The 72,089-nt window shown below is 42.1% G+C and overlaps 2 protein-coding genes across 5 annotated transcripts; both read left to right on the forward strand.

Annotated features, from left to right (window-relative positions):
* Positions 1-20,828: 20,828 nt before the first annotated feature.
* LOC101156485 (volume-regulated anion channel subunit LRRC8C) lies at positions 20,829-38,143 on the forward strand. 3 transcript variants are annotated; one of them, XM_020701937.2, is made up of 5 exons: positions 20,829-20,996; positions 22,723-22,756; positions 23,085-23,156; positions 25,874-26,019; positions 34,906-38,143. In XM_020701937.2, exons 4-5 carry the CDS (start codon positions 25,882-25,884, stop codon positions 37,147-37,149), a joined length of 2,382 nt encoding a protein of 793 aa, XP_020557596.1. In that variant the 5' UTR covers positions 20,829-20,996; positions 22,723-22,756; positions 23,085-23,156; positions 25,874-25,881; the 3' UTR covers positions 37,150-38,143. The 3 variants fall into 3 exon arrangements, with proteins under 3 accessions (XP_020557596.1, XP_004067682.1, XP_004067681.1); XM_004067633.4 differs by lacking the exon at positions 23,085-23,156 and having other exon boundaries at positions 20,831-20,996; XM_004067634.4 differs by lacking the exons at positions 22,723-22,756; positions 23,085-23,156.
* Positions 38,144-39,581: 1,438 nt separating this feature from the next.
* Positions 39,582-49,327, forward strand: LOC101174174 (volume-regulated anion channel subunit LRRC8D). 2 transcript variants are annotated; one of them, XM_004067788.4, is made up of 2 exons: positions 39,582-41,050; positions 42,933-49,327. In XM_004067788.4, the coding sequence occupies exon 2, from the start codon at positions 42,935-42,937 to the stop codon at positions 45,476-45,478; it is 2,544 nt and encodes an 847-aa protein (XP_004067836.1). In that variant the 5' UTR covers positions 39,582-41,050; positions 42,933-42,934; the 3' UTR covers positions 45,479-49,327. The 2 variants fall into 2 exon arrangements, with proteins under 2 accessions (XP_004067836.1, XP_020557606.1); XM_020701947.1 differs by lacking the exon at positions 39,582-41,050 and adding an exon at positions 41,060-41,422.
* The last annotated feature ends 22,762 nt before the right edge of the window (positions 49,328-72,089 follow it).

A 72,089-nucleotide genomic window follows, 5' to 3' on the forward strand; every position in this document is an offset into this window, starting at 1 on the left:
TTATCATATTTTTCTTATACAACAATAAAAAAGGTCCCCGGATTTTATTCTTGTTTTTATTTTTTTCCCTCTAGGGTTAATGCGAGACAGCAAGCCTTCAAACTCAGTCAGAGAGAGACGGAAAGACCGCAGAAGTAGGCCATCTTTCAGACACAGCAGGGGGAGTAACGATCACTGTAGACATTTTCAAGGAACGAAGACGTGGACACAAGATGCAGGACGACAGAAGTTGTGGAACACAAGGATTTTAATCCTGAGGAAGGCTCTGAGACTCGTACACTAGTAACCGTCATAAGAGAACGATCCGGTGATAAGATAGGAGGAACACAAGGTATATATACACACACACACACAACAGTGATTGACAACAGGTGAGTAAACAGGTGCTGGCGATGAAGAAGTCAAATCAACAGAAGCACAACAGAACACCGAACCGGAACCTAACAAAATAAAAGCCCCAACCCGGAAGTGAAGGTGAACCTAACCGCCCTGGCCCCCGGTACCCGACAGTACCCCTCCCTCAAGGGGCGCCTCTGGGCGCACCACCGGGCTTGTCAGGATGGCGGCGGTGGAACTCCCGGAGCATGTCCTTGTCCAGCATCCTCGATGTCGGCTCCCAGGACCTCTCCTCCGGCCCGTACCCCTTCCAATCCACCAGGTACTGCAGACCCCGACCCCGCCGCCTGACGTCCATGATGCGTCTGATGGTCCATGCAGGCTGACCGTCGATGATACGAGGCGGTGGCGGTTGGGAGGGAGAAGGCTGGAGAGGACTCGTAACGTGTGGCTTGAGCTGAGAGACGTGAAAGACTGGATGAACACGCATAGTACGAGGAAGGCGCAGTCGGACCGCCACAGGGTTGATGACCCTCTCCACCTCGAAAGGCCCGATGTACTTGGGAGACAGCTTCCTCGACTCCGTCCGCAGCTTGATGTTAGCTGTAGATAGGAGAACCAACTGACCTGGTGTGTAGGTAGGTGCAGGTAACCTATGCCGATCGGCCAGTCTCTTGTTAGCTGCGGACGAGCGAAGAAGAGCAGCGTGTGCCTCCCTCCAGATGCGCCTGCAGCGGCGGTAGAGGTGTTGAACCGACGGGACCGTCGCCTCCTTCTCCTGCTCCGGAAACAACGGAGGTTGGTAGCCCAGGGAACTCTCAAAGGGGGACATACCTGAAGCAGATGACGTCATAGAGTTGTGGGCATACTCAACCCATGGCAGCAGGGTGCTCCAAGATGTCTGGTTACGGGAACAGACGCATCAGAGAGTCACCTCAAGGTCCTGATTGGTCCTCTCGGCCTGCCCATTGGACTATGGATGGAACCCCGAAGAGAGACTGACCGTGGGACCAAAGGCTGCACAGAAAGTCTTCCATAATTGTGAAATGAACTGAGGACCGCGGTCAGAGACGATATCCACCGGAATGCCGTGCAGCCGGAACACATGTTCAATGACGAGTCTGGCGGTCTCAACGGCCGAAGGCAGCTTTCTCAGGGGCACGAAGTGGGCTGCCTTGGAAAACCGGTCCACGATCGTCATGATTGCAGTCTTCCCAGAGGAGGATGGCAGACCGGTCACAAAGTCCAGGGCGATGTGGGACCACGGACGGCTCGGAACAGGTAAGGGGAGTAACAGACCTGCTGGTGGTCGATTGCTGACCTTGCTCTGGGCGCAGATCGTGCAGGCCAAAACAAACTCTCGGGCGTCCTTCGCCAAGCTGGGCCACCAGAAACAGCGACGCAGGAAGGAGACAGTTCTGTGTACACCGGGGTGACAAGTGAGGCGAGTAGCGTGAGCCCATTGAAGGGCCTGACTCCTTACGGCCCTGGGTACATAGAGTCTGTTAGGTGGCCCACCACCAGGGTCCGGTTCCCGGGTCTGGGCAGCTTTGATATCCCTCTCCAGCTGCCAGGAGAGGGCACCCAGAACACAGGAGGCAGGTATCACAGTCTTAGGTTGCTGACTCTCCACCACCGGTTCCTGTTGCCGAGAAAGAGCGTCTGGTTTGACGTTCTTGGAGCCAGGGCGGTAAGACACCACAAAATCAAAATGAGCAAAAAACAGTGACCACCGTGCCTGTCTAGAGTTAAGCTGCTTTGCGGTCCGGATATAGGACAAGTTCTTATGATACGTCCAGACCACAAAAGGCTGACCCGCCCCCTCCAACCAGTACCTCCACTCCTCCAACGCCAACTTGATAGCCAGAAGCTCCTTGTCACCCACATCATAGTTCGTCTCCGCCGGATTAAGCCGGCGGGAGAAGAAGGCGCAAGGATGAAGCTTGCTGTCCGCACCCTTACGCTGGGACAACACAGCTCCAACCCCAGTGTCCGAAGCGTCAACCTCCACAACGAACTGGGCAGAGGGATCAGGCCGGACAAGAACCGGCGCCGTGGTGAAAAGGCGTTTGAGGTCCCGAAAAGCACCCTCAGCGGCCTCCGTCCAATAAAAAGGCGAGGAAGTGGAGGTCAGACCCGTAAGGGGGGCTGCGACTGAGGTGTAATTCCGGATGAAACAGCGTAGATAGTTGGCCACCCCCAAAAAACGTTGGAGCTGTTTGCGAGTGGCAGGGGTGGGTCAATCCACCACCGCACTGACCTTAGCCGGATCAGGTCGCACCTCCCCTCCTGTGATTACAAAACCCAAAAACGATACACTAGAGGAGTGGAAATCACATTTCTCGGCCTTCACAAACAGTTTATTCTCCAGGAGCCGTTGGAGAACCAGACGAACATGCCGCCTATGTTTGCTGGGGGTCCTGGAGAAGATGAGAATATCATCCAGGTACACAAACACGAAATGATGGATGTAATCTTGTAGCACATCGTTAATCATGCCATGAAAGACAGCCGGAGCGTTGGACAAACCAAACGGCATCACCAGATACTCATAGTGTCCAAGATGTGTGTTGAAGGCGGTCTTCCACTCGTCACCCTCCCTCATACGCACCAAGTGGTACGCATTCCTTAAGTCCAATTTAGTGAAGATACAGGCCTCCTGCAAAGACTCAAATGCAGTGTTCATGAGGGGAAGAGGATAACGGTTCTTAATAGTGATGGCGTTTAACCCACGAAAATCAATGCATGGCCGTAAAGAAGCGTCCTTCTTCCCTACCCCGCTCCCACAGGGGACGAAGAAGGTCTGATAAGGCCCGCCCGAAGAGAGTCAGTCACATACTGCTCCATGGCCTCCCTCTCAGGCTTAGACAGACTGTAAAGATGAGTCCTGGGGAGTGTAGCACAGGCCTGCAACTCTATGGAGCAGTCGTAAGGCCTGTGAGGAGGTAATGAGAGAGCCCGGGATTCCGAAAACACCTCCCCCAGATCGTGGTATTCAGAGGGCACCTTGGAGAGGTCGGGTGAGGACGGCTGTCCTACTGGGTTAGCGGAATCAGCCCCTGGATGCCGAGCTGAGCATAAGCAGACTTCGTGACAGTGATTACTCCAACTGTTTATACGGTTGTTAGGCCAGTCAATGACTGGATTATGGGCCAGGAGCCAAGGAAACCCCAGAACCACTGGATTATGTGGTGAGTCAAACAGAAAAAAACGAGTATGCTCGTGATGGTTCCCAGACAGTATGAGGTGAACGGGTTCAGTGATCTGGTCAATCGTGGCGACAGCCTCTCCATTAAGGGAGATAACCTGCCAAGAGCGGGGAAGTAACTCTGTCTTTAGTCCGACCCGTTTGGCTAGCTCGGCATCCATGAGGTTCTGTTCAGCCCCTGAGTCCAATAAGGCCTGAACAGGAAACCCCCCACCCCTAGACATGACATGACCCTCCAGAAAACAGGAGGTGGATTTCGAACAGGTGGGCGCTTGCCCTCCGTTCGTCAGAGTGCCCACTCTTAATGACGAACGGAGACATTTGGGCAGTGCTTACAGAAATGTCCCCGCTGACCACAGTAAAGACACTCACCCGCCGCTATCCGTCGTCTGAGCTCAGAGGGGGATAAACGACCACGGCCCAGCTGCATGGGTTCCTCCAACGGAACTACAGGAGAGTCTGTGGAAGCAACCGAAGAAGGATGAGAAGAGGGCGGGTCGTAGTCGTCAGTGCGTCCGCGGGAAAAGGAAGCGTTCGACCGGCGCCCCCGTCGGCGATCCTGCAGTCGATTGTCAATCCTGATGACTAGAGCGATGAGAGGCTCCAGAGAGGATGGCAACTCCAAAGGAGCTAGGTGGTCCTTCAGCACCTCGACCAGCCCCTCCAGGAAAGCGTCTACGAGCGCGGCGGGATTCCATCCGCTCTCAGCAGCGAGAGTCCGGAACTCGATAGCGTAGTCTGTCACCCGACGATTTCCCTGCGTCAACCGCATCAGCGCCCGGGCTGCCTCTCGACCGGGTTTCGTGTGCTGAAAAACTTGGGTGAAGGCGTAGAGAAAAACAGAAAGAGAAGCGCAGGTTGCTCCCCCACGTTGCCACTCCGCGGTGGCCCACGCTCCGGCTCTGCCGGTGAGGTGAGGAATAATAAACGCCACCTTGGCACGATCCGTGGCAAAACTGGCAGCCTGCAGCTCGAAATGGAGTTCACACTGTGTGACAAACGCCCGGCAGTCCCCAGAGTCGCCAGAAAACCTCTCTGGTCGGGCCAGCTGAACCGCTGGGGCGGGAGACGTTTGGACCGGAACTATCGGTGCGGATGCGACAGAGGAGGGATGGAGCGGATGAGGTGTCAGCGGCTGCTGAACCTGTCTTGCCAGGGTGTCGATGCGATCGCAGATCGCAGTCAGCTGTTTCTCCTGGCGATCGGCCATCTCCAGCATACCTCGGTGGAGGCAGTTCAGCTGTTCCTCCTGGTGGCGGATGACCCACTCCTGGCTGCTGGCGTTTGCTCGAGAAGCTTCTGCGTCTGCTGCGTCCATGGTGACCGGATCGTAACGTCAAGGAACGAAGACGTGGACACAAGATGCAGGACGACAGAAGTTGTGGAACACAAGGATTTTAATCCTGAGGAAGGCTCTGAGACTCGTACACTAGTAACCGTCATTAGAGAACGATCCGGTGATAAGTGAGGAGGAACACAAGGTATATATACACACACACACACACACACAACAGTGATTGACAACAGGTGAGTAAACAGGTGCTGGCGATGAAGAAGTCAAATCAACAGAAGCACAACAGAACACCGAACCGGAACCTAACAAAATAAAAGCCCCAACCCGGAAGTGAAGGTGAACCTAACCGCCCTGGCCCCCGGTACCCGACAGACATGGAGTCGTGATTACCAATGTTTTTGTAGAGCTCTTAAAAATAAATAAACCTGATATCTCAACATCATCTGTGTCTTCCATGCATTAAAAATTAGATAAACACAGCGGTGTCTCCATGTAGCTATCAGGCTAAAATCATTAGCTGGTAGCTCCTCCCACACTCGGCCAGGGCATCAAGCTAAGGAACACATGTTTGGACAGCCGGCGAACAGGGAATTTGGTGTGTGGATCGCATTCAATGTGAACGCAGCTTTTAACTCTTTCAACCTGAGACAATAGTCTGAAAGTAGTTCTTCTATCTCCACCTAGAAAAGAAGAACTTTTTACCAAGCTGATATGGACTCAAGCTCTACATGCATGTAAGGTGTTTGTGTGGGATGAGCCCAGGCTTGTGTGTAAAACAACATTGACTTTGATTGGCTGTCATGAAACATGAAACTGTCTTAGCCAATCAGAACCCACTCACCCTGATTGGTAACCCACCCATTTTCCCCTTCTGACAAGAAGAGAATTTTTTGGTGAAACAGGACCCGGCGGTTTGCACAGGTTCATAAACTACTTCACTTTAACATATCATGTTTAACAGTCAGTAAGAGAAACTGTGCTGCATCAGCAAAAACAATTAGTCAATAGATTTCTTGGTTACTAAGAAAGGTAACTACATTACCCAACCGCGTTATTTGAACTTATCAGGGAAATTGAATTTACAGATTTTTGAAAGAATACATTCGTTTTTACACACCTTTGGGTAATCTTGTGATGTTTAAAGATGAAAATTGTGTTTTTGGTGTTTTTAAAATGTTCTTGTGCCATTTATCTGATGATGGAGAACAGAAATGGAGAAAATTATTTAGTAATTGCGTATTTCTTCAAGGAGCAGACAAAAAAATGGGGAGGTGTCCCCCCCCCCCCCCCCCCGACTCATAGGTGAATTTCTAATGAACTCGTGCCGCTCTGCAGAAACTAGACAATGACACAGGATTATTGATTTTGGCTAAAAACGGCATAATCATCATTAAAAGACAGATGGGAAAGCTTTGAAAGTAGATCAAAAGATAATCGGAGAGAGACTTTAAAGATTTTTTTTGTTCTAAAACTGAAAAGTTTGATTAAGTTAACTTAAATAAAGTTAACTTATTTAGCTGTTCAAAATAATAATGCAAACAACAAATAGTAAAACAAGAAAGACAACTCAAGCTTCCAACCCAAGCGTTAAGAAAGATCCTGTTATTGTTTTTTTTTCCCTTTTTAATCATTTGATTTCAATTAGCGGCACATAAATGAAAATGATTTTCTGAAAACGTAAACAGAGAAAATATAACTTTTTGATTTTTTAATAACCACATCGTATTTTGTTATTTTTGAGCATCTAGAACGTTATTTTTATATTGAGAGTAAAACCCGCTGCATTATGTTCAACGTAACAGAACTGTTACCTCTAATGGATACGGTCATTTATGAAGGTTTCTTTCTTCACTGACATTTTTTTACGTGTGCTGTTATTGAGGTTGTTTATTTCCTGGGCGGTGCAGATCTGGGCTGTTGCAGGAGGAGCCTGTGGTCATTGCATGCCAGCCCTTTCAGTGTAATGCAATACCTTTCTGAGACTTGAAAGTTGACAGTGCTTGACGTGAGCTGTGTTAATTACAGTAATGGCATGCATTCTCATTAAGTCGTTGTTTACGTATCCTGGGGCCTGCTGCAGCCTGAGTGGTGCTCTGGTGTGCTGGAGCGCCGCCGCCTCGCCGCTCTGCTCGGCTCTGGCCTCGTTAGCGCAGACAGCTGTTCCTCGCAGCCACGGCCGCGGCCAGCATGACGAGTGGCACCGGACACGTCGCCCAACACACCCTCTGCAGGAGCAACTGTCAGAAATAGAAGCGTCCCACAAGGCAGGGAAATGTCAATGAGTAATCAGCAACAAAGTGATCCTTGGGTCATGTTTTCCGGGCCCAGCCCCCAACCCCTAATGAACCAGCCGCTCTCCTTCACAAGAGTGTTCATGAGGCCGCCCCATGGCCCCGTCCGAGCTGCCTAAATTGGATGAGGTCAAATGTCAGTTGGTGCACAATTCCACCAGTCAGATGCAGTGGGAAGAAAATACAAACACATCTCCAGATTTTTTAAAGACAATGACACGTTTGACGTGGAAAGAGCAGTTTAACCTTCACCCCTTCCTGTTCACTAAGTAATAATTGTTGAAACAAATCAGAAAATCTAACCTTTATAAACAATATTTTCTTTTAAGACCTGCAGCTGTTGGTCTGTCTGAACTTTGTAGCAGTCCCAGAATTGAACACGACTTATCTTATCATTTCTTTTGCAAATGTAACACATTTTTGTGCAGAAAAGAAGATGAAAAACGCAGAGATCCAGCAGCAGAACTGAATCCTAATCTCCATCTTCACCTACAAACTGAAACTATCAGGCATTATCACATAGGAGACCAAAGAAATCGATTAATACTTTTAAATCGTTCTGCAATATTTAAATTTCCAGTTTATGGCATAGAAGGAAGATGGCAACGATGGCGGCAAAAAGTAGAGGTTGAAATGTTTTAATGAGAGACACTCTGGGTTCTCCTCGGAGGGTGGGAACCACTAAGGCTTTCATTTCCTATCGAACACCAATCTGAATGCTTTTTCTGTCCGTCTGCTCTGCCAGACAAAGCCTTTGAAAAGACGGCCCCTCCAAATCAAATAAAAGATTAAATAATCGTTAGGTGCTACATAATTGAGTGTCAGTTTTGAACAAACCTTAATTCAATTTCTGTTCACTTCCACTGGATGTGCCTGCCTTTTTTTTGTGGTCATGCTCTGGAACCCACAGATGAGGTTCTAGTCTGACTTCAATGTCATGAAATGGGAGTTGGGTGGGGGGGTTGGCCTTTGGGTCGTTCTGGTTTTAGTTCGGACTGGAGTCCAAACATCTGGAGGAGAGATCCAATCGGAACAAAGCTTCTCAGGATTGAGAGGAATGATGTTTAATAATTAAACTCCAAGAACCGATGAGCACCAAACAAAGTAACGTGCAAAAAGTGTGCAGCATCATTTGGATAATTGATTCAAGCCCCCCCCCATTACCCTGCCCCTCCCTTGTCCCCTCTGGAAGTGAGTGATGAAGACAGTAGAAGATGTTGCTAAATTTGGGAACAATAACAATTAAATTTCATCGCCGTCTCTGATTAATTTGCCTGCAAATCAGAGCGGGAGTGAGCGGAAGAACCAGGATGTGGGGGGGGGGGGGGGGGGGGGGGCAGGTGATTAACAATGGTGGGAGACCTCATGCCCTGCTTTGCTTATCCATGGGTGGGGTTTGGGGTTAGGCCCCCCCTCACACACATGCATCCTGGCTGGCGGAATCAGCCCCTACAGCCAAAACGCCTCTGCAATTAAAGACCCGGAGACCTCTTTCCTCCCCCCGTGACACCCCCCCACCAAAAAAGTCTCAGTGATGAAGACGTGTTGACTTGGAAAAAAGAAGTCCCTGATACTGGAAGCGGCCAAAGCACGAGCATGATATCATTTTACGTGATTTTCCTAAAAGCTTCTAATCTCTCTGATTATTCGCTCTCCGAGCAGTCTGCCCTTTTTTATTATTCAAGACGGCAGAATTGCATTAAACTCAATACAACAGGAGACCTAGTTTATATTCAAGATTTCTAATTAACAGTTTCTCCTCATGTGCATTTTGAATCTCTCTGATCGTTTGATAATGACTTTCATCATCATCTTTTGATGTTTACAAAACACAAAAAGCAAAAGCTGCAGAGCTCTGCGCTCGCCTTTCAATAATGTTTGCCTTTACTAGGCAATTAACTTGATTAAGTTCATACTCTAAGTGTGATTCAACTTTGCTCGAGCACAGTTATTGCCTATTGAGTTTAACAAAGCTGCAAAAAGATGCACCAGAAAGGAAGAAGGACGGGGGCTCTGCCAGCCCGCATTAGGCCCAGCACAGGACAGGACAACAGAAATGAGTCATGCTGACAGTGTGGACGCAGTGCAACATGCAAGACTTTCCTGTCCAGGCTCTATAGCGGTTCTCACCTCTGCGTGGCTTCCCGTTCTGTGATTCTGCTCCGGTGTCACCCCCTCACTGTTCGGTCCACCCAATTAGCAGCCCCAACAAACCCAGAAACATTCAGGCGGTTTGAACCTCCTTTGTCCAATTAACAAATGTAGGTTGGAAAATAAATGGCAGACGCTGATGCAAATTAATTATGTGTCCAGCAAGCTGTTGGCCTGTGTGCAGAGAGCAGGCGCTGGCAGTCGGAGCGGGGCGCATGCCGCCATATGGCCTGTACGAGGGAGAGGACATCATTTGGGGAGGGGGATTGCATCGGTGCACCCTTGGAATTCTCACAGATATTTGCCTCAATCGCAATAGAATTAATACAAAGCAGAATTACTGCATCATTTAGCGATTAAGTCTGGTGATTAGTACTTTATTTGATCCTTTTCTTAATCCTCTCAACCACTTTACCTCTGTGGGAATTTTGTTCGCTGCTAAAGCTCTAAAACTGAAGTGTTTGTCCAAATTTCAGTCAAATTAACTCATTTCACTTGATGGAACACAATGACTTAGCCAGAAAGATTTCCCTGATGTTGAATTGTATGTTAAAAAATACGTTTAAACACATCTGTTTCCCTCAATTCTGTCATTGTGTCTAAGATCAAGTGAGATGAGTTAATCATGAGTTTTAATTGTTTTCTTAGGCTTTTTAATGTTTTCAATAAAAATTACTCCCTAAAGAGGACTGTGACTGCAACCTGTGATGATCCATTCTGACTGGTTTCTTAAGGCCCGTACACTCCGGGACGAATTTCGCGCGCGATTTTCGCCGACGTTTAACGCCTCGTGACTAAACAAAGGGCACCAATGAGAGTGTGCACACCGACGCGAAAAAACGCCACGCGTCAAAAAAAAAAAACGCCTCGGGTTCGTTTTTTTTTTTTTGACGCGTCGCGTCGAAATCTATTCGACCAATGAGAATGGCGCTTTTGCACACGTGTCTGTAGCTTCTGAAGTAACAGTAAAACACAACTTGGGGGCGCTCAAACACAAAACTGCCTTTCTGAGCACACATACCAGCGAAGAAGATAGACGCCGAGTTGCATCTGCATAGCCGTGAAGAAATAATGACGGACATTCTTAAATATCCCCTTACCAAGTACCAGTTGGAGCTACTGGTGCTTGAAATATTCATGTTTTCTTTGTGTGATTCTGACAAGCGCGTAAATACTTGCTCTCTTCTTCTGAGTGAAAAGAGACTTTAAGAATCATAAAGTTGCGCAGCGCCACCTTGTGTACAGGAGTATTTCTGCTTTACATTAAGCGCCATCTAATGTAAGGGAATGAAATTGCATGTTCGCTCGGCTCATCGTCAGCGAAAATCGCCTGGGTGTGAACACAAAAAACGTGGCGAAAAACGCTGGCGAATATTCGTCCCGGTGTGTACGTCCCGGTGTGTACGTCCCGGTGTGTACGGTGTGTTTACTCATCAAAAACTAGTAGGAGTTGCTAAGCCTTATTTTACTCTTTAGGAAAATTTGACACTGCTTTGAATTCATTACATTGTCACTTTTCTAATCAATTTAATATAAATATATAAAAATATTTTCTCTTTGGTTGAGTAAAAACAGAAATGTAAAGAGAAATTAGCATTATCTCAAAATGGGAATTTTTATTTATTTTTTTACTTTTCACAGATGCTTGTATGACTTCCTTTCAAAATAAAAGACTCCCATGCCAAACACGATCATTTCAGAGCAGCATTATGAACTCATGGGAAAGATTTTAAACAACCCAGGACTAAAATGACGTTTTCTCTTAATATACCTCAGGTCTACCTTGGTGAGCCGTCCTCCTTTCTCGTACTTACTACTGCAAATCTGAAATCTGTGCCTTCTGGCGGAAGTGTGGAGCAAGCAAGGCTTCTTGAGGTCAGCAGGGTTTGAAAAAACCTTTATTAAGTTTATCTTATTTGTAGGTGCAGCTCAGCCATAAATTTATAATCAATGTTCATTTAGTAACCCTTACTTAAAAATAAGATATTTTATTTTAATATTTTACTTTTCTTCTGCCAAAGAGCCCCTGTGGAGGGGCTGGGGAGCCACATGTGGGTCAGGAGCCTCAGGTTGCAGACCCCTGGTCTACAGTCTGTCCAGAACAGACGCTTTGTGCTGGACCCTGAACAGGCCACGATGTGTGTGTGGGTGGATTTGGGTTGGATGGGGGTGGATGGGGGCACTCCACCAAGTCTACAATTGATTTCAGCTTATAAAATCAGGCTTTTGCGGCTCCTGATCATGTTACAGTGATGATAATCTCGACTCGGGCCTTGGACTTGGAGAGTCTGGGCAGCCAGCAGACACAGTGGAATCGAACAGGAGACAGCAGACTGCACGGGACAAGAGAGGTGCATCATGGGACATGAGGAATCAAGCATTTTTAAACAAACTTTAAATCAAATTTATTGACAATGTTTTTTTGTTTTTTTTTTTGCCAAGTATGAGGTCCCACTACCAGTCTTGATTTTTTCCTCAGCTCTGTTGAAATACTTTTTTATTCTTAAAAAGAAATCAATACTTAAAATGTCTCAATACTGTTTTGGAGCTTTCCTCATTTTCCTTCAGGAATGCCACAAAAAAGGAAAAACTATCATGAATTTAAAGAGCACAAGGACAGAAGCTTAAAATAAATCTCAGTGAGTAACAGACTACACAACCAACAGCACCACCTAGAGGCAACAAAGACCATCACAAACATCTGGTCTCAGTTTCCAGGCGCCGGTAACCTAAATTCTGCTTCATCACAGGAGCCTGACATTAGATTATAAGCACAGTAATCATAATTAACATAAATTATAACAAATCATCTGCCAACAGACATTCAATCCACTAGAATCAAGCAAATTAGTAAAAAAAATAATCCCGATAACAGCAGCTCCCTTCATAATCCTGCTCAGATTTGTGGTGGAGGCTGCATTCCCAGGACCGGTTCTCACACTCCACCGTGAGTGTGTGGCATCAGATGTTTGCGCGGCCAGACCAAAACTTCATTTGAGAGGTCAAGCAAAGTCTCTGCAACACAAACACAGGGCCATAAGGAGGGAAACGAGAGGAAGAAAGCGTTCAAACCAGCAGACTTCAATGTTGAGTTTATCATTCAGGATCTTTCATCTGCTGCCGTTCACATCGTCTTTTTGTCTCACTCAAGCACTTCATTTCTTCAAAACAAACAATTTTGGTCTGGAATAAAGAACAAAAATACAACAGCCTGTGGAGATGAACCAAACTAGAAATCTTCTATGGATGTTTGTTTTTTTTATGCTAAAAGCACAAAGGCGATGAGAGACTGCTGTTGACGGAGCTGACCACCAAACCGCTGTGCAACCCAAATCTTTATCCTCATTGTGAGCAATCAGTGCTTGTTCTTTTGTTCTTTCAAGAAGTTTTTTATTCTGTTTTGTATTTAGATTTGGTGGAGTCTATCAATGAATTCACTCATTGTCGTCTACTGATGCAAATTTACATCAAACCACTTCTGCTCTAAATTTACCCAAATTCTGCGTCAATTTGAAAGCAAAAACAGAAGTGAGTTGGTTTTTTTTAATTGAAAAGCTACAAATACATTCAGGTGTCAAGGGGTTAAGAAAAAAGAAAATTCCAATAAAAAACCAACCAAGGTCAGATCACCACAATGTGATTTTTCTTGGTTGGGTAAAACTAGACGCTGTTCAAAAGTGATATGTGGAGGCGTAACCCTGCAGGTTTTACATCCTGCATCCTCCTTCTGCAGCACTGACCTCGGCCTAAACAAACCAGTGTGTACTTCAGTGCCGGCTCACCGAAAAGGTGTTGTAGCTGAAGCTTTCACTGTGTGGTTGTTGAATGAATCCAGAAAACGTTGCAAGCATTTAAAGCAAAGAGGAAAAAAAGTGTACATTCCTGTGTTCTGGTTGGCTGATAGCAAGACTGAGCTGTCATGATTCTAGTTCTCTGACTGCTGTCAGACACTAACTAGTCCTAAGTAGCTCACACAACCCTACTGAGGGGAAAAAATCTTTTAACAAGGTAAAACCCACCACTTTTTGGGAAGGGGGACCTATTACACTTTAATGAAATCACAGTTACCCCCGCTAGAATGTCACTGCAGATAAACATCATCATTTCTAGCTGGCAAAAGTGCTACGGACTAAGTGATCAGATTACCCATGAAGCAAGCTGTTGACAGTCTGACGGCCGTGCAGAACCCGAGCGCAGACATGTCTGTGCAGCTGGGAGGATCCGCTGACCGTGGAACAGGTAGGATTCTGAGCGTCAGCCTCGTTACCATGACATCAACCTGCATCAAATGAAAGGTTCACACCATCCCGGCGTGTTGGTGTTAATCTAGAGGTGGAGGGGCGCTCCCCTCTCACTTCCCCCTGTTTGATCAGCAGAACACCTCCATCCCCTCCATGCTCCACAATTTCATGCCGACTGTAGCTCAGAACGTTAACTCGAAACTCTGAGGCTACACAATTAAAAGCATTTCATCAGATACCTCCTAAACTCCGGCAAACTACTGGTGACCATGGCAACAAGACACGTCCTGAAGTTTCACACCCAGACGTGCTTCAGGAGTGACAGGGCTGAATTTGTCATCTTAGTATAAACACCTGAAAGCAAACATTTAACACTGCTGCTACCATATACACTTAAAGCCATTTATGTTGCGGTCTCAGTGTCGCATACCACTGAGGACTGGCTGCAACTGATGAGGATAAGCTCAATTTTGTAATACCAGGACATTTATGTTGTTGTTGTTTTGCTTTATTCATTAAAAAAAACATTGGCCTTAAACATTAGGTCCACATCACTCAGCAAAACAAATATTGTGCTATGACGGAAAAAATAATCTCACGACAGATTCTTTTGTAGACTGTCCACACTTTTCACGGTTAAAGCATCTGTGTCTGATGGTCTTGTGTTTCCACGCAGCAGCAGCAGCGTTCAGAATCAGATAGCAGGCATTCGTTTTGTTCTGCTCTGCAAATTTGCTGGAAAACAGGAAGACAAATTCTGCACACAGCAGGAGACCTTTCTGGATCTAAAATGTTCATGTTCTCTGTCTCCCTCTAGTGGCTGGATTTATGTTAACATGCCACAATGAAAGGCCTTGCAGAAGGTCTTCAACTTCTTACACATTTATTTTAGGCAAACTTGGAATGCATTTTTTGATATTCATATTATTCTGACTTATTTGAAAATGTATTAAAAGTTTGGCTATGAGAACTTTTAAGTCAGCATTAACTGTTAACCTCTTGATGCAAATATGCATCAAAACACTTCTGCTCCAAAATTACCTTAAATTAGAAAAAAAGAGAGAACTATACTTTAGTGAAACGGAGTTTGAGATTTTAATGACGGCGTATGAAGATTATACGTCCATTAAAAAAGTAATACGGCTGCATCATCAGCAAAAGAAAGAGTTTCTGCTGTCTATCCAACTCAATATTTTTTTACAACATATTTGGTCAAAAACCGACACTTAAACCCAAATCTGTCCAGACAGGCAAACGGAATGATATCCCACAATTCCTTGCGGTGCCGATCTAACAGCAGCACCAAAGTTACACTTTCTTAATTGGATTCATTTGAAAGAAAGTATAATAACTGTCTGAAGATTACGTGTTATTTTTAAGCTGACTTAACAAAAAAATAATTGATTTATCTTAACTGAAGCAAATAATTAAGTTAGATCAATGTAGAAATGTTTCTCTTTCCAACATCCATATGTGGTCTTATCACCCTCTCTTGGTGGAAAAAGTATTATCTGAGCTTCTTCATCCACTAAATCATCCTCAAATGGACACGCCATGCTGCTTCACCTCTCTGACAACAAACTAACCTTCAACTAAACCTGCTCCAGACCAGGTTATGTTCAGAGCATGAGTTGCTATGGCAACTTGACCTACCCTGAAACATACCTCTGTTTTTGGAACTGAAAGCTGAGGTTATCCACTTCCTTAGCCTCAAACTTACTGTGGTAACTAGCATAACCTGCTTTCTGGGAAAAAAAACCCAGAAAAGTCAGTTCCTCTGGATGATAGGGCATTGAGGTCCTTCTGTAGAACAATGGACTTCCTGATTGGTGCATCATACAATTTCCATGATAGACTCCAAGAAGGCCAAGCACTCTGTTCAACTGTTTGGCCCGTAACCTATGAACGCAGTTAGAAACCTTTCCTTGACAGAGGAGCAACCACGGAATCCCCTTATATACTGGGAAAAACCTTAAAGGGCCAATATCACGCTTTTCTTAAACCTTTCAGAGTAAACCGTTTTTGGCACACTAAACAATTCATTGATATTAAAAAATTAATAATAATAACAATGTATTAGATTTATCTGCGCTTTTCCAGACACTCAAAGTGCTTACAATTATTCATTCACTCCTCATTCAAACTTGGTGAAGGTAACAACTGTTGTGGCCACAGCTGCCCTGGGGCAGACTGACAGAGGCGTGGCTGCCAGTTCATGTCTTCTGCCCCTCTGAGACATTCACACACCAGTGGTGCTGCACTGGAGGCAGGGAGAGTGAAGTGTCTTGCCCAGGGACACAACAACAGTTGGCTGGGGGGAGCGGGGATCGAACCACCAACCCTTCAATCATTGGACGACCTGTTCAACCTCCTGAGCCACTGCCTCCCACTTTATTGAAATATGAGAAAAATATTGGCTGACGAAAAATTTTATTTTCGTGAACGATTTTCATTCCCTGAAGTAAGACGACTCGATCTCTGAGGTGCCGCCCATTTCATGACGTCATCCTAGAGTCCGCCTCACCAGTGTGTCTGCATTGTGCATTGCATGTGTCACTGTGTAAACATACTGAATTGATCTTATATCTATTCACAGGTTTGAGTTAATTCATGATTCAACAGCTAAAGTCCTTTTATTTTTAAAATTCTTTTCAGATTTTTGGTTATACAAAAAATCTTTTTACATGAATAGTTATTTTAAAAAATCCTGAAGTTGAAACTATCAATGTAAATATTTAGATCAAGAACTAGCACAATTTTTAGAAGAAAAAACCCCGAAATGAATGTGTTTATTTATTAAAGTCATATTTTTTTCTGAGTGAAAATTGATTTTTTTAAGCCCAGTTCTGGACTTCACAGTAGTTTTAAGGCAGCTGCAATGACTCAGTGGCTGCATTTCCACTGTTTGCACACACTTCTGATAGTAAATAAACACGACAATTTCGAAAAAACTTACATTTATCGAGAAAGCTTTCGCGCTTGGAGCAGGTGGGTTTGACATATTTCACAAAACTGCAATGGAAACACTTTTTTCGAAATTAAATGAGTCACAAACCAACAAACGAACACAGCTGGCAGGACTCGGTCACTCCACACCGTTCGCCACCAGAGGTCCCACATCATCCAACAGCTCATCAAAAGTTGAGCGTGTCATGTGGGATTGTTGGATCCACAGCTGCTCTGTAATAAAATCACCAACCGACATTTTCTAAAATAGCTTCATCCATAGCCACTCCCACGTGTTAGGAGCTCGCCGCTCCACAACCTGAAGAAGACGCCGACGTCTCCTTTGATAGATGATGATGGCAGAAATGTGAATGTATCTGCTCTCAATCAAAATACTGTTCACATCCATTGCCACGTTTCTGAATGACATGTTGCCTCAGTTGGTTTGTGTTTATTTGCATAATTATGATTGAATAGAAACAATGTAATTGCAAAATTGTGTTTTTTCCACATTCCTAGAATTTCAATAAAGTTTTGCCTGCATGTGTGATGGAAACAGAGCTGTTTGTGCTTCAGGGTTGGTTTTCAGATTCTTTCAAGTCTCTAAAGAAATAAAAGGAAGAAAGCTCCAACAGAACTAGACTTAGTCAGGACAACTATCTGATGTGACCAGTGACTGGGCTCCAAGAGGAAAAGTTAAAAGTTCAAAAAAAAAACCCGTCAGTGATGCGTCTCAAAATCGCTGCGTTTTTAAGTTTCTGTCAGAAACTCAAAGAAGTTCCTCATAGTTCTGTATTTGGACCACTTTAAAGATGCACCATGTGCACACACACCTTTTTATTCTTAATTCTTAAAATAAAGTAAAGCTCATTTTTTTTAATAGTGCAGGCTTGTTTTTACAAACAAAAAGAAACAACTAATAAATCTGAATTGAAGTAACAATACAAGTATATCTGAAATAATCTCAGTCCTCAGCTAGTTGTTCTTAGTTCCTCTTTTGGTGGTTCAGTTCAGTACTTCAAAAGAAAAGTCAGTTATCTTCTTCCTTTGCTAAGAGTCTTTCTGATGCTGTTAAGCTCAGTTTCTTTCACTCTTTACTGCAGAACATCATTGAGAATTCTGGGTAATACCTGGGTCACAGTTTCACAACCTTTAAGTTGTTGATTCTGCTCAATTGGAAAATCTGTTTGTGATTTGATTTTGTCAACGATTCTTGTGCTTTAGAAATGGTAGATTTAAGTTGTCATTTGAACTACCATGCATTTGCCTTTCATTTGTAATCAATTAAAGTACCTCAGCCCTTGTGCTATCCTAGGCACTTTACCATTGGGAGTTGGGTCATCTAGACCCACTAGACAGTGCTCTGAACCTTTCTTCTTCAATGATTTGTGATCTTCACTGGTGTCCATGGATTACATGAAATCTTTCCACCTTTATCCACCTTTGTCATGGTAGGGAGAACACGTCAATGTAAGGGTGGGGTCATCTAAGATAGCACAAAGGAGTCTCCGACCTTTTTTTTAGGCCACGGACGGGTTAGATGTCAGACAATATTTTCACGGACCGGTCCGAATGGGAAAGAAGTTTGCGTTTAAAATGTTTTAGCTCCTGGGTTTCTGAAAAACCTATTTCTCAAATTAAAATGATACTACAAGAAACCTAATTTAAAAGTTTTTTATTTACCCATGATGAAGTTCGATGAAACAAAGTCATTGATTTATAGAAGTTGTTTCCGATTTGTAAAATAAATTTAATGAAAGCAAAATTAGTTTTTTTTGTTCTATAGAACACTATAATAACACTGAGAACCCAACCATGTCTCAGATCATCTTTCAGAGTAAAACAATTTATCATATTTTGTTTTTACATAAATCTTAATTCATTGTGCATCTTTTAACACAGAAGAACATTTTCTGTGCTAAAGTTTCTTAACAGATGCCTTCCTAATTCACCTTACTGTAGGAAAATTCATAAAAGTCCCTTTTACAAGTTTACACAGATCCGCAACTTTATTTGATAAAATCTTCATTCTCTGTAAAGTGTTTCTGGCTGGTTTAAATGTAACGTTGGGATGAAAATTTTCCCTTTAACGTCAAAGTGAAAGTGATTGTTAACAACCGCAAGCTAACTTCAGTCGCGTCTGACTTTTAAGTTGCGATGGATAAATACAACAAAATGTGTAGCAAATATTTCATTTCCAGTCACTGATTGTCCTGCTTCTGTCCTGTCCTGCTTAGCGAGATGAAATAAGAAATGTCTGTGATGTTTATCATGGATACACTTCAACTGTGAGAGACAGAATGTAAAAAAAAGAATCCAGAAAACCATAGTTTGATTTATAAAGACTTTATTTGAATATTTGTGCAGAAAATAAGTATTCATCTCTATCAAACAAGTAGGAATTCTGTTTCTCAAAGACCTGTTACTTCTTTATCCCTTGTGTTATCTTAGATGACCCCACCCTTACATTGACGTGTTCTCCCTACCATGACTAAGGTGGATAAAGGTGGAAAGATTTCATGTAATCCATGGACACCAGTGAAGATCACAAATCATTGAAGAAAAAAGGTTCAGAGCACTGTCTAGTGGGTCTAGATGACCCAACTCCCAACGTTAAAGTGCCTAGGATAGCACAAGGGTTAAGAAGTTCTTCAATCCTCCACTTGTTACCTGTATTTATACCAGGGTCCCTGTGAATACTCGATTCTGATTGGCTGCTAGGTGTGCATTAAAAAGTGATAATCTACTGTGATAATGCCTGCCTAAAAAAGACGTTCCAGCTACGTAGCTTATGTTCCAGATCACTGGCTTCTTTAAACAAAACTTTAGTTTCATCATCTGGACAAAAACAAGCGGAAAGAGGTGAACTTTCTCTTTGATATGATGCTTTATTTAACCCAATCATGACGGTCAGCAGATCCTTCCCGTTTCCAGGCCAAGTCTGTTCCGGCTCAGCATCAAATAAATATAGTCTGCTTTTTGGGTAAAAAGCGATCTATCCAAAACAAATAACAAGAATATAGTAATGTCACCTGTTTGAACTGGTTATCTGTGTAAAAGACACCTGTACACACCCTTAAATAGTCAGACTGCTACCTCTCCACCATGACCAAGACTAAAGAGCTAAGAAAGGACACCAGGGACAAGGTTGTAGACCTGAACAAAACTGGGATGAACCCATCTACATTAGTCAAGCAGCTCGGAGAGAAGAGATCAACTGTTGGAGCAATTATTAGTAAATGAATCTTCCTCCTCCTGGAGCTCCATGCAAGATCATAACTGGTGGAACAAATCTGGAGAACTGTGTGGAAATGGTCCAGAAGTACATGAAGGAACTGGTCAATGACCTGAACAGAGCTGGAACCCCAGTAAAAACGGTTTCTACGATAACACACTGCATTGTGGATTCCACTCACTATGTTTGAAGGGGATAAAAGGCTCAATTGAATCCAGAGGACATCACAGCCAAGCATGAGGGTGGAAACATCATGCTTTGCTGTTTCTGCAAAGACAAAAGGACGAATGGAACCATGTATGAAGAGATTTTGGACAAAAAAACTCCCATCAGTGAGAGCTTTGAGGATGAACCATGTCTGGATGTTCCAGCATGACAATGATCCTAAACACATCACCCAGACAACAAAGGAGCGTCTATGTTGAAGCATGCCAGGGTTCTGATGTGTCCTAGTCAGTCTGTGGACCTCAGTCCAATAAAGAATCAGTGGAGGCAGTTGAAAGTCTTTGTTGCACAGCAACAGCCTCAAAACATCAAGTATTTGTTTTTGTTTTTTCTGTCAAAACTAAATCATAACTGTAAATAAACATATGACATTTTATTTAGCTAATTTTTGCATTTATTCAAACATTATTACCAGTGGTTGTGGCCTTTCTCTCTCTCTTTTTTATTTTTTTAGCATTATTCAATGAGAAAACTACACTTTAGTGTGTTTTCACACACACACGCACACGCACACACATAAATATACACATATATTATACAAGTTTGATTCTGTCTTTTTTTATCAAACTGGACAGTCATGACTGTCACTTAAAAACTTTTTTTTTTTTTTTACAAAATAAGAATATTTTAGACTTAAAAACAATTTACTTGAAAAACATTTTTTTTTTTTTTTATCAGTTATAATAGTGTTTTAAATGAGCAGAGATTGAACTCACGTTTGTTTTGGTTGTTAAATTGAGATTGAATTTGATCTGAATAAAAAAACTAAGATTCTTTTGACCTAGTTTTCGGTGTGTCGAATCTCTACTGATTCAATGAGATTCCCGCTCTTCTTGTCGCGGTTCTCCCGGTGGTCACGGTGCGTGGATGGTCTGGGCACGAGCGCCTCTTGGCAAATAGCAGCCTTCGGTAGGGGGGCGGTGTTCCCGGTCAGTCCACGCCCCTGAGACTCGGAGCTGCACGCTGAGGATCCGGGAAGGCTGTTGACCGCAGACGAAGAGGAGCACGCTCTCCACAGCCTCCTTCATCGCATGAGAGCGCACGGTGCGCATCCACGCTGAAACGCACGGTGAGTCTGAATTCCACCCAACCCCGGACCTCCAGAGAGGCACCCACCGGGGATGGACCGACTTCACCCTGATCCCCGTTAGGTCATGATGGGGGGGGGGGGGGGGGGGGGGGGGGGGGGTAACGGGATCTGCGCACGTTCAGGGTTGACTTTCTGCGCAGGTCTGCCATGAATCACAGCTCCTGTGACTCACGTGGAGCTGCGCGGTCTTTGCTGTCTTTGTTTCACTGGAAGAAGTCGTAAGTTAGAAAAAAGCAGGCGTCCTGCAATGCGGCTTGTGTTTTTCCACGCCGCTTCTCAGACAGGACTGTGTGTGTGCCGGCCCGGACTGGGTGTTTTCCCAGCATGTCTGTTCTGGGACAAATGGGATTCAGAGGAGTTTCCTGTCAGGAAGGGACCAGGATGTGGCCCGGTCAGCTCCTTTCATGGGCTGACTCATCCACAAGGACAGGATTTTTCCTTCAGATTAGCTGAAATGACTGCAGACTTCTTCTGAGCTTGTGTTTGATGTTTATTCACACATGAGAACTGCCAAACTGGACATTTCTACAGCCATTGTTATGAAAAGATTCCCCAGAGGATTCCACTCTGCTTCAGCTGTCTGTCTGTGTCTGTGTGTGTGTGTGTGTGTGAGGCGGTCTTAAGTCACTTTCCGGCTGTGTGCTCTGTTAAAGGTTTGTCCTCGGATGAGTTTGACTTCAGCACAAAGGCACAGCTGTGGCATCTGTCTACACTGTTTTCCAGTGCTCATAAAACAAGGGTTTGAATTCTAATCTGAGTCTGGTTTTGAAGACCAACTCCAATGAAAATTGTGTTTTTAACAAGTTCTTATGACATTTTTCCGATAATAGAGGACATAAAGGAACGAGATTAAAACTTTATTTCTGAGAACATCTTTATTCAAACTGTGAATCAGGGGGAGATGAAGAAATGCAGTTTAAAAAAGCTCTCAGTTGTGACGCAGAAACTGTAATGGGTGGGCCACAACATCCCTGGTCTTCTCCGTTCTGATGACCTATAAACAAATAGATCCATGTTCGTCTTTGTTTTCCTCATCTGAGCCAGAAACTGGATCTAAACTGTCCGGCTGGATAGCTCAGATATTGCTCATCGTTTTTGTTGCACTTGTAATATTCGATTGGGGGTGTGAGCGGCTGTAAACTAGCAGGACAGCATGTAAACAGATCGATGACGGGAAGTGGGGGCAGGCTTACTCCACGCTAATAATCCCGCCCACAACTCAGAGGTAAATTTCTTAGGAACTCCTGCCGCTTTGAAGAAGATATGTCCTAGAAACGACACTGATTTTTTAACATTTATTTTGGCTAAAATAGCATAATCATCATCAAAAGACCACTTGCAACGTGGTTACAATCGATCAAAAGATTATCTGAGTGGGACTTTAGGGACACATTTACACTCCACTGAGTTCTTAAAAACCAGAATCAGGGCCTTTGTTTACCTGCAGGTGAACTCTGGTGGTTTATGTTGGTGAGGAAGCAGTTGGACTTTCTACAGACAAAAGAGAGGAGGAGAACTAAAAGGAGGAAATGACATGAGCTTGTGTGTTAGTAGGAAACAAAAAGCTCACAAAGGGAATGTAAAGATGCATACATCTTAAAAAAACAAGTTTAAAAACACGGAGTGTTGAGGAGCTGAAGGCTGACATAAAAGCCAGTCTGATGATGACTAGTGGAACTGGCTGCTTTTCTTCTTCTTTTTCCAGAACTCCAAACTGTGAGGGAAATTCAACAAGAAAGGTATGTCACAACTTCTTTTTTAATATAATTTTATAAAGTGTTAAACAAATAACATTAGGTCTATTAAATGAACAAACTTTGGTTCATATTACCAAAAAAAAGAGTCAAACTGAAGAAAAGTAGACATTAAAAACACATTAAAATGAATCCATGAGAATAGAGGTCAGATTAAATCCATAACTTCTAACTTTTTCTTCCATATTACTGAAATAAGTTTAATCACAGACTTACTTTCTCTTATGGACTTTTTAAAAAGTTTTTGTGGTTTGCAGCAGTGTGCTGGTGATAGCTCCCAGCACAACTGTTGGATTGTACTTTTTTTTTAAAGAAAAGACGATTGAACAACTGGTGACATGAACAGAAAAAACCTGCTTCATCGGAGTCCACCGGATAGATCTGAGTAAGATAAGTGCACTTATCTGTAATTTGGCTGAATACTCCACGACCCTTTGCAGTAGATGGGTCAGAGTAAACATCTCCCTAATGGCTGTTCCAAACCCTTCCTGTTGTTACGACGGTGAAGCGGAAGAATCAATAATGACATTCCGTATAAAAATGTGTGGAGAGGTATGAGAAGCTGCACATTTGAAAGCCCACAAGCTTTTAGGACGTTACTCAACTCCTGACAGGAGAATTTACCGGGGAGGCCAGGTTTGTCACTTTGGAGCTGCAGAGGATCAGCTGTCCGTTTTGGTGGTCATAAATCAGCGATTCTGACGCTGTGTGCTGCAAATATTGCGTTGTTTCCGCGCCCAAACAGCCCGCTGCCGGAGAGACTCTGGAAACAGAATACTTGCCACCATAGCGCTTTTACAGAAGGTAATCAGAAAGTGAGAACACAGCGCGGCATCAGGGATCCGCCTCCGTACATCAGCTTTTTGCCGGACTTTTAACGGGTGAATGGCTCCCAGACTGTGCCGCATGTACACAACCAAAGTGCTGATATTTTTTTCTTTCAGTCATCCTGTGTGCAGATGGATGTGAGGCCACTCTGTAAACAGAGGAGTCCAAACATCTGTCAAAAGCTTCCTAAAACAACCCGTTTATCCACTCTTTTTTGGGCTCCTACATTAAAATGAATGCTATGTTCACATGCGTGCAACTTAGCGCCCAAAGTTTACCACCTTTTTGTTTAATTATGACAAAAAAAGATAGACAATCAAGACAGTAGTTTAATAAACTAAAACATTTAAAAACATTTCATTTCATAATTAGAATTCAGACGGTACAATCTACAGTGTTCTGATATGTAGAATAAAAAACAACTTTCATATAAACGTGTTGTTGTGTGGAAATGCTAACAAACCAGACGAAGGAGGGAAAATGATTAGCATTGTCTGCCCAATTGCTCTGACTCTGTAGGACTCTAGGCTGTAAAATGTAGAAAAGGGCAGACGATGCTAATCATTTTCCCTCCTTCGTCTGGCTTGTTTGAATTTTCATGCAGCAGTCTGAGAGGCAAACCAAAGACCAAAACTTGTCCATCTGACCTCTGATTATAGCATGATAATTAGTGACTAAACTAGCTCACTGTATCCCATTATCTTTGACATTTCACAACCTTTTAGTTAGTGCCGCATTTTGGGTTTGGTGCTTTGGGTTATTAATGATGCTCCTTGTGATCAGCTACGCTCACATCATAAATACCATATTTTATTTCCATACTTTGGTTCTTGTTCAAAGAACTGAGATATTTGCTTTTAAGAGGACCGGGAGTTGCAAACTGGTGGGAATCAAATCTGGCAGTGTGAATGCTCCCCTACGTAAAGATGCATTACACCAACATGTGGGAATCAGAGAGAACATGCAAGACCAATTTAATCCATCTTTCAGTATTCTCATATTTCATTCACACATATCAGTGTTTACCCCGCCTTTGCCCTACAGTATAGTTGGAACCAGGTTGGTTCCAGCAACTCTAAAAGGGATTTAGTGAGTTATGACGATAGCTGGACATATTAAGAAGTGCTTCCAACCATCTCATCTATTGACTCCTTCTTCCTACAACAAAGAGTCTCTCTTATATTTCTTTGTGTTTCTGGGTTTTAACAGCCTCCACAAGCTGGAATGTTGAGTTCTTTTCGAGCCCACTAACCCGCTCCGTTCTCAGGTCTTCCAGAGCCAAGCCAGAACTATATTTGCAACACTTGAAGGCAAAAGTGTTCATGCTAGTTCATGACTACGATTGCATTAGATGCAGTTATCTTCTGACATGTTGTTTTATCATGAAACCCAAAATGGAATTATAAAAAAGAAAGGTTTAGCATTTAAACGACTACTCTACAAACATTTGGGACATGAATGATGGTGGAGTCAGAAGAAAGCTAGAACATTCTACACCTAGGTGTTCAGAATGAAAGCTGTTTCCCTCTCACAGCAAAAACTGACCCTTAAGAAAGTTAAAAAAAACCTTGTTTTAAGATAAATTTTCACATTTTCTGTCTTGCAAGAAAAAGTAATCTTGTCAAGAAAGTTTTTCTGTGGCAAAAGAATCTTGTTTTAAAGTCCCACTCCAATCATGTTGTGATCTATTATCAAAAATTCAAAATCTGTCTTGTTTTTTAGGACATAGTTTCTGCAGAGCGGCAGGAGTTCATTAGAAATTCACCTCTGACTTTTGGGGGGAACTGTTGGTGTGGAGTAAGCCCCCGCCCCCATTTCCCATCATTCATCTGTTTACAAGCTTACACACTAAAAAGTCAACAGTTGGGGTATTTGAACCCAACACTAAGGTGATTGTAATTTAATGTAATTTATTTCAAAGTTATATTGTGTAAATACTTAGCCATATAAGAAATAACAGAGAAAATGAATATGGGTCATTTTGTACCCATGTTGCGCATTAGAGGGGTAGTGATACAAAAACAGTTTTTATTCAAAAGTAAGAAATGAAAAAATAAGATAATCATGCGTGATGGTCTAAAACTCAGCCGGGTCACTTTTGACCCATGTTGCGCATCAAAGGGTTAAAATAAGAATAATTGGTAAGGTAATTCCTTCTTCACCCTACTGGCAGATTCTTTTTTTGTTGTTGTTTATTTAAAGAAAACCTTTTCAATGTTTTTGCAGTGCAGTACTCTGTTTACCTTCTCAGTCCATGTTTCTGCTCTTCCACAGCAGGCACCATGATTCCTGTGATGGAATTCCGGCAGTTCTCTGAGCAGCAGCCCGCGTTCAGAGTCTTGAAGCCGTGGTGGGACGTCTTCACCGACTACCTGTCTGTAATCATGCTCATGATCGGCGTCTTCGGATGCACCCTGCAGGTCAGGCACCATCTGAGGAGGCTGGAGGGAAGCTCAGATGAAGGCAGCTGCTTTGTGACGTTTTCATTCAGTTTAGTAAAAGCCTGCAGGCTCTCTCATATAACAGTACAGACCTTGCCTCTGCACTGGCATCTGTCCAAAAACACTAATTCTGGGCTTTTACAACCTGGCATGTGTGCAGCAAAGGAAGCCTTCACCCATCAGGGGTTTAGCTGTGGAAATATTACCCCACCCTGCCCCTCTTAGTAAACATCAAACTCCTGAGGCCCCGGCCTTGACTTCTCTGTCTGTGTGGACGCTAACATGGCAGCCAAAAACCACCACATTGGAGAGTTTTATTGATTATTATTTTAATCCTGGAGAATATACAAAAACACTTGGCTGAAACCCTGATTTACCAGGCTCGGCCATTGTTTTATGCTTTCACTGTAACAGTTTGGAGGCAGCCACACTACCCCATCCCCCCCATGTAATTATCCTACAATCCAACTTTTATGAGGCCTTCATTTAGATTTAAAGAAGCACATTCCTGCCCTCTTAGACCCCCGCAGCATACTCCGTTCTGTGTCTAAAGGCCCGTACACACCGGGACGAATATTCGCCAGGCGTTATTCGCCGGCGTTTTTCGCCACGTTTTTTGTGTTCACACCCAGGCGATTTTCGCTGACGATGAGTGGAGTGAACATGCAATTTCATTCCCTGACATTAGATGGCGCTTAATGTAAAACAGTTGTTGTAACTGTAACTGTACACAAGGTGGCGCTGCGCAACTTTACGCTTCTTAAAGTCGCTTTTCACTCAGAAGAAGAGAGCAAGTATTTACACGGTTGTCAGAATCAAACAAAGAAAACATGAATATTTCAAGCACCAGTAGCTCCAACTGGTGCTTGGTTCGGGGATATTTTAGAATGTCCGTCATTATTTCTTCGCGGCAGTGTAGACGCTACTTGGCGTCTATCTTCTTCGCTGGTATGTGTGCTCAGCAAGGCAGTTTTGTGTTTGAGCGCCCCCAAGTTGTGTTTTACTGTAACTTCAGAAGCTCCAGACACGTGAGCAAAAGCGCCATTCTCATTGGTTGAGTAGATTTCGACGCGACGCGTCGAAAAAAAAAAACGAACCCGAGGCGTTTTTTTTTTTTTGACGCTTTAATGCGTGGCGTTTTTTCGCGTCGGTGTGCACACTCTCGTTGGTGCCCTTTGTTTAGTCACGAGGCGTTAAACGTCGGCGAAAATCGCCGGCGAAATTCGTCCCGGTGTGAACAGGCCTTCAGGTTCCTTTTTCAGATAGGCGCCTCCAGGATTTTAGTAGTTTAGACCTTGTTAATTGACCGTAAGGAGTTGCTAATTCATTTTTATGTAGATTTACATTTTCAAGAACTAAAGTAACAGGAGCACATATTCATACGATGTTAATTAGTACTAGATTTAAATTGATCTTAATAGAAAGGCAATCGATTGCACTTTGTAACTGTGTTAACTGTCAAAGTCCAAATAAAGAGAAGGAGATGTTAAAGTGTGCTAGGAAAACAAACAGTAAGATATTTAAGAGCAGCTGTTGGGAGTCTATGGGGTTACCGGTGTCAACTGCCTTCTTCTTCGCCGCGCGGCAACTTTGCTGCTTGGGTATAAAAACTGGCATTTTTGATGGTCAAAACGGCATTCTTTACACCAGCGGTCCCAAACTCCCGGGCCGCGGACCAGTACCGGTCTGTGGGTCATTTGGTACCGGGCCGCACAGAAAGAATAAATAACTTGCATTACTTCCATTTTAATTATTTCAGATTCTGAAAGATGTTTTATTTTGAAAAATTGCCCGATTCTCTGTTCCATCCGTCTGTGTCAACTTTGACGCAGGCCAAGGCGCTCTTCTCTGTCCCGTGACAGGTTACCGCTAAAATAAAACCCAGGAGCTAGCAAAATGAATAAAAAACAAACGTCTTTGGAAAGTTTCTTTGCCAAGAGGAAAACGCCCAGCCAGGAGACAGAAGATGAGCCTTTGACTCCCCAAAAACAAGAAAGCTACATTTAATAGACAGTACTTGTTTTTTGCACCATCAGTGTGGGAAGGAGAGAAGATGATGACACCTGTGCGATGTACAATGTCATGCGTATCAAAATAAAAGGTCAGGGATCCTCTTGTCACGTCTCTGTTACTCGTTTATAGTAGTGTAGCCTCTGTAGTTATCCGCCTACAGTGTTGAGACCGGTCCGTGTGAACTTTGTGTGACGTCATACCGGTCCGTGGCGTTGAAAAGGTTGGTGACCACTGCTTTACGCCACTTTTCCTGGGAATTTGTGATACTTTTTGCTTGCCACAGCTGGACGCCTGGCCAAAAATGTGTTCATAAGCTTGACGCCCCAGTCGCATGTCGGAGGAGCTACCACTACATGTTTTCAGTCTGATCGCTACATTGAGCCGTGTCTGTGTGTGTCTCATTCCAATGCATGGAAGACACGGCGGATATTCAGAGCGGTGACGTGCGCTGAAGGCTGTGGCTGGTGAGGCATATTCACAAACAAATGAGAGGCCTTAACAGGTCATTTTAGAATAGCAGAACATTGATGTACCACCCATCATATTTCAAATCCTCCACAAACAAAATACTAAAACGTAGTTTATGACTAGACTTACATGTCTTGAGACCAAATCTACAGAAAAGAGTGCTTGAAAACTGTTTCAAAATAACAAATCAGTCTGCAGTACCCCCTAAAATGCCATTTTTCCTTTCCCCCCTCCTAATGTCCACATCGGATTTTAAATAAAAGTTCAATTTAAACTTAAAATCATTTTTTGGATTGTTTTATTAAAGCCTTTAACTGTGTAAACATTTGTTTTAATATACCAAACTTTCAAATATTTATCCATGGAATATGTATCCCACACATAGACAGTAAAAACAATGGATGAATCAAGGTGTGATGTCACCCATGGTAAATGCCTTAACTCCTGCTCTAGCGAAATAAGGCAAAATCCCTTACCATTGCTTCCTGATACGGGCGCCGCCATGTTGAAACCAGTCAACAGTGATTGGTCCAAGTCGCTGTGAGTCATTATATTTTTTGGCAAATACTGTCGCCATTGCCATAGAGACGAAGACTCGAGCGACACCGACCAGTCACTGTTGACTGGTTTCAACATGGCAGCGCCCGTATCAGTAAGCAATGGCTCCTATTTGGGACCACGAGAAGGGAGGAGTTGAGCTGTCCATTGCTTTTACAGTCAATGGTCCCACAACATGAACATAACCCTGTTACCAGAAAAGTGAAGGTTTACGTTTCATGAGTTTTAAAGCCCAAAAAAACACACCAAGGTGAATTCTACAGACTAAAACAGACTGAGCTGTGGAGGATGCTCTCATACGCACACACACACACCTACTCCACACACACACACACACACTAAGGTCAAACCTTTACCTATAAATTAAGTCCATTCGTCTCTCCTTCTGGACAAAAATCTCTGTGTTGTTCAGCGTTGATCATCTGTAAACTATTACTTCATGTTTTAAATAAAAATCCTCCTTTGAATTATTTTTTTTAGATCACATCTGCCATTTTTGCTGTCAGTCAAAGCAAAACATAAAATACTGGCTCTTATTGAAAACACTTTATTAGGAACAAATAAGGAACAAATCCAAGCTCATGAGCGTCCTCTCTATTGAGGTAATTGCTACTGCGCACCTCACCGACTATTTTTGGCGTTGGTAAGGGGTTGCTTTGCCAAATCTTGCAGTTGTAATAGCAACCCCTAGCTACCCCCTGGCGCCTCCCCTGTCTTTCAAGCTCTTCCTGTTTACTAGTTACTGTGGCTTTTTGCATTTCACACATCTGCAAAAAAAAAAAAGGTTACCAGGGGCCTCACAGGTTTTGCAAGTAGGAGGCTACTAAGGAGAAAGTAGGAGACTGCCAAGTAGGAAAGTAGGGAAAAAAGGAAAGTAGGAGGCGCAGACTTGGGGGGTATGGGGGTCCTCCCCCAGGAAAACTTTGGAAATTAGTAAAGGCTTTTTCCAGGCATGGAGATGTTATTTCAGCTGATTTGAAAGCAGTAGATAAGGGGAATTTACTTCTTAACTTCTACTCTATCCCTGCTGACAAATATAATTTCCCCCAACCGGTTTCCTGTGACTGCTTATCTACAACACAACTTCCAAAACGTTAGACGAGGAGCCCCTGAAGGACCATTGTTGGAAAGTAAACTTACTTGTAACACCGTCAATGAAGTGTTTCCTTTTTCATCACACATACACTCATGTTTCTGTTTACTTTAGTACAGCAGCACAACACTGTGCTGAAGAATTCCACTGTTGTCCCCCATGAGGAGCTGTGTCAGTCAGTCACCTGTAGTCTGAACTAGCGCACGATAATGACAGTATTTTCTGAAATTGTTTACAAAAATGTAATTGCATAAAAGTCATTCATTCGGACACAACCATAGCTTCATAGCATCGTAGCATCATACCTATGGAAGCATTTGTGTAGCATAATTAAAAATAAAAGTCAAACCAGAAATGCTTTTTCATTTTCAAAATGAAGCTGCATTTTTTGACTCAAAATTAAAACGAAAAAGCAATCCACCAAAATGCTTTTTCATTTCCTTCTTCAACATTGCTGTTACTTAATTAAAATGATAATGAAAATGGTATTTGACATTTCATTTTCAAAACGTTCTCTGGTAAATGTGTAGCAACATTCATTTAGAAATGTCTAATGTGACAATTAAAATGGATTAATAGAAATGCTTTTTCATTTTCAAAATGAAGCTGCATCAAATGACACAATTAAAATGAAAAAGCAATCCTTCAAAATGCTTTTTTCATTTTCTACTTAAAAACCGCTTCTTCTGTGTGGCCTCTAGGTTACATTATTTTTTTTATTTAACTTTTATGTATCAAGGCAAGACAGATTAAGAACGATGCTCTTATTTTCAAGTGTGGCGTGGCAAAAGGCAAGATACAAAGCTCATTGGTAATGCGTTCTTCTCCCCTTGTGTCGCACAGTTCAACTCATTGAGACAAAATAGTTATTGGATGCACACAAAAAATCCTAAAAACAAATGCAAAATGTCTGCTTGCCATAAAAACACGTTCAAATCTAGAAAAGAGTCACGGGTAAAATTGAGGTAAATATGACAAATGTGATAGTACTAACTCTGATGGAAATCTAACTTTTGATGAACATTCTACATGTGTTTTTGCTGGAGAAAAAGAAAATTAAAGTTAAAAATAAAGAAAAATTAACTAATACTTGTTCAATCCATTTGCAAGACGTACAATTAGTCATTTCCTGTCTGATGTTTTGAGTCTCTCATGATGTCATAGAGTAGTTTTAGTTCATTCTCCCCTACAGATTAGATTATTGAGGCTTTTAGTGCATTTGTACAGTTCACTTCAAAGTTTCTCAGCGGCATTCTAAGTGGGTCAATATATGGCCAGTGTCTTAAAATCCAATTATGATGCCTCTGCTGTGACTTAAAAAGAAATCAGTGTGGTGCTACAGGTCATGGTGTTGCTGCAGGATGCTGTTTCATCAAGAGTTGTTGGAGACTGACCTCAGCTAGCTGGTTAATAGGAAAGTTGGTTTTTCTAAAACCTCTAAATCTTCATTTTTTGGTGGGTTTAGACAGTTTAGCCAAAACCTGAAGATGCAGACGATTGTGTAGAGAAGCATTAGGATGTAAAATATAGAGTGTTCCACCTGATGTTTTTGAATTATTTGTATTAATTGCATCGTCTCCAATCTCCAAGACTGGCTTCTATGTTGATGGAGTCATGTTTTGATTAGAGGACCTATTTGTTTTTAAATTTAACTTGAAATTCATTACATTATGATAAAACATGTCCACCCATCTCCCCTCCTCTGTGCAAATTTACTATTTGCCACAGCTGAACCCCTGAAATAGGCTGGCTCCTATCTTTAGGGAAACATGACAGGAAACCTTCTCTGGAATGTGCCGCAGTGCTTTTGATGGGCTCATCTGCCCAACCAGAGCTGGTGACCACTGAGGAAGAAAAAGAGGTGTGGCTCCAATAGACTTTTAGCTGAATAACTGCACTTTAGTTGTGCCTGTCAGTGCACTGATGAGCTGATGTTGTTTAAGATATTCCAGCATTGGGCTGCACGGTGGCACAGTGGTTAGCGCTCTTGCCTCACAGCAAGAAGGCCCCCCAGTCCAAGTCCCAGCTGGGGGGCATGAAAAACACAACATCAATGGGGACCTTTCTGTGTGGAGTTTGCATGTTCTCCCCGCACATGCATGGGTTCTCTCTTCCTCCCACCATCCAAATACATGTTTCATAGGTTAATTGGCAACTATAAATTGTCCATAGGTGTGAGTTTGAGAGTGAATGGGTGTGTGATTGCGGCCTTGTGACAGACTGGCAACCTGTCCAGGGAATCCCCTGCCTTCACCCACAAGTGGGCAGGTTAGGCTCCAGCAGCCCTGTGACCCCGAAAGGGACTAAACGGAATAGAAAATGAATGGAGAAAAAAATGAATGAATATTACAGCTAAAGACAATTTTTTGTATTGAATATGATGCTGAGAAAACTTTTTTTTTCTTCAGTCTGCTGTCTTTAAGACCTGGTTGCTCTGAGAGCTGAAGCAGAGCTGGCATGAAGCAGCCGTGCCCAAAAATGACGTTCTAAAGAATGACCCCATCGGGCCAATCACTTACTTCAGTTCCGCTTCTAAGTCCATCAACATGTGAGCTGTTTCTTTTATGCACAGTCTAGCTTAAATATAAGAACCACATATGTATTAATTCAAAGAAAAAAACTATTATTGGCACTCTAAAAGCCACAGTTAGGGACCTCACACAGGGATTTATGATGGATTTCCTTCCAGACACAACCAGACTGTTAATTAATATGGTTTTAAACCAACAACCTTATTGATTACAAGTGTAGTCCCCTGTCTGCAGTGAGTGACCATACATCTAATATTTATGGCATAAACTTCCTGTGTTGGTTTATCTCTTTACATCCACGTTGTCCTGTGAGTTTAGTGGCTTTGTTCGAGCTGTCTTAAAAAGTAGGTCATGCGAGAACACGCTCTTGATCCACTTCCCGTCATCCATTCTGGTTCATGATTCTGTATCCGGGCTCAGTCTGCATACAAATGACACACCAATACACTTTATGGTTGTCTTATATCTAATAATAAAATTTTGTTGCCTGAGGACAGCAAACATGGTGCTCCTTCTCGATATATTGATGTCTGCTTCTTTCAAAACTCACTCGTAAACAAAGCTGTTGCTGCTGTTGCTGCATATGTAAACACATTATTAGGATTATTACCTCGTACAGAATATGGTCCTAATGTAGAATATGGTGTAGATGGAAAACGTTTTTGTTTTTTTTACAGGCATTCTGTGGTTAGTTTAGGTGAGTCTGTGTTGTTCTTCTATGTTTAAATTAAAATGAAATTAAAATTCCTGTAATTCCCTCCAAACAATTTGTATTTGTATAGTCTTTTTCTAATTTTCCTAAACAGAAATCGTCATGTTACAGAGTCTGTGAAGCTCCTGGGATTCATCTGTTGCCTTTCCTGCGATCCTTAAACCTGCTGTAAAGTTCTTACAAATTAAATTTGTCTGAACTTTTGAATCTGAATTTTCTTCATACCCTCTGTCAATAAATACATGAATCTCTACAGACACACCAGGTCACAAATGTTTAAGGACTGAACTCTCTCTAGGCTCTATAGAAGCTTTTCTTCTTTTTAAATGAATCAGTGAATTATTCTGCTATCTGATTGGCTAGTCAAAGGCAGCATGCTGATTGGCTACTAAAGGAGAAAGACGCTACCATTTTCAGAAGGTGTCAAAAATCCAAGGTTGTAACTTGATGTGTGTGTTAGTAGATCTGTTTGTTCTCACTCTAGAAAAAACGCTTTTGTGTGTTTTTACTCTGTTTGCAAGAAATGAATAATATTTTCGAAGATGGAGAATATTTTTTGCAATGAAATAAATCATTTTTTAAGTTTTCAATCTTTTTTACAAAAACTTTAATATTTTTTGGAGCCACAAATCTTTTTCATACAAAGACAAATTTGACTGAGCACGAGCATAAAATGTTTCTACCTTTGCAATTTTTTTACAGAAACACTCTTTGTTGCAGATGCAATTTTTTGTTACAAATCTGAACTTTATTTTACAACAAAAAATTACTTTTTCCTTATTTAAAAGTCTTTAGAACATAAAATAAATGTAAAAAAAAATCTTAATATTTTATCAATTTTTGAACAATACATGTACTCTGGACTAATCATCTCTCACTATTTTGGTTTTTTTCTAGATTAACAAGTTTATTTCCATAATTCTATCCACATGTGTGCAGGACTGAAACTATTTTTGCAGTTTTTCAATTACTATCTCATCTAAATGGACCTGCATTTAAACGAAGGCTAAAATTTCTCTTAAAATATATTCATTTTCTTTTGTCATAAAAGACATAAGGATGCAATAATTCCCTTTACCTACGATCATCAGTTTTGGATCGGTTTCAGTTCGATATGTGATTTTTGGATTACAAAACAACAACCACAAATGAAAAATTTTAATATATCCTTTTTTTAATTTCCTAATAAGCAAGTAACAATGATACATTTATTACATTGCATCAGGCTCATACTAAGCCTGGTGTAATGTGATAAAACAATAAATAATAAATCCTTGATTCTAGCACAATTGTTTGACCCTTTTGACCTAAACACATTGGTATGCAGGAGGAATGCAATGTTACACTTTCTCCATGATTCAGTTTAATTGTGTAACATTAGGTTCAGTTTTCAGTTGAGAATTGTGGCAAACCTAATATGTACATATTTTTCTTTGCTGCCATATTTTTGTGTATTGCTAACCTTCTTCATTTCTTGCGCTTTGTTTCAGGTAATGCAAGACAAAATTATTTGCCTTCCTCAGAGAACATCACCCCCGAATGGCAGTGCAGTGGAGCTGAAGTCACTGTTGCTCATGCAACCCAACACCTCATCGGGGCTTAGAGAAATGTCTGGCCTAAAAACGAATCTGGATATTCAGCAATACACGTTTATCAATCAGATGTGCTATGAGAAGGCTCTGCATTGGTATGCCAAGTACTTTCCTTATTTGGTTCTCATACACACGCTTGTTTTCATGGTGTGCAGCAACTTCTGGTTCAAATTCCCGGGCTCCAGCTCTAAAATAGAGCATTTCATCTCAATGCTTGGGAAATGCTTTGATTCTCCCTGGACCACACGAGCTTTGTCCGAGGTGTCTGGGGAAAATCCAGAGGAGAAGGAGCAGAAGAAGAGTGGGACGTCTCGGTCCAGCAGTGTTGTTTCACCCGGGGAGGTCATTCTAGAGAGGACACAGTCCTTACGGTCCATCCCTGAAAAGATAGTAGTTGACCAGCCGGCAGCAAGTGTCCTCGATAAGAAAGAGGGCGAACAAGCAAAAGCTCTGTTTGAAAAAGTGAAGAAGTTTCGACTGCATGTGGAAGAAGGGGACCTTCTCTATCTGATGTATGTGCGGCAGACGGTATTCAAGGTGGTCAAGTTCCTCGTGATCATTGCCTATAACAGCTCTCTGGTGAATAAAGTTCGTAACAGAGTTCGTTGCGAAGTTGAGATCCAAGACATGACGGGCTATAAGAATTTTGAATGTAATCACACCATGGCTCATCTGTTTTCTAAGCTGTCTTACTGTTATCTGTGTTTGGTGGCTGTCTATGGACTAACAAGCCTGTACACCTCCTACTGGCTGTTTTACCGCTCATTGAAGGAATACTCCTTTGAGTATGTCCGTCAGGAAACTGGCATAAATGACATCCCAGACGTCAAAAATGACTTTGCTTTCATGCTGCACATGATAGACCAGTATGACCCGCTCTACTCCAAACGGTTTGCAGTCTTTCTCTCTGAGGTCAGTGAGAACAAGCTGAAGCAGCTCAACCTTAACCACGAATGGACTGCAGAGAAACTGCGTCAAAAGCTCCAGCTGAATGCCGCCAATAGACTTGAACTTCAGCTGTTCATGCTCCCCGGTTTGCCCGATACGGTTTTTGAGCTAACAGAGCTGCAGTCACTCCGGCTTGAGATCATCAACAACATCACCATCCCTGCCTCGGTGTCTCAGCTGGAAGACCTCCAGGAGCTCTCTCTGTACCAGTGCTCTCTGAAGCTACACACCACGGCCACCTCCTTCCTCAAAGGGAACCTGAAAGTACTCCGTGTGAAATTTGATGACAACAGAGAACTTCCACACTGGATGTATGGTTTGCGCAACTTAGAGGAGCTCTACCTCACTGGGTCCCTCAGCTCTGATGCCTCCAGGAATGTGGTTCTTGAGTCTCTGCGTGAGTTGAAGTCTCTAAAAACACTATCCCTCAGGAGCAATTTGACAAAGATTCCCCAATCAATTGTGGACGTGTCGAGTCATCTGAAGCGACTGTATTTACACAATGATGGCACTAAACTAGTGATGCTCAACAACCTGAAGAAGATGACCAATCTGATTGATCTGGAGCTGGTGCATTGTGATCTGGAGCGCATTCCACATGCAATCTTCAGCTTGACAAGTCTGCAGGAAATTGACCTGAAAGAGAATAACCTTCGCTCTATAGAGGAGATAGTCAGCTTCCAGCATCTTCGAAAGCTTACCTGCCTCAAGCTGTGGTACAACAGCATCATGTACATCCCAGAACACATCAAAAAACTAGGCAGCCTGGAGCGCCTCTACTTCAGCCACAACAAGATTGAGATACTGCCCTCTCACTTGTTCTTGTGCAACAAACTGCGCTACTTGGATCTCTCCGACAATGACATCCGATTCATCCCCCCAGAAATCGGAGTTCTGCAGAGCCTGCAGTACTTCTCTGTCACTTGTAACAAAATTGAAAATCTACCAGACGAACTCTTCTTCTGCAAAAAACTCAAAACATTGAAGCTGGGCAAAAACTCGCTGTCTGTACTGTCCCCAAAAATTTCCTATTTAGCTCTGCTGACCTACTTGGAACTCAGAGGGAACCACTTTGAGGTTCTGCCGCAGGAGCTTGGTAGCTGTTCTGCTCTGAAGCGAAGTGGCCTTATTGTGGAGGACATTCTGTTTGAAACTCTGCCTTCAGATGTCAGGGACCAAATGAAGGCAGAGTGAGAGGCCTTACTGTAGCCGCAGTGCCTACGTTTGTTTCTTCCATTTCTTTTTATGAAGTCAGGACAACATTCTGGTTGAACGCAGCTTTAATTTCTCTAAAAAAGGAACACTTGTCTTCATTGTCATACTTTGTTTGACAGCAGCAGGAATTTTTCATCTAGTTCTAAATCCATCTTGACAGTATAGTTCAGCATTTTGAGAATTTAATGTATGCTGCTTGGATTTCTGTTGCAAATTTCAGGAAAATTCAAAAAGATCTTGACATTTACAATAATACTAAAGCAATACTTGTATCGGTAAAGTTTTGCATCTAATAGTGTTTTTTTGCATCGACTGACATGAACATGTCTGCAGATATTCCTGCAGGTTTAGATCGCCTTTGATCTACAAAGATTGTGAAGGCATCGGTGCTTCTGCAGTAAACGTCAGCAGGGCCGTGTGCTTTTAAGGTCTATTAAAATCTCAAAGATGAAAAGATTTCTGTTTTCAGTGCTTGTACAGCAGCACTTTAGTGTGCTGGGTAACAACTCCAATGCCTAAATGTGTTGTTGTTGACTAAAAACGCGTCTTGCTGTTTTCCTACATAACTGAAAACAACTGTTGTTTTAACATCCACAGTTCAGATATCGACAGAAATCCATAATCCTGCATCCCTGCTGAAATCCTTACCTACACACTAAACAGGCTTTAGCTCCTCCCTCACAATGTCTTTTTAACCTTTTGGTCTATTTCTGTTGTTGTAAAATGTCTCTAATGATCATATCTTCCATAAAAAAAGCTAAATATTCGGAGCACTTCGTGTAAAATTTTGCTTTATTCTGTCAGTTCTGTTTTAAAGGAGGGATTTAAAATGTGCTATTTATGTATCAATTTTATCTTCTTTTCTTCAGTAGACTGTTAAAAGACACCAAAGGGCATATCTTATATAATACAATGTAAAAACGTGTTTAAAGATCTGTACTGCATTTCAAAGTGCATTAAACCGAAAAAATGATGTCAATGTTTTGTTTTTTGACTAAAATTGTAAAAATATTTTGAAAATTCCTAAAAATACATTTCAGCTAAAAAATGAAGAAAAAAAATATATTATTTGATTAATGACAGAACCACAGATGCAGCACCTAAGGATACGACAGAACACTTTAATGTTTGGGGTTTTTTGTAGGGATACCACTCTTTATCTTATGATCGAGAGAGAAATGTTAAATAATTGCAACAATTCAGTAAAAAAAAAAAAAATAATGCTTGGTTTTTGAAAACATTACCAATTATTTCAAAACTGTTTTAGTTTGGGGAATTTTGGATGGACTCAGTTTGCTGTTTCAGTAAAAGAGTAAGACTATGTTTCACGTGTGTCACAGCAGGCATGTCACTGTGGTTGTCCTGTTACAAAGACTTGAATGATAGTTTGTCTACGTTAGTTTAAACTCTTCTGTATAACTGATTGTCTTCTTGAAACACTAGCTGCTAAGCTTAGATAAGATTATATATTACCTTTGGCACACAAAAGAACAAATTCTTTATAAAATAGTAGCCATTTTCTAACCCAGAAGTAAGACAACTCTATATCTGAGGCGCCGCCTTTCGATCCTTGTGGGTGCCGCCCTTTTCATGACGTCTTCCTACAGCCAGTGTAAAGATACGAGATGTGCATATTGTGCAAAAAGTGCGTGTGTGTTTGCCGGGAGTCGGGGCTGAAAGCTCAGACTCTTCCTGGAGGGGGCTGTTCTCACTGGTCTACATCACAATGTGAGGACCCGCTGATTTTCGTGAAAAGGGAAGGGGCTGGAGCTCAGAGAGCAGGTTTTTAAGGGGAATACTCAGAAATGCGGATCAAAATACCGCCTTGGAGTTTCTTTTAGTGAGAAACGAACAATATAATACAGTTCAAAACTCAAAAAATTGGTTTAGCATAATAAAGGCCCTCTAAATGGATGGCAGTGGCTCAGCGGCACGACCCCTGCTCCCCCCAGCCAACCGTCGTTGTGTCATTTGGCAAGACACTTCACCCTCCCTGCATCCAGTAAAACTCCCGCTGGAGTGACATGCCTCTAATCCTTTAAGTAGACAATTTAGATAACAGCAGATCATGATTAATTGTATCAAATGCTTTTTAAAATCTATGAACACTCCAACTGTATATTTTTTATTATCTTTTTGCTGCAGGAATCTTTTCAGTTAACTCAATTAGAACCAGCAGTTTGAATCTTTGTGACCTGAATCCAAATGGTTTTTCACTAATTACTCCAGTTTTTTTTTTTCTAAAGAACATTTTAGTTTAAAAGCAAACCATTTTTTAAGGATTTTTTGATGGATGGATGGATGGATGGATGGATGGATGGATGGATGGATGGATGGATGGATGCATGGATGGATGGATGCATGGATGGATGGATGCATGGATGGATGGATGGATGGATGGATGGATGGATGGATGGATGGAAATAGAGCTGATTACATGACTACTCAAAAACTGCTCAGAATGTCTAAAATCAACCCAAAATGAGTGGATGTTATTTTTTTGTGAGCAGATACCGTTTACCACATTCTCAACTTTTACCTCATCAATATCTCAGTGATGAACAACCTTCAGATCTGTTTTAGTACCAAAACCCCCTTTGCCATTGTAATTTGGATCTGTGGCCCTGACTGCAGTGATTATGGGATGGTTCAAAAATGCAATGTTGTCTCACAAGGAATGTTTGACGCCTTACATTTGCTTAAAAGTGTAGAAGATGCAACAGTAAACTGACTTCATCAAGTCCATTTACACCTGGAAACACTCAATAGCTGCAGTTACATGGACAAGTGTAATCTTAATAAACGTCTGATCAGAATAAAAAGGCATAGTGACCCAATACTCTGACCCAATCAGAATCATTTCAGATCCAAATGGGTGGGTTATGCCGATTGTTGATCCGATTGTTGGGCATATAAACAATTTATTGAAAATGATTGCAGTGCGGATGAAGATGATGGTACTGATGTTCATCTATAAAGATCAGATGACTCACTGAATGAAATGTTTTGTCAAGTTCAAGAAGGCAGAACCTTTTAACATTGTTAGCATCTTACTGTATGTCCTCCATCATCAGAAAAATGCCACATGTTTCAACTTCCTTAGGTTTTGTCTGTGGATCAGGGAATTTCACAGCTGCACAGCATCTGTTTCTGTTAGTGTGTGAAATGTATCATGGGAGGCTGAGAAACTAGCATTTCAGCTGTTTTTCAGTGGAACATCAGAAGAACCCCAAAGTTCTCTGATGACCAATGTAGATGAACTTTAAGTCATATAAAACTCTTTTTAATATGTATTATTATTGTGTTATTGTCACAAAAGCATGTACATTTTCAGCTCATTCACAATTCAAAATAAATTAAAAAAAACGAAACATCTAAACAGCAGAATAATGGGAAACTTAATCTAATAAAAATCAGATTAATCATTACATTTGTCTTTTACCAAATTAATTGGGGAGAAATCAACTGGAAATAAACACGTTTGATGATCCAAAAAAAATGTTTGTAGAAATAGAAAGAAGTAAAATGTAAACATTCCCTGACGTTTGCGCGCTTTACCCACGCTCCCTAACTTCAGAGGCTGGTTTCATTCATACTGTTTGCCGATAGAAAATGATTTTTATCGAGACATCCCAGAATATTCTGTTGTCAGCTGATGACGCCGTGCGTGCCGCCGGATCCACGTCCTGCTCTGCAGCCGGCAGAGGAGCCGACCATCTGACGCAGAGGGGGGTTCTGCTAAGCCGCTCTGACTCGAGCCGTGCGTGCAGACGCAGGCCTGCCGCCGGACGAGCCTCATGTCAGCGGAGCATCATGGCGTGAAGCGGAGGCGCTCTTTGGCTCCAGCGGCACCGGCAGAACGGCGTCGGACTCCCCGAAGGTGTGTATTTTAGTGCGTTTGTTTCCTGTGGGCGCGCGCAGTTCTGTTGGCCGTCAGTGGAGCGTGTCTAATTTAGCCGCGTCAGATATATTCGGGCTTCTTCGTGTGAACCGGTTATTCTTGGTTTCAGTTCAGGGCTGCGCAAACAGAATCCCCGCCTCTCCTGCGCGCACGGACGCGTCATGGAGCCGCTCAGCCTGCTGCGGCCGCGCTCGGGTCACCTTCAGGACGCGCACCGTAAACACGCCTCTATGGTTATGTTTATGTTTCCCATCATAACCACGCTGGAACAGAATGCGCAAGCGCCGTTTGATGCCGCCATCATCGCCGCATGATGACGCGGCATTGACGAGCTGCGAGCTTCACACGGAGGTTTGGACCGGCCTGGGGAGGTGAAAGGGAAGGGGGCCAATGTGTATGTCCTGCATGACCAAAGACACAGACACGGATCCGGTGATTTCCCGGTTTGAGCGTGGAAACGTGGGGACTAAAAATCCGATTATTTCTCAAATCAGTTCATCTACAGTCACTTAAGAAAAACAATGCGCAAAACATCACAGAACCATGAAACCAATAGTCACAGTGTTTTTCATAGAACACACTGCCCAGTGAGGTTTTTAATGTTTTTCCACATTTATGCTGATAGCTTAATGCCAAATGAGTTTATAGTTTTCAAATTATAAGCATATAGGACACGTTAAAAGCTATAAAAGGTGATGTACAGTGCTGGTTCAGTATGATTTTAGTTAAAACAGTCTGTATTTGTAAGTTTTTAACAATAGGCACCAAAAAAGGATCATCTTGCAATAGCACACCCCCATGAAGATGTAATGAGCCCTTATTATAGCCAACAACAACTCGATCTATGGCTGTGCCATCCAAGAATCCCATCACTTCCATTGGATTTGATCCTCCTGTGACATTCAAAAGAAAGGGGCTAATATGTTTTTTGTATTATTTTAAAGACCCGCTCCAATGAAATTGTGTTTTAGCGTTTTACACATGTTCTTGAGGCATTTTTCCGATGATGGAGGAAGAAAATTAATCTTAAAATTGCATTTCAGAGTATTTCTTTATTTAAATCATTTTGAATCAGGAGAAAGAATCTGAAAATGTTCGTATTTGTTACGTAAAAAGATACAATCTGCAGCCCACGCTCCATTCCGATGCATCAATTTGAAGACAAATCCATGACTGTCTTTGTTTTCCTCGTTTGAGCTGGAATCTGGGTCAAAACTGTACAGCTGGGTAGTTCTGCTATGCTAGGATGGAGATGTGAGGGGCTGTGAGCTAGTTGAAGGGAGTGTTAACCGTTGAGAGTTAGGCCAAATACGTATTCTTTCTCTACCCCTCCGGCTTCTCCCTATCCCTCCAATTGTAGGGGCATTTGGAGGGATGGGGTGTCCGAAATAGTTTTTTGAAAGGAAAACCCTTGCACTGTGTTGCAGAAGAGAAACGTGTTACTTCATGTGGGTGTGCTGTGAAGCACAGAAGTTTACATGTAAAGTTAAAAAACTGATGTTGTGATACATTTTTCCGAGCACTGGTGGCTACGCGCTAACGTGGATCACCGGCGACTATTGATGGCGTCATCGACTGGGAGTGATGTTTGAATTAGAAGACACTATTTTTTTATAACTCTCCATTTTGGGGCCTAGATGTAGGGGTAGGAAGAAGCTGTAGGGAAAAAACTTGGATTCTGCCTTTAAGGGAACTGGACTATGTGACACCCCACCAGCAGGAAGTACCCGCAGGTTCCAAAAGGCCAAAATCCCATAGACTTACATAAACAACTATTACTCAATCAATTAATTAAATGTGATTGACAAAAAAGACCTAAAAGATTTGTGTTCATTTAATCCCATTTTTACTGTTGTTCCAGGGATGTTTACCCTCACGGAGGTCGCCTCTCTGAACGAAGTACAGCCAACTTACAGAATTCTGAAGCCATGGTGGGACGTCTTCATGGACTATCTTGGTATTGTCATGCTGATGTTAGCCATCTTTTCTGGAACCATGCAGTTTACAAAGGACCAAGTGGTTTGTCTTCCCATCTTGGAACAATCTGAAGAGGGGTCCGGAGGCTTCCTGGAGCCAGAACCACCAGAGCCAGCTGATGGACTGTGGAACAGAGAGAGTGCAATAGGAGAGCGAGCAGCTCCTCTGATGGCAAAGAGGCCCCCTGAGAGCACGGCCCCAATGATTCACATGGCACAAACGACTGCTTTTGGGCAGTCGCAGCTCTCAGGGGTCAGGACAAAGCTGGACTTTCAGCAGTATGTCTTTGTCAACCAGATGTGTTACCATGTGGCTCTTCCTTGGTATTCCAAGTACTTTCCGTACCTCGCTCTAATCCACACCATTGTTTTGATGGTCAGTAGTAACTTCTGGTTCAAGTACCCGAAGACAAGTTCCAAAGTAGAACATTTTGTTTCCATTCTGGGAAAATGCTTTGAATCCCCTTGGACTACCAAGGCGTTGTCTGAGACCGCTTGTGAGGACTCAGAGGAAAACAAGCAGAGGCTGGCGTGCGCCTCCTCCCTCCTGAAACATCTGTCCACCAGCAGCGAGGAAGGCAGCCCCCATCAGGCCGCCTCCGTGGTGAATAAATCAGGACCTGCCTTTTCAGCAGAGAAGCTTGTGAGTGAAGTTCCCTCTATGACCATACTAGACAAGAAAGATGGAGAGCAGGCCAAGGCGCTCTTTGAGAAGGTGCGGAAGTTCCGCGCACACGTGGAAGACAGCGACCTGATTTACAGACTCTATGCCATTCAAACCGTCATCAAAACAGTAAAGTTCATTTTGATCCTCTGCTACACAATGACCTTTGTAGCATCTATTGACTTTGACCATGTGTGTGAACCTGAAATAAAGCATTTAACAGGATATGCTAAGTTCCAGTGCACACATAACATGGCGTTTATGCTAAAGAAGCTACTGGTGAGTTACATTGCTCTCATTTGTGCTTATGGGATCATCTGCATCTACACACTCTTCTGGCTTTTCCGGCGGCCGCTCAAGGAATACTCTTTTGAAAAGGTGAGGGAGGAGAGCAGCTTCAGCGACATTCCTGACGTGAAGAATGACTTTGCGTTCCTCCTCCACATGGTGGATCAGTACGACCAGCTCTATTCCAAACGTTTTGGCGTTTTCCTTTCCGAGGTTAGCGAGAACAAACTTCGGGAGATCAGCCTAAACCACGAGTGGACATTTGAGAAGTTGCGGCAGCACGTAACAAAAAATCCTCAGGAGATGTTGGAGCTTCACCTGTTCATGCTGTCTGGGATACCAGATGCCGTCTTCGATCTCACCGACTTGGAAATCCTGAAATTAGAATTAATCCCAGAGGCCAGGATCACTGCTAAAATCTCACAGATGATCAACCTCCAGGAGTTGCACTTGTACCACTGTCCAGCCAAAGTGGAGCAGAATGCTTTTATTTTTCTCTGTGATCACCTTCAGTGCCTTCATGTCAAATTCACAGATGTTGCTGAGATTCCCAGTTGGGTATACCTGCTGAAAAACCTACGAGAGATGTACTTGATTGGTAACCTGAACTCTGAAAACAATAAGCTCATTGGGCTGGAGTCTCTGCGAGACCTCAGGCACCTTAAGATTCTGCACCTCAAGAGCAACCTTACGAAGATCCCCACAAACATAACAGATCTGTCCCCACATCTGATCAAGCTTGTCATTCATAACGATGGAACAAAGCTTGTAGTGCTGAACAGCCTGAAGAAAATGGCCAACCTTGCAGAGCTGGAGCTTCATAACTGTGAGCTGGAGCGGATTCCACACGCTATCTTCAGCTTGAACAACCTCCAGGAGCTCGACCTGAAGTCCAATAACATCCGTACCATCGAGGAGGTCATCAGCTTTCAGCACCTCAAAAGACTCACCTGCCTCAAGCTTTGGTACAACAAAATCATTGCCATTCCACTGTCAATCAGCCACGTCAAAAACCTGGAGTCTCTATATCTCTCGCATAACAAGCTGGAATCGCTTCCCTCACCGTTATTCACCCTTCTCAAGTTGAGGTACCTGGACGTTAGCCATAATTGCATCGCAGTAATCCCGCCAGAGGTGGGTTTTCTGCAGAATCTCCAACATTTCGCCATCACAGGCAACAAACTGGAGGTAGTCCCCAAGCAGCTCTTCAAATGCGCCAAGCTGCGGACGTTATGCCTCGGCCACAACTGCATCTCCACTGTTCCCGAAAGAGTGGGCCACCTCTCGCAGCTGTCGCACCTGGAGCTGAAGGGAAACTGTCTGGACCGTCTACCCGCTCAGCTGGGACAGTGCAGCCTCCTTCGCAGATCCTGCCTGCTGGTGGAGGACCACCTCTTCGACTCTCTTCCCACTGAAGTCAAAGAGGGCATGAATCAGGAAGCAAATGTTTCAAATGGGAGCAAAAGTGAGGGCCGGTAGCAACAAGATAGGGCAGCAATGTCTTCTTAGCACTTTCTGAAGGATGTTGTTCAAGCTGTAGTTTAGTACTGAACACGCCTACCAAGTTATTCTAACACCTAAACTTTTAAGATTTTCTGCTTAAACAGAAAATATTGTGGCTTATGTTAAATGTTTGGACCTTTTTTTCCGCCCCGTTCTTTGCACAGACATACACATTTCTCGCAGAAAAGAAATGAGCAATTGTTGATTTAATTCTGTATTCAGAGACGTGTTTGTTGGAAATGCAGCTATTGACGAACATTCAGAATCCCGCTGTCCTTGAGAGGATTGGGTTGAATTTACCTCTGTGCTCGCTCCTGCTCATGTGTTGGAGCAGCGCAGCTTTGACAAAGGGTAACAAAATCAGCCAATCACAGGTATGCTTGGGCTCATTTTGAAGAATCCCCTCTAATCAGATAACTGATGAAAAGAGAAAATAATAAAATGTTGAGCTTGAGGATTTCAGGATTGAACCACACACAAGTCAGTACTTTTAGTTTTAAAGGAAGCTATAGAAGTTAACAAATAACTTGTGTTCACAAGTGTCTGAAATTACCCTCAGAGTAACAGTTCATTCTCAGTGATTTAGGTTGGCTCCGTTTTTTTCTTTTTTCAATGGGACCTCTGAGTACCCAAATATTTCCCCACTGCATTACTTCCCATCAAACTTCTTTTCTTGGACGACCCATAGCTGAAACAGAAGAAAACATGTTCTTGTACTTATGTTTCCATAACACAAATGAGAAAAACATTATCAACATTCAATGTCGAAAAAACGCAAAATTTGCAATAAAGCTGTTTCCATTAAATCATAAATGGGAATAAACAGAAACCAACTCACATAATGAGTCACTCAAAAACACGGATGTGAACAATGATTTACAGCAGATACATTAATTTTTGTCTGTGTGTGTCTCATTACAATTCACGGAAAACACTGAGGATATTTAGACATCAGATTTATTTATTATAAAAAGTTCTCAGAAAGCATCTGTAATCACGTCTCCATGTCTGGGTTCATAATCTCATGAACCCAGACATGGGTTTGGATCAGTGCTTTTGAACCAAGATGTCTTATGGGAAATCTTTTTTTTTAGCCTAAAGCATCTTTCTTAAAGAAAAGCAACTTAGTGCCAATATTAATGAAAATAAAATAAAAACATGTAGAAAATATAAACAATAATAATGTGTTAAACAAAGAAAATAATTTTCCAAACTTTCCAAGTATTGTTTTTTCATGAATATTTTCTCAATTCTTTAACCCTGTTATGGGACTGAGATGCTCAAACGGACCTTAAATCATAAACGTCTCACTTTTATTAGTGCATCAAACACATTTTCCTCTTTCTTCAGAGATCAAGTTAAAGATGATAGTCTTTGACGTACATTCATTTATGAACGACTTGTTTTTTTTTTTAACACAATGTCCTTTTTTCCCGTCAGACACACAGTTTGGTAATTCAAAAAATCCTAGTTAAAGTTTTACAGAAGCTTTTAATTGTTGTCAGTGCTTAAGAGCCTGTTTGAAATATATTATTTTTGCTAAACTATTAGATTTTACATTAGCTGATGGTAGCTTCAAATTTATTGACACATTATTTATTTTACTTGAAATTTGGAAAAACTGATCAGATGAAATATTGGTTTCAATGTTTATGTTTAATTGGGTTTATGTTTAAGCTGCTTTTCTTCAGTTCAGGATGTTTGTTGTTGTGCACCTCCTTTGTTTACTTGATGACCCTCAGCCCACGCCGTGTAACCCTTGTGCTATCCTAGGCACTTTAATATTGGGAGTTGGGTCATCTAGACCCACTAGACAGTGCGCTGAACCTTTTTTCTTCAATGATTTGTGATCTTCACTGGTGTCCATGGATTACATGAAATCTTTCCACCTTTATCCACCTTTGTCATGGTAGGGAGAACACGTCAATGTAAGGGTGGGGTCATAGGATAAGCACAAGGGTTAATGGGACTCTTGGTGGTCACATTTTAGGTTTGCCTTCGAGTTCTTTTGTTTATCACTTCTACTGACAAATCTGTCACATTTCTGCTTTCCTCCCTCCAGGATTCCTGTATTTTGTTTGTCCCTGAACCACCAGACCCTGACACTCTGCTTGTTTTAGTCATTTCTATTTAATAATATAATAATAAAGCACTTTAAACTAAATGAATACATCCAAGTTATCCTGTGACATTTTTGTGTGGAAATGTTGTTGCTTTTGACTGTCAGTCTTTTATTAAATCCTCAAATTTCACCGGAACCAGCAGAGTAAAGGCTTCTCACTGATTTGTTTGTTCAGGGAAGATGAAGGAGAAACTTGTGCTCAGCCTTTGCAATGTTCCTGATACATCTGTGAGTTCCACATTCATTCAATATTATAGATTTTATTGAAAATAACATGGTCCAAAAATCATAATACTTACATAATAGGATAATATCGTCACTTTACAGGGTATGTGTGATGTTGAGTTGGTAATGATCTACTACTACGTTTAGATAGTACTTAGGTACAAGTTTTTGTACTTAAAATGAATCTTAAGGGGAGCATTTTGTGAAAACATTGGTTAATTCATGCTCTTATAGAAACGATGGCTGGAGAAGAAACCAGAGACTCAACATGACAGCCATTTATTGAATTTTGTCGCCCTCTAGTGGCGATGCTTGTTTTTGCAATGTGTTTTTTTTTTACCCCCAATAATTGTGGTTGTAGGATTACACAAACTCCCTTAACGAATGTCAAATTAAAATCAATTTTAACTTTCTCCACCACCAATACAAACTCAGATTAATTTGGCTGTTTCTTAGACATTAATTGAGTTTATACCAGCTGCTTCAACAATTTAATTTTTCCTGCAAAATCCTGTTTATCGTCATCACTTTATTTCCTCCCACTCTTCCTATTTTTCTTTCAGAAACAGTAAAATGTCATTGTCCACTTTAAATCACTTAATTCTTTACAAAGAAATCAATCTAGCAATAGTAGTCAAAACATGTTTGCAAATTTATTTTGGTTGTTATCAAAGCATATGTTTAATAAAAAGGCTCATCATTCAACCTGTGAAAATGTTGCTTTTGTAGTTTCCTCAAAGGAATGTTGAAAACAGCTAAAACAATATTCAAATAAAGAACTTAAAGGAACTGAAAATACGGACATGGACTGAAGCTCAGACAGCAGCTTCACTGAGGCAAAGTGTCAGGAACACAGTCAAACCTAAAGAAAGCTTTTTAGAGAAAGCTGCTCTGTTTTTGCTGCTGTGTTTAAGTCCTCATATTGGTTATGTACGGGTATGTTTTTGCTCTTTGCACTGCTGCACAATAGCACTTCACTAATGACAAAAACGTAGGCTCTGATTCCCATTTTTAAAAATAAATGTGTAATAAAATGTTGTAAATGCCTTCATTGGTTTGCAATTGTTACGGAAATGCAAAGAAATATGTAAATATTTGTAAAATAAAAAAATAAAAAAACGCTCTAATGACAAAACTATTTCCATGATAAAATGAACTGACTTCAACACAGAGAAACTAAATCTAAACATCAGTGGTTTTCTTAAGCTAAATGTTATGAGGAACAGTGGTGATGCTGGTTAAAGGATGCTGAGGCTGGAGCTGCCAGGAAGGACCAAAGAGGAGATTCACGGGTGTAGAGAAGGATGCAGAGGAGAGGATTAGATGCAGGTGGAAGAAGAACTGATGAGAGAGCAGCCAAAAAAGGCAAAGAAGAAGTGGTTAAGCTAAGTCAGGGGTCTGCGACCTTTGACCCTTAAAGAGCCAACGGGTCGCTTTCTCACTGCCACAAGCTCTTACTTTATCCTTTAGAAAAAAAACAAAACACCGGTTTTATTTGATCTATGTAACCCTTGTGCTATCCTATGGGGTCCAGATGACCCCACCCTTACATTGACGTGTTCTCCCTACCACAACAAAGGTGGATAAAGGTGGAAAGATTTCATGTAATCCATGGACACCAGTGAAGATCACAAATCACTGAAGAAAAAAGGTTCTGCGCACTGTCTAGTGGGTCTAGATGACCCAACTCCCAATGTTAAAGTGCCTATAGGATAGCACAAGAGATAAATTAACATGCTTGCATGAATAAAACAAACAGGATGAAGTATAAATATAAAAAAGTGTATAACTTTTGACAGACGTTCGCAAGACTTTCTTTCAAAAGAAAAGACCCTCTGTGTCACATTGGATCATCTCCATGTAGTAGTAGGAAGTGTAATGTCAGTAGTGACTACAAAACAAAACACATATAATTTTACCATCTGTAGTACCAGTCAGTCAGAAATGTTTAAATCTAAATTCAATTCAAATCAGAACTAATTCATTGACCCCTTGCTGTTTGTTTTGATCCACAAGGTCCACTTAAAATCATTGAATTTGTTCAAAAATCAAATAGATTCTGTATAAAGTACAGATTCTGGTTGTGCTTACTGTCCTCCAATTGATTTTCTTCGGTAGATTGCACTCTAAAATCTGTCAAAATGGTTTAGTATGACTTTTACTAAACTACAGAGCTGAACCCCCAGATGGATTTTTGGAGCATTATTTCTTTTTATTCAGAGAGCCACAGAGGAAGGGTAGTAGTAGTAGTAGTAGTAGTCTTTTTTATTTTGGACTAGTGAAACAGATGTAAAATAACAGAATAAGACAAGAACGAGACAAAACTTACAAAAACAAGAAAAAGACGAGTAAATTATACAAAACAAAACAAAATGATATAAACACCAGTCCAAAAGGGAGTGAGAAGAAGAAAAATCTTATAAACTCTCACCCCCCTTTACCCTAAGCCCTTACTTTCCCACCATCAGAGTCCAGTGCCCTACCCAAGTGTATATGTACATATATACATGTAATTTTCATTTCCAAACAACATACAAATGAATAACAAAACGTATTGTCAAAGTATGCAGATTTATAAATGCTGACATTCTGTATTTTTTTGTATTTGTAAAAGATCCACATGTAGCTCCGGAGCCATAGGCTGCAGACCCCTGAACTAAGTAAATATGTCCAACCAAAGGAAAGTGGGGTGTAAGATACACACCTCTGTTAAGTCCTAAATAAATCTAACTCAGTTCTGTTCTTAGGTACTTTTTAAAGTATTTGTGGTTGTACTAAAGATCTTTATGTCATCAGATTCCTGTAAAAAGTCTGAAATATTCATCCTATTTTTAGGAGAGTTGCCTCTTTAGCTCCACACTCTGGAGCTTGAGGGTCCTTCAGTTTCTCATATGGTTGTGCACTCTTCTGGACAGAGATCACAGATGCTGTTCGACCCTGTGGAGCCGCTCCTCCAGTTTGAGATTGACATCACCAAGTGGTCCAGTAGCCACGGAAACCACTTTTGGCATCACCCTCCACAGATTATGCAGCTCTTCTATTAGCCCCTTGATCATTCTCAAGCTACTCGAAACCCTTCTCCATGATGTTTCTACCATCAAGGCTGCTGCATCACATGTTCCTGTAGACTGGATCAGCTAAGCCAGACACTTGGTCACTTGTGTCCAAGCTGCTGGCATGTTGGACCTCTGATGTCATGTGCTTTATACTATCAGGGATATCTTTGCACATCCTGTGGTGCAGATTCCAGTCTCGGTGCTGTCTGTCCAATGGTCCAGCTATGGTTTTAAACACTCAGTGATCTACTTGATGTTTGGATGGCTTTATGTTGTTTCATCCTCTAGCATGCTCAGTCTTCTGCCTCCTTCCTTTTGCCTAATGTTCTGCCTCATGGTCCTGAGGTTGGAATGGAGCCAGCCTTGGAACAGAAGGAGCTTACTGGTCCTGATGCAAGGGGCTTCAGTCTTTTGTTTTGGCAGGTCTATGCTCTTTCATCCTTGTGCTGCTGCTCTCGGTGGCTTTGTAAAATAACTCCCACGTTCTAAGATTGTCGTGGTGCCTCAACACCGTCGGGATGTGTGAGAGAGGAGCGTGAGCATGCGGAGGGGGGCGTGTCTGCGGCTCTGAACGCGGACCAGAGTCTGTTATGGGATGGAAAGTTCTTCTAAAAAGACAGAACAAGTTGGATGAGCAGTGTATAGAAGCCTCATCAGGGAGAACCTCTCCGGGTCGTCTGTCGACCAGCTGTTGTATATTTTTGTGAGCAGGTCGGAACCAGGCCAGCTGCTCGTCCCTGGAGCGGCTCTCCTGTGCTGATGACTACGGTTGGCAAGCAGTAAACAGGAAAGGTCCATACAAATAATTGAAACAAAACAAAAAACTAACCAGCTGAGTATTAGGTCTTTAAAAAAAGAGTTTTTCTTCAATGTGACCATCGACCTGCGCATGGCCGGCCCTCCCTATACGCGAATTACGCAGCCGCGTAGGGCCCCCGTCACCACCAGGGCCCCGAAGTGGCGAAAAAATAAAATAAAAAAAAGACCCAAATCTGGCAACCTATTTCATAGCTGTGAATGTTGTGCAAAAGAATGTTGCCTGCACTTTAATGATCCCCCTTGTCAACACACCTGAACCAATCTGGCAACCCAAATAATGACGTTACGCCACTCTCAGCAACGATTGGCCAACATCACTGCATCTAAGCCTGGCACCGTTTGCATTTACGGGCGCATTTTGTTTCAATAAAGTTGAGAAAAGAAAAAAAACGAGTGCATTTTGTCACACTGATCAAAGCGACAACAAGAGCACTTCATGCCACATAGACTTTAACCATCAGGAGCTGAAAAAAGATGAACAACTTCAGCATCAGTCACAAGGTAAGTTTGGAGGATGATGGGGCTTTATTTTTTACATTATCCAGTATTTCTGTGCATTCGCGATTTAAAATACTAATTGATCCGAAGTTCGGTAAAGTTAGAAAGACAGGTGAAGTTTGCTCATAAACGACCCCGTTTCGTAATTTCCAATGGAAAACTCTAAAATAATTCTGATACCCAAGTTTCCTGGATGAGGTCAGACAGGACCTTCCAAAACGGCGAAGAGAAGATTAAATAACGACAACGGTGATGGCTGATAAATGTTTAACTCACGTTATCGTATTGTTTCATTATTTTGCTAACACATATTTAGTGCGTTCTGCATTTTCCGGTTTATGTCAGTATAGAAACTCCTGTTTATCTGTTATAGACAGTCAGGTAGTCTGACTTTTTCAACAAAGTGTCTTAAAATCTTGCATTGGCATGAAATATGGAGAATCAAAACTGCCAAATACATAGGAAATAAAGGTTCTAATTTATTAATGAAAAATAAAATAAATGTACTCATTTTAAAATTATGAACATACAAAATAATAGAATAAGAAGTGTATAAATGCTTATATTTCCATTCATACTCAAATTATTATTCACATTTATTATTTATAAATAGGTACATTTCTTTCTCATTTGTATTTTGCAGTTTTGGTTGTACATAATGACGATGTTCTGCACAGTTCCGTGTCAGCCAACATTTTCTTCTGCTCTCAAAAAGTATCAAAAAGTATTGGAGGAGGTGCAGCATCCACATCCCTTCATGTGGCATGTAAAGTAATTTAAAAAACAGTGTCTGCATAACCCCTTTTTTCCATAAACAGCGGCTGAAGAGTATGGAGCCCCAAACTGTTCTTAATAAATAAATAAATAAATATGATCTTGTGCAAATATATAATCAAACAATCTATTTCTCATAAATATATAAAAAGATCATGACATTGTGAAAAACCTGCACACAGATTTTAACTGAACCACTAAACTATTAGTAGTATTCTGCTATAGTTATTTTATTATCTTCATCAATAATTATTGTATAATAATTCTTGTTTTTTAGCTGCAGAGGAAACTCCTGTCACCACATCTTCTGTTGAAAGGGAAAATGTTGATGCTGCTGCTGGTAAGTTCAAATTAACCCAATATGGAACCCAAATCAAACTTATTGTTTCATTATTACTTAAAAGGACAGTCATACATTTGTGCACACACGCACAACAGTGAAGGCACTTCTTTCCAACATTCTGCACTAGATATATCTCATTTATATTACAACAACAGTTGCGTTTTGTTTTGTTGGTGCTGCTGATCAGTTAGAGGGCCCACAAATTAAATCTCGCTTAGGGCCCCCGGAAGACCAGGGCCGGCACTGGACCTGCGTCACCGCCACGACTCCCGCCGGCATGCAATCCCAAAAAGGTTCTGACCCAGGTAGGACAACGATGGAGAATTTTGAAAAACTTGAAGTTCCTGAAGAAAACAGTAGTTTTAAAGGCGCCTGGACAGATTTGTTTGCTTTCAACGACTTTACAGCTATGATTCAAATGTAAACATCCCAGAATCGACACGCAGGTTTTCCCCATAAACATCCTGATCCAGATGAGAAAAAAAGTTGTTTGTTGACAAACATCTATTGGATACGACGGAGTATTAGGGCCACCAAAAAAAAAATTACGAGATTTTATCTCGTAAATTTAGGAGATAAAAACTCGTAAATTTAGGAGATAAAAACTCGTAATTTTAGGATATTACAGTGGAAGTTAGCATGCAGAGCAGCAGGTGAACGCCGTGCAGCCGCAGAGAAGACCGACTAAACTTTGTTGAACAGGTGAGCTGAATGTTTATTGATAACGTTCCAAATGTCTGGAAGGTCATTTGTTTGATTTACGATTCATTAAAGTTTTATTTATTGATGGTTGGTTTGCAGGATCACTGCAGCCCGATGAAGCCGTCGTCGGTGTCCCTGCAGCTGTTCGCTTGAATCCTTTCTTTCTCCACCAAAGACAAGACTCTACGTCTGTGTGACGCTTCCGTCACACAAAAGGAGGAGCACTTTTTTGGCATTTTCAACGTTCCAAAGCTAATATAAAACACTATTTTCATTCCTCTTTATTGTTTTATGCTGAAACGGGACATTTCATCTGCAGGAGGGGGCGTTTGTAACACTGTTTACTTCCGCATTGGTGTTGGGATGACAGGTTCATGACGTAATGAGACAAATGAACTTCAGAAAATGTGAATGAAAAGGAGAATAAAGGCTGCAGCGATTGTCTACACCCAAACGTGTCTCTGAGCTCCTTATTTTACATATTAAACTCCGCTTTACTGACACTGAACCCTGGAAAGACTGCTACACGGAAACTAATCTGATTTTGAGTCGCCAAAAGGTTCAGAATCTCTTTGTTTTAAACCTATAATAATCCGGAAATGAAGCTTCACAAAAGGCTCCACATACTTCATCTTCAAGCTAGGTTCCGATAAACGGACAACTTCAGTGTTTTTTCCTTAATCTACGACTTTTTTCTCGTAAATTTATGAGATTTTAAGTTGTAAATTTATGAGATAAAAAGTCGTAAATTTACGAGTTTTTATCTCCTAAATTTACGAGATAAAATCTCGTAATTTTACTTTTTTTTTTTTTTTTGGTGGCTCTAATTTTTTTTTTGGTGGCCCTAATACTCCGTCGTAATTGGAGAAGCGGATGAATTGCTAGTTAATTACGACATATTTGCTAGTTTTGAGGTCTCTCTTTGAGGCCAATAGTTCTCATCGGAAACCATGAAATGACAAAGGATCCAAAAAAATGAACATCTCTTCAGGAACTTTAACAACGAGTGAAATGATGCCGTTCACACCGGCATCATTTGGAAACAAGGGCTTTTCCAAAGGCTGTTGCGGCTCCCTGTGTTCTCATTTCTGTGGGCAAATGATCCAAATGGCTCCTTGAGTGGTACAGGTTGCCGACCCCTGCTCTATCTGATCTCTGGCCAAATGTAACTATTAATTGCCTGGATTTAGATTTTTCAAAATTAGGTCAATTACTTACAACCTGTACCTGAACTAGTGGCTGCTGTCTTGCATGGTTTCCTGGTGGAACATTTACATTTGAACATGTTAATATGCTGTGTGTCATACCCTTAGTTCTCCAATCTTTCCCCTTGTCTTTGTTTCCAGTCACTTAAGAGTCACCAAACACCTTGAGCTCATCCACGTGGCTGATGGTCACTCAACAACACACATTAACGCACACATTAGTGTAATTTGTTGTTCAGTTACTGGAGCTGGAAGCTAGAGCAGTGGTTTCCACCGTTTTCATCTGTGAACCTAATGAACCTCACCTGTCATGTCACGCCTCCTCACTCACAAGTGATATTGAATATTTAAAAAGCAATCCATGATAACTGACAGAGGGCTCAAACAACCAACCAGGTCCTTCAAGCGTCTAGCCCAGAGTTGGTTCAAACGTAGAGATCTGACTTTATTAAGCAGATTTAATAATCACATACACAACAGCAGGAGGTGCATTCAGGAGCTGCATGGAATTTCCGCACTTCTGTTTCCAATATTAAAGCTCACTATTGCTGCATTCAGGTCCGCTGGTAATATCTTTCATTTGCTCACACTGACCTCAGCCAACACAAACACACACTTAGTTGTTGCTCCATGTTATTCTAAGTATTTGAAGGGACTAAGACTCACAACTACAACACACTGATCTATAAGAACACACACACAATAATGCAAAACGTTGCGCATATTTCAGTATATGCATGTTTTTCTCCAACTGAGCTACCCAGCCACCATTTTCCATGCATGACATTAAAAAAAGCAACTTTAAAATAATAATTTTATTGTCTCTATAGTTGTACATTAAAAATAACATTTGTGATTTGAACAAAGTTAATTTCTTAAAAAAAGTTCCAGTTATGAATAAATACCATGACTACAAAATAAATAAGGGTGTGTATGGTGATACGATACATGTGGTTTCATGATATATCTCAAGTGTCAGCTTCACTTCTTCTCATCTGGAGTTCACTAAAAAGCACCACAATCAGTGTTTTCATGTACTGGCAGCAACGTTTCGGTTCAGTACCGATCCCATCAAAAACTTCGAGGCTGGCTGAACATTTAGCATTCAACACAAACAGATTTTGAGCAGCTCTACACTGAACCAAAACAACAAGATCAGCTGAGACTAGCCGTCGGGGGTTAAATTGGAAAACAAGAGTCAGACGCCCATAAATGATTGAATAAATAAATATCGTCTGGACAGCATTTTGAATTGATACAAGTATCGGCAAAAGAAATATCACGGGTGTTGAGAATCTATTCGTCTCCACACCCCAGTAATAAACATTAAGGCTTTGATGAAAAGTCGATGCTTCAAAGAAAATGATGTGTTCGTAAAAAGGTTCAGAGATCAGAAGAGTCTTTTGTTAAAATAGCATTACATTTCTGTACTGATATAAAACATTTCACTGAGAGATTATTCATCCTATGAGACTTTACAAATAAAGGAAATAACTGTTTTGCTTTCAAATACACAACTTTCATTACTTTTCCAGAGAAATATTTGGCTAGTAGAAATCTAATTTGGGTGGTAGTCTTTGAATGTTACCGGCTGGTAACCAAAAAAGTTCATTAGTTCGAGTAACTTGGAGGCGAATTTCCAGTGAGCTCCTGCCGCTCTGCAAAAAATGATGTCTTAGAAAACAACACAGGGTTGTTGTTGTTTTTTTACAAAAGATGATCAGAGTGTAACTTTAAGACTTTAGGAAATAATCGCATTCATAGTTGAACAAAGTTTTTTTTTTTCTGAAAGAATCATTTTATGATCTTTTCATGTGAAAATAGAGCCAATCCGTGCTTTGCCGTTACATAAACACACGTTTGTGCAGCTGCCCTCATTGAAATGTTGTGTTGACCTCTATTGATTTTGCAAGGCCTAACCTTGACATTGACCCTTAAACTGACCTTAACCAAAAGCTGTCTAACTCTAAACTCACCCATGTCCTAATCTGAGACCTAAACTTATCCAGGATACTAGAATTTGAATTCTGCTAAATTGGACAAACAGATTTCCATGAAGGTCAGTTAAAATGTCAGAAATGGTTTTAACAAGGTACCAAAGCCAAGCCCACACAGAGACACTTGAAGCGCGGTCACTGCAGATTTGTGCCTCGTGGCTCCTCGGCTCTGATTTAAACGTGTTGCTGCAGAAGACGGCTGCGTGACTTTGAGCCAGTCTGACATGGTGGTTGTTAGAGGGCTACCAAGGAGGAACCTCATGGCCTGCAGACGGCTTTCATTACTCTCTTGGTTGTATCGCTCGTCACAAACACTCAGGCTGCGGCGTCCTCTTGTGAGGCTCAACTGCCGGCTTCTGCTGCAAGAAGTGCAAATCAGGGATCAAGACAGCCATCAAGACCAGACTGTATCCTGAGGACAGAGCTGCAAGACGTCAGCGTGAAAGGTGGACCGGCTGCTCCATCTGTGTGTCCCACTGTGAAGGGCAGCTTCCAAGCATTTGCTGAAGAGAGCATCATCGCTTCAACAACCTGATACTCATGAACTACTTTCTGGCAGAAAATATCATTTTCAGGAAATTCTTTTGTTTATGGAGCCCAATCTGACTGCTCGTCTGAGTCCCCTTTGTTTGGGCCGCTTCAGCTTCCTGATGCCGTTCACCTAAAAGGACGAGTGTTTCAGGGCGCGCGCGGCTGATCCGCATGCGGCCTTCTTCTCTGCTCAACACCCCAGGAAAGCAGCAGCACTTTGTGAGCACTTGCACAGCTGATGAGCTGCAATTATGCTTTAATTATTTCTGTGGGGCATTCTTCTCCCTCCGTCCTGTGTTCTTCCTTGCAGATGAAGACGTCGGGTATTTTGAAAACATTTGCTGATGAGACCCTCTGCAGTGAAGTCCACTAATTACTGCGCAGCCGCGTGTCAGCCGGCCGCTTTGATGTTTGCCGCCCAGGATCACAATCAAGGGCACGGATCGCCTGTGATTGGCTGTAATTGGGACACATACGGGGGGGAGTTGGATGACTGTGACGGCTGCTTTGCACAGCAACCCACCACCTCCTCCTCCTCCCCCCATTCTGTGCCCACAGGGTGAGGAAGCCTTGTCACTTATTAAGGAGGCTGTTGCCACGAAGTGACAGATGTCCTGATGTGATCTGTCTGCATCTTTGGCCTCCATCTGTCTTGTTAGTACACATAGTTAGGGATGGTGTGAGGAGAGAGCCGTTCTTCTTTCATATATGTTAAATGTGTTGGAAGCTGTGTTTGTGGAAGCTGGAGAGAGCTCCCCTGGCAACCGACTCCTTTCTTGTTGTTTTCAAGGCTTCCCTGCCTCCTCCACCCTTTCTGCAGGCCCTGATGTTCAGGGTTCACTGCCACTGAACCATCTCCAAATCTCCATTTTTGCTCTGCTTTGCTCCCTGCTCGGCACAGACAAAGATTAGGGGGCGCGGGTCTTATAGGGTGCACGTCTCACCCGCTTCCTCGTCCTCACACCCTCCCCTTCCTCACCCATCCTGGGAGATTCAAATCCTTTTAGCTTCTTCCTCAGGTAAAATTGCCAAGGACCTTGTGAGCCCCTGGTTCCCCTGGAGGTAAAATCTATAATGGAGTTTCGATATAAGCAGGAGCAGCCTTGAAAATGGACTTCTTTAACTAGCTGGCTGCCTCGCAGAAGGTCAACGGTACTCCAGGTGGACACAACATGCCACAACCATGTTAGGAAAAGGCAGAACAAAGGAACAGTTTTATTCCAAAGATGCTGACCTGCAGACCCGGTTGTAAATAAAAAATCAAAGCCCAGTGAGGCTTTTGTTAGATTCTCAAAGCAAATTTTACAATGTCACCTTCTGCATCGCCATGACAACATCAGTAGAAGGTATCTCTGTTGGGTTCCTGTCCATCATGGGCTTATGATTGGAAGAAGTCATTAAAGTTTAAGAGACTGCAATAGGTTGTTATGAATATTTGGGATCATTTCAGTACCATGACTGGCCAACAGAGGGGGCCAAAGGCTCAGTTTTGAGCAGCTGATTCAGCCAAGCGGATGATCTGAACATCAATTCATTTTTTATTTTATTGGGTTTCAATAAAAATGACTCACTAATGACTTTAGTGGGAAGAAAAAATATGTTTTAAGTCCACCAGCTAAAAAACTGATATGATTAGACAATATGCCCTAATAATAATCTATTTTATGAATTATTAGTTTTTATTTAAGTTTTAATCTGTTCCAAAACGAAAAGTTAAATAACATGATTTTGTAATTGCAAACTTTGCTTTAGGTAATATTGTACAATAGAATTTTTTATTTCATTTTCTCAATTTCCATATGAGATAAAAGAAAACATAACATTCAAATTCTAGAAAAAAAATCTAGAAGAAATGCACACAAAAAAACAACAACTCGTATTTGAATGAAGTGTAAGCAAGATTCTTTTTAAAGACAATAGTATATTTTTATTTCTGGTAAATAAATGAATATTATTACACTGCGGGCTCTTTATAAAGCAAATGACAGACTTTTTTTAATTCATCTATTCTAATAGAAGAATGTGCATTTTTTCTGCTTCTACATAAGACTACACAATGTACCTGTCTCTAAAAAATCTCCTTTTTTTATGCAAAGCTCTGTTTTTCACTTTGACATGCACTCATTGAAGGCTGAAAAAATTAAAATGACCTTAAGTTGAGTATGAAAACTGCTAGTGTTTGAGAGAACTTTTAGTGACCTTAGATGACCTTAGCGGGGAACAGGCTCTCCATTTCTACACTGAAGTGAAATGAATGTTTTAGAATTTAGTCATAAACATTCTGTGATGATAAATTTGTTAAACTAATGGGGATTTAATCAATGCTGTTTTACCGTAGTAAAGAAAAAATACATTTAAAAGAAAAAAACTAGACAAAAATAAATGACAATAAGCTTGTTTGTGACGTCAATAGAAGCAGCAATAATGGATGCCATTTGCTTCTGGAGTTAGAGGCTGAAAAAGAAAAATTTTACACAAATATGCCTCATTACCACTTTATTGATGTACCCTCTGCTGACACTCAATTATTCATCAGCCACTCAAAAAACTGTTTGCTCTGCCTCAATTTATGCTCCGTATCAAAACAGAAATCACATCCGTGCTGCAGCCATAATCTTAGTTAATCAGCATCATTTAATGCACTTAGCAGCACAGTTTCAAATTCAAATGAAACACTTGTGCAAAGGCAATCTGCCCCAGTTCTCATTGATGGTGTATTTGTCAAAATGATGGAACTGGTCATTACCTCAGATCAGACACCTCCCAGACATAATTCTGCCTGACAGTCGGATTCCGGCTTTGACAGCCTCAAACTTGAGGAGTTTTCTCTAAATACTTGCCATTGCAATGAGTTAAACATCCCCCCGAGGCACCGCGCAGTTTTCCTTTTGAACAAACACCCGAGGGACGCCGAGCAAGGACTGCACAAGGAACCGGAGGTCTTCCAGAGGAGGGCTGTTTGGGTTTATCTGATGGTACGGCGGATAATTTCTCTTGCCACTGTAGAGGGAGGGTGAGGAGGGATGAGAAGAGACTGTGTTTAAGAGAGAATCTTTATCTGGGCTTAATTTCCCATGCTCAAGCAGAGTGGAGGATTTTTTTGCTGTACAGCTCTCTTTTGTCAGATCTTACCTACCCATGGAAGACCCAGGGGCGCTCTGAGAACATACGCATCACCTAGATTTGCCTTCCAGCCCCGCTCTCTCCAGCGACTGCCCCCCCCCCCCCCTTTCCCCCTCCCTCCGGGCTTCTTTGTGTGGATGAGATGAGCGAGCGTTTTGGAAATCAAATCTCAGTTTGTCGGGGGTAAAACTGGAGCGAGCTTTCCATTAGAGTAATTTTAATTTTGCATAACTGTTTAGCGCAAATACAGACATAAATGATGAAAGGTGATGCGGATAGGAGCGCAGACTCCTCTGGGAGTCCTGGCCCCCTGGCACCCGGCTCAGGCAAACATTTGGCCCAAAACTCCTAAAACGATCATCTCCTGCTGCCTGCATCCATGCAGGCTGTTTGTTTTTAAGCAGTAAAAGTGTGCCTGCACCCTGAGAGGACCTTGAACGGAGCGCGGCTGGTCTCAGAAGGCTAAGCCACTTTGCAGAGGAGGATTCAGGCAGGTACAATAGTCATCATTGTCAAAAAGGGAGTGCACAACACTGCTGGGACAAAGGAAGGTGCGAGTGAAAACACGAGGTGAGTGGAACAGGCTGAGGTGGAGATGGGAGGGGGGTGGGTGTGGGGGGCTGGAGAGGGTCCCAGAGCTCCCTGCCAGCGATGACCAGAGTGTCCATCAAGGAGGTCTCCCGGGTGCCCGCTGAAACAGCAGCGCTGGCAGAACTAAAAAACAGCCTCCATGGAAAAGTGCTTTTTCTCCCGCCAGACACAGAGTGATGGATTGGGATCGGCTCACACAATGCATTTGTGAAAAGAAGTAAAGAGAGAGATGTTGAAGGAAGGGGGGGGCAGGCAAGGTCTGTCAGAAAAACACTTCCACTTTACTCCTAGAATGCACTAAAATATTTAGGAGTCGAATATTTATTTTATTATTTCTCACATCTGATGTGAGAATGGACGCACACCCGTGTGCCAACAAAAGGTCTGCGGTCGTGTGCTGTTCACTCAAGCCATGGATGCGAATAAACAAGTTTCCACCAAACACTAAATCCACCACAATTAGACGCTCCGAAACAGGAGCGAGGCCCTCGGAAAGCTGCCGCTGGATCTCCACAGAGGCCGCGTGGAGCTTTTCCTCCTGAATGATGGAAATGTTTCTGCTGAGAGTTAGGAGGCAGCCGCACCTGCCAACCTCAAGAGTCAACAGTATTGATTCAAATGCCGCATCCTCTCAAATCCATCCCCATTTCCTTTGAAGGCAAAAATCATCCTTGATGTCTGCCAACGGCTTACTTACTTAGGGATTTCTTCTTTTCCATCTAGGTTGAATTAATTAATACATGCTTTTCTTAAATTAGCCCTCTGAGGAGCTATAACTCAAATTCCCGTATTTATGGAAGTAATAGGTTGGCGAAAAAAAGGGCTAAACTGAAATAATTATGCAGTCCAGCACTTTGCTTTGAGAATAAACTGCAAGAAACTTGATGAAATATGAATGTGCATTGGGTGCAAAGATGGTTAAATATTTACAATCCTGTGTTAGTCTACAATCCCAGTAAAGATGCTAGTCAGCTGCAATAATTGCTTTACTACAAAACTTTGCATTTGATTCATGGATTCGCCGGCTGTTATACAAACTCTGAGGGCTTTCCTTTTTTTAAATGTACACACATTAAAAATATATATTTCTAAAACTGCCGGGGTACCCAACGAAACTCCGCGTACATCCCGGTTTAAAGTCTAATGTTATCAGGCAGGTAGCTGCATCTTCAGCAGGAGCCCATGTTGCAGTTAAGAGAGGGCACAGTGGAGAGAGATGCCCCCTCCAGGGACTGATCTGATATCAGGAGACTGTATATTTCGACGTTAAAGAGGCTATTCAAACCCACCAAAGCCTGAATTATTAAAGATGCTGTATGTTTTTCAAAGCCCTGATTTAGCTTTTTAAAGGGGTGGGATATGTGCTGCGTTAGTAGTGTTGTGGCTCTGGGTTGGGGATATTAGGGAGACGAGATGGAGGGCGGTGGATGGGGGGAGGTTATGGGCTATCAAAAGCTGGATCGCTTCTGTTTTCACCCTCTGCCTGCTGGCTTGGTCCGCTAAAGCGGCCTTTTACTTGCTAAGCAGGCTTTTACTCCCTTTGAAGAGATATTTTTGTTGATGAAAAAGATACTCCGCCTCGGTTAAAGCAAACCTGGCTAGTCAGAGATGTTTGATACTTTCCCCTCAGTTTGGTTTATAAATTTATCATCAGCTCAGTATACCCGCGGTCTCATGCTGCAGGACTGGCTTCCAGCTAAGTGGCCCTGGTTGACAGAGAGAGAGAACAAGGGGGAGAAGGAGAGTGAAAAGCAGAAAGTAGGAAGGCGAGCGCTCAGTTTAAGCATGGTCGATGCTGGTCTGGAGTGGAGCAGTGTGGGTTTGAGATTCTAAGACATTAAAAGTCTCAAATTGGCTTTATCGATGACTCTCTTGATTCCTGGATACAGTACAGAGGCCTGGCTTGTTAACAACTTGTATGTTAATGACTGTATTAGAAGTGATCAATCTACTCTGGATGCAGGAGTTTCTCATCGCTTTGAAGCGAACGTATTGATTGGAGACAAAATAACAGAATTAAAGAATCGGCTTCGCTGACATATCGATGTTGTAGCGCTCCTGCTTTTAAATCTCCACCTTCCATTTTCAGTTGAACACAGTCTACGTTGCTGACATCTGCTGTGATATTCAGATTAGTTTGATCTTAGATTTTATTTTCATTCCAGAAAAGTTAGCAATCCTCCACAGAGTGGAGGATTGCTAAATGTCACTATATTTGGATGATGACGTTCCCAAATACTGATCATTTCAAATTATCGGTACTCAGTGGCTTGATTCTGCATAGGTCTATTACAAATACCCAGCAGGTATCACATAAGTATGAACCAAATAGTACCACATAAATACACAGCAAGTACCTTGTAAGTACCGAGCAGACACAAAAAAGTACCTTGTATGTACCCAGTCAGTCCCATAAAAAGCACTACGTAATTACCTTGTAAGTACCCAGTAGTTATAAGAAAAAGTATCATATGAATACCACTTAACTAATCTGTAAGTACTGTACTGTAAAAGAAAGCGTTACCCATCTTTTTTTGCTTCCTGACTTTTCCACCTCAGAGTCAATCCTTTAGTTCTTTACTCTGATTTTTTTCACTACAAATTTGTTCTTTACAACGACTGTGTTTCGAATAAAAAAATTATTTTTGTTGAGTTCAGGATCTTAAAGTGCTTACCGTATTTTCTGCTCTATGTAGCACACTTAAAAGATTTTATTTTATTTTAATGATGGCAGTGTGCCTTATAATCTGGAGTGGCTTAAATATGGATGTGTTATGTGTTTACTGATGTTGAAGTGGTTCTGAGAGGTACACATCACTCCCTCAGAATGTCAGTCTTCTTTATTTTAACAAGTTGTAAACAAGGTTGTGTATTATAATAAATATGCTACGTTGCTAACATGTAGTATAAGAATGTGTTTTTTACTTGTTGCTAACAAGGTTGGTAGTTTACATAGTCACAGTAATGATTGTTTTAGTGCTTTTAGTATTTTTTTTAAGTGCGGCAAACAAGGTTAGTTGTTATTGTGAATATGCTAACATGGGTAGCGTGTAGCCGTATTGTACTGTCATTTTTTTTTGTGCAGCTAACAGGTTGAGGACTTAGCGTAGTCACAGTAGCACTGGTTTTAGCGGTATGAGTCTGTATTTTTATGTGTTGCTAACCAGGTTTAGAGTTAAAGGTATTGTGAATATGCTAACTGAGTTGCATTAAGTTCTAGAGTGACTGCAAATGTGCAGAGTGGCTTTTCTCCATTCAAAAGCCGCCTCCGTTAGCTCACACACAGTCCCAGAGCCGCTCCTCTGCTCGGAGACTGTTTACGCTCCGAAGCCTTCTCTGGAGCACCATGAAGCCTATGCATGACGTAGCCAGAGCATTAGTAGCACACTCGGAATAAATTGTTTACATGCACCACAATCAGATCAACAATCGATATAACCCACCTATGTCAATCGGAAGGAAAGTTTGATCCGAACGAGTCTGATCGGGGGAGTATTCCAAACATTGCATGACTCATTTTTATTCTGATCAGGCGTTCATTCTGATTACTTCTGTCCTTGTAACCGCAGCTACTGATTTATATTAGACCACAACAAGGTGGCCCTCATGGATGGATGCACTAAAAACACACACAGGTAGTTGCATCAACACCTTTATTCAGTCAATCCATAGCTTTAACGCTTTGCATCACAATGCAAAGCGTTAAAGCTACAGAGACAGCCTCCGATTTGTCTGAACAGTTTGTGGGGAAGATCCAAAGAATCTTTATTTGTAATTTTAACACAGGGTAAAATAGAATCTGTGTTTTTTTTGTACTAGGCCAGCCATTTACAGAGCAAAAATAGAAATATGAAAAAAATAGCTAAAGAGTAATTAGAAACCGTCTTTAATACATTTTCTGCAGCTAACCTTTTAACAGCGAAGCAGTCGACGGTGACACTGAAATGATTAACCCTCTTTAACCCTGTGCTACCTTGTGGGGCCCAGATGACCCCACTTCCAAGAACGTGCCTCCAAGGCATGATGGGAGTGGAGACATCTGGACCCCACAAGACAGTTCGCAGAACAAGCCAATACCTGTCTCGTGGGGTCCAGATGACCCCACTCCCAAAGTTAACGTGCCTCCAAAGCACGTTTACGTTGGGAGTGGGGTCATCTGGACCCCACAAGACAGTGGGCTAAAAAAATTTTCTTCAATGATTTGTGATCTTCACTGGTGTCCATGGACAACCTGAAATCCTCTCCACCTTTATCCACCTTTGTTATGGTGGGTAGAACACGTCAGTAGACCCCATGGGATTACAAGGGTTAGACTTCCGCAGATCTTCAACTGTTCATGGAATTTATGGAATTCCCACAGATTCAGATAAAGATTCCGATTTAGAATCGACTTTGGACAGTAATTCAAAAGATATCAACACTGCAGTTAAAGCTCCATTATAAGTTTTTCCTAAAGTTCACATACGTGGTAAAATGATGTTGGTTAGATAAAATGGAAACAATAAAAATAGATAAAAAGCAGAGTCAGCAAGTACCTGAAGTTATGAAAAGATGTGTTAGACATAAGATTGTTAACAAAAGAGCCTGTAAGAGATTTTAATTGTCTTGAAAATACAGCAGTACAAGTGTAAAAGGAAACACTGTTGACTGTTGTAAAATGACTGCAGAGTCATAATTTTTCAATTTTTGTTTAATTTTTCCAGCTTTTGGATTTTGTAATAGTAAGACTTAGTGTTTAGATTAAATACAGCATCAATATTTGCATAAAGTTGGTGGATAAAACAAACATTTATCAAGCAAGTAGGTTTTCTTCGATGTAAGTTGATTCAATTCTCTTACGTTTTCGTTGAAAGAATGGCTTCGACTTTTGTAACAGGTAACAGGTAACAGGTTAGCACTCCGAATTTCTTTTTACCTCTACTGTCACATGAGTGGAGCACCCCCTGGAGGGCATAGGGCAGCAGTTGTCCCATGCCTGCCTGCCTGCCTGCTTATGAAGGCGGACATCACCTTGATCTGTCAGTATGAAAAGAAGTTTTTGTTCATTAAATGCAGTCTTCAAATGAAACAGACCAGAACTCTTTTCTCAGAAAGCAGTGTAAAAAATCCAAACAGGAGTAGCATGTAGATTTGGGCAATTCGACCCACTGGTGTCTCCGGGGAGAGGAGAAGACATTTATATATACCTGCATGGATCTAATATAACTCTAAAAACAGAAGGCACAAGTAAAAGTTGCGTCTGTGTCTTTTATTTCTTTTTTAAGTTGTTGATCTCACCTTTAGATTTATTCGCCGTGAAATCAAGTTGCACAAAGATGTAAACCGACTGTCAGGTGGGTCTCAACTTAGAAAACCAGCTTAGCTGACATTTAAAACACAATTTATTTGTACTTTACTCCTAATTTATATAGCAAAAAATCAAAGACCCTGATTACAACAGCCCTAAAAGATGATGTGGATGTTTAACAACTGGCAACCACCTGCAAACGTCTTCCAATGATTTTCTCTTTAACTCTTTTACCTGTAAACTGCCTGTATATCAAGTTGTGGGTGGTGTTTAGCTCCTAAACCAGATAGATGTAAAGATCTCTGAAGTCTAGCTCCAAGGAGACTTGGCAGAATAAAGGGACTTAAGTATGAGATGGACTGAAACAGCCTTTCAGTCAAATTATGGAAAACTGATGAGCTTTTGTTGTGCTGTAGTTGAAAGTTGTCTTAGTTTTGTCTTTCAGATCAGCGCAGGTCTTTTGACAGAAATACATCCATTGAACTAAGAACACAACGAAAAGCAGTGTTTAAAAAAAAAACTCCAGAAAATTCATTTTAATCACAAATACAAATATGCACAGTCATTAAAGAAAAGCTTAACAGATCAGGGGGGTGGAGGGTGTAAAGCGGAAACAGTTTTTTGCTCCTAAATCTGGTGCAAAAGTAAACTATTGTTGTTAATGGAATATCTTTAAATATAATTTGCAAGCAATTTATGACATAGAAGTTTTTTTATGTGCACACATGTCCCACCATCCCATGGCCAGTTTCATCTTCTGTATCAGTGATGTTTTACAAAAGCTTTAAGGACTGTGTTGTTCAGCCACAAACCGTCGTTTCGTATAATGATGTATGAACCAGCTGTCTCCTCTTCCTCCACATAACTCACCGTATATCACCATCACCTCGGTTCTTGCTCCCCGAGCTTCAGCACTCAGGGAAATGATGCAGGGTGGATGCTGTTTATTATGGTATTCCAGGTGGAATATTGCCGGTGTGTTGCCCACCAAGCAGATGTCTCCCCTGAATTAGTTACCGCTGGATCCTGCTTAAAAAACAAATCATGAAAAACACACAAGTTGTACCAAGCTCTGATTTATTCATCCAGTCTATATCTCCTGCCTAGACAACAACATGCAAATCAATGGCATCTGTTCCTCATTCATGGCATATCGCATACATTGGCATGCCAGGATGATGCTTTATTAATACGTCTCCTACAAGGTTATCATGGATAAATAAATGATGGGGCCTTGGATTAAAGGTGCTGCTGCTTCTGGCACCAACGCACTGCTGGGATTTCAACAAATCTAAGGAAATATCTGGGCTAAAACATCGCTCTTCTGCGCCGGCTCCCTGCTCAGCTCCACATTTATCTTCTCAAATGTGATTACATCATTTCCTTTTTTAAAGAGGGAGGGGAGACAAACAAGCAGGGCGGATGGTATCGTCCCCCCCCCCCTCCCGGTCTTTCAGCTGACCACAGGGCCCTGCCTATTTATTGACGCGGGGGGCGCTTCACAAAGCAGGGTAATTAAAGCAATAGTGTCGACCGTCTGCCATTGATAAAGATTGGAGCCGATACACCTCTCTGTGGCGTGTCAGCGGCAGAGGAGCCCCGTCCCCTGGATGCCTCGTTCGCCTTTCATCTCCCACACTCAGCCATGAAAAATTAATCCAAGACCTCCAGAAATATTTATTGTAAAATCTTAGGGAGAAGTGTAGCACTTAAAAAATTCATGGCCTCATGCGCCTCCAACAGCTGTGGACCTCTTTATTAATTTGATTGCTCACATTTACACAATAAAGTCATTTATACAATATTTATCTGTCCTTTTCCTCAACTTGTTTTAATCAAACAGACAACAAGCTGATACTATTTTCAACAAACTCCTTCACATGCATGTTGTAAATGTCACGCTGACGCATGTTTGAAATATTTCCAAGCAAAACAGCAGATTTGACCAAGTTTTATCTGCTGCTGTTGCATTAGCTCTAATAGATTAAAAAGAAAAAAAACAGCATCAAAATATTTTAAAAACATTTGGGAATATCTTGAAAAGTAAAACCTAAAAAAATATAATTTCTGCTTGAGGCAAAAAATAAAACCAAGCAAAAACATTACCCATACATAGAATGTTTTTTCCTAAAAAGGAATCATTATCTTGATTCTAAGCATCTATACAAGACAAAGGTACAACAACATAAATGATCACCTTGGCAACAAACCCTGAAGAAATTAACACTACATTTAAAGCTTTTCCAGAAATATCTGTTTGTGAAAAACGTGTTTGTGAATGCCATAATAAAAAAAACATAATACATGTTGTTTGATTATTTTCTGGTTAAACTTTCATAACGAATAAAACTTAAACTTTATCGACAGTTAGGTTTTTGAGAAATGTACCCAGACTGAGGGACCAGGTTGAAACCAGGTTTGACCACAGCAATCATCTGTGGTCAGTTTTAACACTGAACAGAACTAAAGCTGCTGCCTGCCCAGGTAAACTGAACAAACACAAACGTAATCCTTTTTTTTTTTTTTTAGAGCAGACTTGAGCAGGTTGTTGGGCTTAAACTCACTTAATATAACCTAATAGGGTCTCACTGATGATTGAAACAGGGAGAAATACCCAAAGCACTGCTGTCAAAAACTTTGTAAAAGAAAATCGTAAAATCTAACCTCTAACTAAAACGATCTATCTTTCATTTCTTTTTTTTTTCTTTTTTTTTAACTTGTCCTGTCCAACAGCTAGGCAGGCAGATGAGAGCTGAGGGCCTCTTGTGTTGGACATATTTTACTTTAACAAGAGGGGTTATTAATCTTCAGACAAACCAAAGGTATGTCTGGATAAACCCCTTTTGTAATTGAGGCCAAACTTTATTAATTTCAACCATGTTTGAAAATCTTTGGTGTTGGACCGGACGGAAAAGGAAAGAAGGGAAGAAGAGAGAGGGATGTTAGGGGGGGGGGGGGGGGGGGGGGGGGGTGATAGTCAGAGGGGGGGTAAGACCATGAAGCAGCATAGAGCAGATAGGTTTACTGGTTGTTTATCATTACCGTACCGTTTAAATGTAGTACAAAAAGGGCGGGGCCTGTCCACACACACTCAAATGTTATCAACACACCTGCTAGCTGCAAAAATGTCCACATGTCAACATGTACACAAAACAGATAGTGTTCACGAACGCATACCTATGCCTTTAAACCAACTAGTGTGAAATCTTTCATTCATTCAATCATGCAAACTATTAGTGCAAAGGTAAGCTAACACCTGTGTTCAGGTGAGTGTTTATGTTCTTCTAAAATGGATGGTGGAATGTGAAAAGAAGGAGGAGGAGCGCCCAGCCACCCCCACACCCAGACCCCCGCCGCAACAGCAGCGGCAGCCGGAATCCCCCCAACGCCAAACGGGAACAGGCAGGGAACAACCGCCCCCCGGGCGACCAAGACCGCCACCCAGGCCAGGGCCAGCAGGACCGCCGCGAGAGAGCGCCGCCCCAGCCCAACCAGGAAAGCAGCCCCCCAGCCGCGCCGGGAGAGCCCAACGCAGGGCCCCACCGGAGAAGGACGCCCACAGCCCCAGGCGAGCACCCCACCACCACCCAGGAGTTCCGGGCATCTCCCCGCCCCAACCCCAGGTGCGAGCCAGGACCCCCCCAAGGGAGACCCGCTCCGCACTCCAGGCAGCCACCCACCCGGCCCACGGTTGGTCCAGGGAGGAGCAAGGCAGGGGCCCGCCGCCCCCGCCCAGGAGGGGGGAACCCCGGGGAAAAAAGGGGGCCCACAAGGGGTGTTGTAAATATGACCCGACCAGGCTCGGCCACTGTTGGAAGTTTGGCGGGGCCCAGCACTCAGGGGCAAGGACCAGGACCCACCCCCCAGGGACACGAACACCCCCGGCTCAGGTGTAATGTGAACCCCCCCACCGTGCGGAGAGAGCACCGCCGGGCCCAGGAAGCCGGCACCCAGGGGACATGGCCACCGTCGCCAAGGGGCCCGCACCCCCCACCAGGGAAGGGGTAGGGGACAGATGGACCCAGGTCCCATCTTCCTTGCAAAATGTGTGTGCGTGTGTGTGTGTTTGACAGGGTGTGTGTGTGCATGTGTGTGTGTTTATGTTGGAATGTATATATTGAAGGGGGAGGGGTGTGTGTACTAAGGGGGGTGCAGTTAAAATTGGCGAGTAGGGCACTAAGGGGACATCTCCTGATTACTCACAGTGATGTCCCCTCACCCTCCCCACCAAGGTGCGGTTAAAACTGGCGGGTAGGGTGCTAGGAGGACATCTGCTGCTTGCTGGCAGTGATGTCCAAGCAACCCCCCTACCAAGGACCCTACATGTCTAAGGTGCAAATAAAACCGAAAGAGGGGGGGCCCACTCCATATGGCAAGTAGCTCCCCCCCAAGGCGCATCGCAGGCTAGACCCCCCACCCCCTCACCCTTATATGAGGTTATATGAGGAAGGGGGTAAGTTGGGGACAGCTGGTAAACTGTCCCCCGGTGGTCAAACAGCTAGCCCCCAGCACCACCCCCCCCAGCAAACAGGCCAGGCCCACCCAGCCCAGGGGCCCCACCCCCGGAGGCACCAACACCCCAGGCCCGGCACCACCCACCCCACACAGATCACATCTATCTTTCATTTCAACTCAAACATATTTTTTAATAACTTTGTTTTTATCCTGCAGTCAAAAACAAGATACATATTTGCTTTACAAAATAAGAACTTGTATTAATTATAAAGGGAGAAAAAATTTTTTTTACTCATACTAGATATCCACAATAAGGAATTAAAAAGTTTGTGTTTCAAAATATTATTAAATTGTTCAACTACAGCCATATGTTGGAGGCAATGCGGAAAAATTGGGGATCATACACATATTTGTTTTGACTGCCCCGTTATTAGTGACTTTTGGAAAAATATTAAGAGGGAGATTGAAACAATGTTAGAACAAAACATTCCTTTGAGTCCCATGTCGTGTTTGCTGTGTGTGTTCCCAGGGGATCTTGGTTCTGATCAGATATATATAGTGCGCATTTTATTATTGGTAGCAAACAAAACCATAACAGGAAATTTGGAAAAAGGTCGAATCACCATCTTTAACAGAATGGAAACAAAGACTCAGATATTTTTATTTGGTGGAAAAAATGACAGCGTTCCTACGACTAAACACGGATGTCTTCGAACGTAGATGGCACACTGTTAAACTGTATTTGGGGTTGTAACTGTAATATGTACCTTTATTCATGGTTGTATAAGTATCTGTTTAACTGAACTACTTGTCCCATATTTCCTCAATGCAATTTTTGTTTGAACTTGGAAAAAAAAGA

Source organism: Oryzias latipes, chromosome 4 (assembly GCF_002234675.1).
Source record: "Oryzias latipes chromosome 4, ASM223467v1".
NCBI lineage: Eukaryota > Metazoa > Chordata > Actinopteri > Beloniformes > Adrianichthyidae > Oryzias > Oryzias latipes.

Coding starts and splice junctions, on each gene's coding strand:
- LOC101156485 (XM_020701937.2), top strand. CDS start 25,882: ATGATTCCTGTGATGGAATTCCGGCAGTTCTCTGAGCAGCAGCCCGCG. Junction 26,020..34,905: donor TCTTCGGATGCACCCTGCAG/GTCAGGCACCAT, acceptor GCTTTGTTTCAG/GTAATGCAAGACAAAATTAT.
- LOC101174174 (XM_004067788.4), top strand. CDS start 42,935: ATGTTTACCCTCACGGAGGTCGCCTCTCTGAACGAAGTACAGCCAACT.